The 52137-nt window shown below is 42.9% G+C and overlaps 2 protein-coding genes and 1 long non-coding RNA gene across 5 annotated transcripts in view; 1 reads left to right on the top strand and 2 right to left on the bottom strand.

Moving 5' to 3' along the window:
- The window catches only part of LOC148123434 (vomeronasal type-2 receptor 26-like), a 17911-nt gene extending 12498 nt beyond the window's left edge, over positions 1–5413 (bottom strand). Inside the window, 2 exon segments of the mRNA XM_087911721.1 lie at positions 1852–2143; positions 5205–5413. Of these exon segments, the coding sequence (XP_087767847.1) occupies positions 1852–2143; positions 5205–5413 (501 nt within the window).
- A 14830-nt stretch (positions 5414–20243) lies between these two features.
- LOC146895941 (uncharacterized) lies at positions 20244–49505 on the top strand. The gene is made up of 2 exons (XR_015002826.2): positions 20244–20298; positions 45697–49505. It is a non-coding gene; the product is annotated as an uncharacterized LOC146895941 (long non-coding RNA).
- On the bottom strand, positions 32286–45782 carry LOC125396013 (uncharacterized). Of its 3 annotated transcripts, none has more exons than XM_048427788.3 (7): positions 45682–45782; positions 38278–40099; positions 37577–37726; positions 36283–36389; positions 35937–36015; positions 35080–35181; positions 32286–33968 (listed from the first exon to the last, which is right to left on the bottom strand). In XM_048427788.3, the coding sequence occupies exons 2-7, from the start codon at positions 39998–40000 to the stop codon at positions 33427–33429; spliced, it is 2703 nt and encodes a 900-aa protein (XP_048283745.3). In that variant the 5' UTR covers positions 40001–40099; positions 45682–45782; the 3' UTR covers positions 32286–33426. The 3 variants fall into 3 exon arrangements, with proteins under 3 accessions (XP_048283745.3, XP_048283746.3, XP_085548338.2); XM_048427789.3 differs by having other exon boundaries at positions 35086–35181; XM_085692212.2 differs by having other exon boundaries at positions 36283–36374.
- Positions 49506–52137: the final 2632 nt, after the last annotated feature.

Here is a 52137-nt window from a genome sequence, read left to right as displayed (position 1 = left end):
TGCTCTAGCAACAGAATCACATCCCAGAGCCTTAAGGACTACAATGGTTTGAATCTGAGATGTTACCAGAAGGTTCACATGTTGGGAACTTGATTTACAGAAGATGGGTTTCTGGGAAGTGATTGGATCATAAGGGCTCTGATCTGATCAAATGGAGTTATAGTGGTGGCATTTTATAGACCCCATGGAAAGTAGGTTGGAGGAATCCGATCTCTGGAACTGTGCCCTGGTGACTCCCACACCCTATGTTTGTCTCTCTCTTTCTGACCACTGGAGTGTCTGTCCCACCGCACATTTCTGCCATGAAGCTCTGTTACCACAGGCACAGAAACAGAGACATCCCATGACACAGGTGTGAAACTGCAGAAATTCAACCAAAAGAAATCTTTCCTCTCTTAAGCTGATTCTCTCAGGCATGTCTGTCACAGCAAGGAAAGTCAATTAGCATTTTAGTGATTGAATAAATGGTTCGGCAGAGGTGCCATTTGGCACAGCAATTTTATCTACATTGCTAAAATAATTGAGAGTATATGAACATAAAAAACCCTGTACTCAAATATTCATAGAAGCAGTACGCATGAGAGCCCCCAAAGAGGAAGCAGCTGTCATAGTGATTGCTCACTGGTGTGAGAGAAACACGTGACAAGAAGCAACTTTAGTGAGGAAGAGTTGATTTAGGCTCACAGTTTGGGAAAATACAATCCATGGGGTGGTGCACACATGGCAGAGGATGGCAGCTTATTGATCAGTTGTTTTGCGGAGAGTTTTTTTGGTTTTGGTCATTTGTTTTTGTTCTTTGGGGTTTTGAGAGAGAGAGACAGACAGACAGAGAGACAGAGAGACAGTGAGACAGAGAGAGAGAGCTGGAAAGATGACTCAACAGGTAAAGGTGTTTGCCACCAAGCCTGGAAACCTAAGTTTAATCCCCAGAACCTACATGGTAGAAGAAAAGAACTGACACACAAAAGTTATCTTTGGACTTCCACATGGGCACCATGGCACTGGTGTTGAGTGCACACACGAACACGCACACAAATAATGACAGTATTAAGGGGCTGGAGAGATTGCTCAGTGGTTAAGTTGCTACTCTTTCAGAGAACCTGGGTTCAATTCCCAATACACCCATGGTAGCTAAAAATAATCTGTAACTCCAGTTCTAGGGAATCCAGTGCCCTCTTCTGACTTCCATGGGCACCAAGCACACATGTAGTATATTTTTATACATGAAGGCAAAATACTCATACTCATAAAAAAAAAATAAGTAAATCTTTGTCTTAGAGTTTCTCTTGCTGTGAAGAGACACCACGACCACAGCAACTCTCAGAAAGAAAAATATTTAATTGGGTAGCTTACAGTTACATAGGTTTAGTCCATTAGCATTATGCCAGGACATGACAAAATGTAGACATACATACATGTTGCTGGAACAGGAGCTGAGAAGTCTACATCTTGATCCAAGTGCAACAGGAAATTCACTGTCCACACTGGGAGTAACTCAACTCCCAGTTAGAAGACATTAAAGTCCATCTCTACAGTGACAAATTTCCTCCAACAAGGCCACATTTTCTAATAGTGCCATTCCATTTGGTAGCATTTTCTTTCAAACCACAAAAATCATTAAAATATTATTTTAATAAAAAAATTCCCAGTTACATCCTCAATGCAGAGGGATGCTGGTTCTCTCTAAACTATCTATGCATGTAAAAGAACCATGTTAAGCATGGAGAACACTTGCAGGGAGCCTGGCTCCACAGCAGAGCTGCTCACTCCTGTGGCCATCACCATCAGTTTCTCTACCATCATTAAGGGACTGCACTACATTCATGAAGGAAGAAGGCTTGACCAACTCACCTGGGGAAACTTGTACAGCCCCAGAAGTCTGGCCATGGAGACAGACAGGGATGACCGTGTGTCCCCAACCAGAGCAGCCTGAGGAGAGCCATGCTGGCATGTGTAGTTGGGGATGGGCTCCTCCTGCCTCGTGAGAAAGCTCATCGTCTCGTGGACGGCTCCATGCACTGAGTCCCCAGAGTTTCGAATGGAGAAGCCCAGAGTCAAAATGGGCAACAAGTGAGCACTCCTATTAATCTCCTCAATGGCAAAGACAAAACTCTGGGCCACCCGGTAGCCCCACTTGGAAACGCTGAGGGAAAGAGAAGCCCACATTTATGACTCATGATGGGGTAAATAGAACAAGAAGAAACACGGTGACCCAAGAGATACAAGTAGAACAACATCTCCACAAGTATTTGTACATAGATGTGCAGAGGAGCACAGATCAGAATACTCAAAGGAGAGCCAAAGGGAATGTAGAGCCAGTAATCGGTGGAAAGTTTCAGAAGACAGAATGGATAACTGAAGATCTATTGAATAAGCTGGGTGTGGTGGCACAATTGTTTAATCCCAGCACTCTGGAGGTAGAGGCAGATGGATCTTTGTGAGGTGGAGACCAACATAGATTACAGAGCCAGATCCAGGTACCAGGCACTACATAGAGAGACCATGTCTCATGTAAACAAAGAAAAAAACAGTTGGTTAGAATTAACAGTAACTAACATCTACTTCAGAATTGTTGAAAGAAGGGCCAGAAGTCGGGGAGAAGAAATATGAAATGCTGATTCAAAAAACAGTTCAGACACTGCAGACATGATCTCATGGCAGCTCCAGGTATCTGCACTGGGCCTGAACAAGTTGTGTGTTCATGTGTGTATGATGTGTCTATATACCCACACATGCTACAACACATGGAGGTCAGGAAACAACGTCATGAGTCAGTTCTCTCCTCCCACCTTTATGTGGGTTCCAGGCAGGGCCAGATCATTCATCAGGCTTGCACGCCAAGTGTTTTACCCCATACTGCATCTCACTGGCCTTTCCTCACCTTATTTTTGAGACAGATTATCTCACTGAACCTGGACCTCATCCATTCAGATAGGTTCAGTGGTCAGCGATCTTTAGGGATCTGCCTGTCTCTGTTCCTAACCAGGGTTACAGATGTTCAACATGCCAGGCTTTCATGAGGGTTCTGGGTGTCAAACTCAGATCTTCATGCTTGTACGACAGACACTTCACCAACTCAGACATTTCCCCAGACCCTAAGACCTTTACTTTCAGATTCTTCACTCTCTGCCTCCCACGGTAGATTTTAAACTTCACATCACCAAAAAATAAGTATGCAAAGTAATCGATTTATTGGCAAGCTTAATTAACCATTCTTTAATACATTTATTAAAATACATCTTTGTACCCAATACATACATACAATTGTTACTCATTGACTTAAAAAAATAACATGGGATCCTGATGTGGGATTCCCCTCTGTATGCTGTAAATATGTTTTATTACCATTGGCTAATAAAGAATCTGTATGGGGTGGCTGGAGAGATGGCTCAGAGGTAAAGAACACTGGCTACTCTTCCAGAGGTCCTGAGTTCAATTCCCAGCAACCACATGGTGGCTCACAACCATCTGTAATAAAATCTGGTGCCCTCTTCTGTACATGCAGGAAGATACATGCAGGAAGAACCATGTATATATAATAAATAAAAATATTTAAAAAGAAAAAAGAAAAAGAAAGAAAAAAAGAATCTGTATGGTAGCGTAGAATAGGGCAAGGTGGGAATTCCAAGCAGATAGAGGAGGAAAGAAGGCAGAGTCAGGGAGATGTCATGTAGCCACCCAAGGAAACAGATGTCCAGGAACCTTACCAGTAAACCACGAGCCCCATAGAAAAATATAAAATAATAGGAATAGGTTAATTTAAGATATAAGAGCTAGCTAGCAATACGCTTAAATGATTGGCTAAGCAGTGTTGTAATTAATATAGTTTCTGTGTGATTATTCTGGGTCTGGGTGGCTGGGAACCAATAAGCAGTCTCTACCTACAGGATCCAGGTATTTGGAAGCGCACACTTGTGATCCTAGCACTTAGGTTGTGGAGGCAGGAAAATAGTGAGTTCTAGGCTAGCCTCATCTACACAGGAAGATCCTCTCTCAAAAAGAAAAAAGAAAAGAAAAGAAATCTCAAGAACAAGCCAGTGTAACCTGTGTAGTGGCTCATGCATATAGCTCCACGTTTGGGGCTAACCTGACCTATACAAGAAGTTCCAGGCTAGTTGGAGCACAAAGTGAGATACTGTCTCTAAAAACTAGCCATTTAAAGTGACAGTAAATGTGAAAATGCAATAATGAAAACCTCTTGCATTTGTGGACGACGGTAAAATAATTGTAGTTACCTTAGGAAAAAAAAACCTCTTAATTGTTTTGACTCAAATCTCTTTCTGTAGCCTAATCTTGCCTGAAACTATCAATGCTACTGCCTCAGTTTCCTGCATGCTAGGAGTACAGCCATATGCCTTATGCTCATCCAATTTAAAAAATAAAGCTAAATACAAACATTTTTTAAAAAATAATATCCAAAAAGGCTGTGGGAAGTACTGTGTGCAACAGTGCATTAGAAAGCTAGTACGAAAATGGGCAAAGGGGGTTGTGTTTATGGCTCAGTTCATAAGTGTGATCTGCAGTACCTCATAAACTGAGTGTGTGGCACTTTCCTATCATCCCAGCACCCGGGGAGGTCGAGGCAGAAGGATCAGAAATTCAAGGTGATCTTTGACTACCTAGTGAACTGGAGGCTACATGAGATGCTTAGAAAAAATTACAAGCCAAAGGAATACAGTAGCTGGCGGTAGTGGTGCATACCTTTATTCCCAGTACTCCAGTGGTAGAGGCAGTGGATCTCTGAGTTTGAGGTCAGTCATGTCTACAGAGAGAATTCCAGGGCAGTCAGGGCTACACGGAAAAACCCTGCCGCAAAAACAGAAATACAGTAGAGAGGAATCACGGAGCTGATAAATGATGAAAATCTATTATTTATTTATATATGAATTCATTCAACAAACACACCTGCACAGACACTATTTTAAGAACCTTGGATAAATAGAAGAATCAAGAAGCCCCACCTGGCCCGTGGAGGGCAGACATTATACCCAGTACATGAGCACCATACTCCAGTCCAGTACAAACAAGACAGACAGACAGAGGTGATGTAAAAGGAGAGCAACAGAGCTACTGCATGGATACACAGAGAAAGGTGATGGCCATCTAGCTGGGACTCTGAGAATCAACCCCTATCCAAGGCTCCACATAATCTTGTAAAGCTGCTTCTGGGTTTCAGAGACTCCCATTCCACATCCAGCACTTACTCTGAAGCCAGCAGTCCAGACGGTGGGGCAGTGAAGTCAGACAGGGTACCATTAGAAAAGTGAAGAATGGAGAAGCTGCCCCCCACCATTACATCCCCAGGACGGTCAAAGTGATGCCTCTGCCTTGGCAGCAGCCAGGCTCTTGGTGCAGAAAGAGCAGACACAGAAACATAACCAAAGAGAACAGGAAAGAGAGCACACAGCCACATGCCTGCTGGGCACCAGGCAATCAGTGGCAGGACAGCCCCATATGGGGCAGTGACTTGCAGTGAAGGGGGCTTTTATCTGGGAGAAAGCTCTCGCTCAAGGACCTGAGACTAAGATCACACTGGGAACGATAGGCTTGCAGGCTGTGAGGAGAATACTGATGAGAGGTGGTGAAGGTGGGTGGCACTAAATCCCATACCATTAAAAGTTTCATTACCATCTCCTGGGGCTTCCTAGCCTCTTTGCATCCAAGGTCACAGTTCTGGGCATCATCTGTAGACTACGGGAAGGGCGACAATGAGTCTAACTGTCCCTTGAGGGACTTTCAAGCCCAGGAGAAGTTGCTCCCATGGTGCTCAGTGCACTGTTTTGTAGAGAGGACCCAGGTGGGTACAAGAAGCAAATAGCCCATGACTCCCTTGAGCCTCCCTGGCAGCATCTGGAGATAGGTGTCCCCAAAGCTTCACCAGGCCCAGGGCTAGTCCTCTTGCCCCAAGAGACCAAACAGAGGGACAGGCAGGATGGAGCCTCTTCATCATCAGGGGGCAGCCCTTAATGAAGTCGCATGTTTCTGTGGTCAGGGCAATGAGTCCATGCAGCAGAGGGAAGCTGAGTTGTGAGCAGTTTCCCAGCATGGAAAAAGTTCAGCAGCCCTCAATACCTAAAGGACGGTGTTCAACATTGCCTGTCAGCAAGGTCAAAGTCATTTCAATTAAAATCTTGGTGAGTTCATGTCATGTGACTCTTCCTGGGGAAATGGGAACACATACATCTACTTATCCATACAGAGCACTATGACAACAAAGACATTCAAGTACAGTTTGGAAACAGTGTGTTTACTGCCTTTCCTCACAGAGGCATGGGCAGCTCTTGGCCAGCTGCATCACTGACAAAGTATGGGTGGTAGTTCATGAACACTGCCTTTCCTCCTCAGCCTGAAGGCACTGCCACTGAAGCCTTCCTGTTGCCCCACCAACCGCTTACTGTTTAGATCAGCTTGTGGAGGAGTCTTGCGGATCTTAGAACTTTCTAAACTTCTTGAGACACAGGTACAGGCCTTCCCACCGTTTTTAAATTAGTTTCCTGAGTTCTATGATCCTCCCTCTGTACACGGAAGAGAATGCTTTAATTCAGAAGAGATAGCTACACGACAGAGATACCTGTTTAGAACCAGTAAGACAACTGTTTTTAACTTCAAAGGAGTCTAAATAAGGATGTGAAGAAGAATCCTCCACAGTGATGGCCATGCAAGCATGAGGGCCTGAATTCAGATCCCAAGTAAATGCTGGGAGGAGAGTCCCAGAGCAAGCTGGCTAGGTAAGACTTGCTTTGCCATATCAGTGAACTCTGGGGTTGATTGTGAGAGCCCATCTCAATGAATAGAAATGACAAGCAATCCAGGGAACAACCCAGAAAGATTCCCAACATCAAAACCTTAGTTCTCCCTGTATGCACACCTACAGGCACACCCACACAACATGTGCACCCCTACGCACACACAACACACACATATATGCATGGAAATGGAAAAGGATTCCAAAAACTGATGTGGTAAAGTTAGCCCTTAAACTTTTGTGAGACAGAGTCTCACAATGCAACATATGCTAGCCTTGAACTCTTGATTCTCCTGACCAGCCTCCCTAACGCTAAGATTATATTCATGTGACACCATGGCCACTTAATTTTACTTTAGTAATAGATTTATGTACGTGTGTAGATGATTTTTAAAAAGCTCTTATCGATGTGTTATCTAATAGACACTGTTCAAATACATGCTGCTCAAGGGCCAACTGTATACCAAAACACTGAATTGTACATTGCACTTAACTAAGGCCAACAAGATGGGTCGATGGGTAAAGGTGCTTGCCACCAGGCCTGACAACCTGTGTTCAATTCCCAGAACTCACATGGTGGAAAGAGAACTGACTCCTAAAAGTTGTCTTCTCTCTCACACACACATACACAAAATAAAAGAAAAAGTACATTTTTAATTAAAAAATAAAAGGAAAGAAGTTAATTAAATGGCAGGTGGATTTCATCTCAATAAAGCCCATATTACTTAGCTTACACTTAAGGGAAACATCTAGAACTTATCACTTTTGGAGAAACACTACTTCAAGTGGAAATGCAATGAGGGAGTAACTCTAAGGTTTGCTAAGCCTCTGCTTCTTTACTAATATACGAGAACATAGACACTGATATACGAGAACATAGACACTGATATACGAGAACATAGACACTGATATACGAGAACATAGACACTGATATACGAGAACATAGACACTGATATACGAGAACATAGACACTGATATACGAGAACATAGACACTGATATACGAGAACATAGACACTGATATACGAGAACATAGACACTGATATACGAGAACATAGACACTGATATACGAGAACATAGACACTGATATACGAGAACATAGACACTGATATACGAGAAAATATACACTGATATACGAGAACATAGACACTGATATACGAGAACATAGACACTGATATATGAGAACATAGACACTGATATGTGAGAACATAGACACTGATATACAAGAACATAGACACTAATATATGAGAAAATATACACTAATATACGAGAACATAGACACTGATATACGAGAACATAGACACTGATATATGAGAACATAGACACTGATATGTGAGAACATAGACACTGATATACGAGAACATAGACACTAATATACGAGAACATAGACACTGATATACGAGAACATAGACACTAATATATGAGAACATAGACATCTGACTCAGAAGGCACAAACAGAACCCAGGTGCTTTCTTTGGTACAAAAATGTGTTATTTACATGAAATCAGGATGTCCTGATTTTGGAACAACTAACATTTTGCATCATGTGATTCTTTGTGGTTAGGGACTGTCTGGTGCATTGTAGACCGCATAACAGGATATGCACTCTGCTATGGATATGCAATGCCTCCCTAAAAGCCCATGTGTTGCAGACTTGGTCCGCAGCTAGTGGTACCATCAAGGGTGATTAGTCCAGGACAGAACTAATATATTTGATCCATTATAGAACCAAAGACTGTACAAGTATAAACTCATTTGTAAGGCTGCTTTCAAATGAAAACAGAGAGATCTAGGGCTCCCTGCTCACACAGACTGGCTAGGAAAGTGTCTTTCCATGTCCAGCAAAGAACCTGCTGCAGTGCCTGTCGAGCCACTGCTAAAACTAACAGCAAACCTTTCATCTTTCACACAATGCTGATTTTGCAGACACACAGAAGGTATGGAGTATGAGGTCACAGAAGGTTTCCACTGTGGAGACCCAAAAATGTGAACCTATTTCCACCTGACCCAGGATGTGGTTACTTGGTTCATTTGACATTAAGATGGCCCATGCAGGTAGATCCACTCCACCCTGACAGATGGTCAGGATGTGCAAGCATACTTCTACTTCTTTTGAAACCAGAGGTTTAACCTGGGGAGTGGTTGCCTTTAGGATTCTTGGTCTAGGGTGGCTTCACTGCCTAAACAACAGAATGCTAATGAATGGATTAATGACCTGATGGCTCAAAGTATTGAAGCAATTAACTTTGTATCATGTTAAAGAAGTCTTTTGTTGCCTTCTCCCCAGCAACCCTTCATTGGGTATAAAAACATATGGAAAATTAAATGCAGGCAATTTCAGTATTCACTAGAACTCCCTCCAATACTATTCTGTTTTCTGTTTTATTATTGTATCCACGTCTTTGTATTCTTTACTACTATTTTCTGAATCTCTAAACGCTCCTACCCTGACAAGAGGTAGTTTTGTCAAGGTTGGCCCCCGGCATTCCACAATACATTTACCTATCTATCTATCTATCTATCTATCTATCTATCTATCTATCTATCTATCTATCTGTATCTATCATATCTAATGTGTATGGGGAGAGTTGGTTTGGTTTGGGGGGGGTTGTTTGTTTGTTTGTTGTTTTGTGGGGGTTTTGTTGTTGTTGTTGTTGTTTGCCTGTAAGCCAAAAGTGGGTGTCAGATCCCCGGAGACTGGAGTTACAGCTGGTTATGAGTTACCATGTGGGTGCTGAGAATTGAAATCAGGTACCCTGGAGGATCAGCAAGTGCTCTTAACTATTGAGTCATCTCTCCAGCCCCCACTCAAATTTTAAAAGAAAGCCTGAGAGGTCAGACAATGTGTATGATGACAGGATTCTCTGTAGGTAGCCTCTAAGAAAACAATGTGGGCTTCTATGGGAATGATACCAAAAGCACTAAAGATACCAGAAAGTTCAAGATGCCAGAAATATGAAAATCTATAGAATGTCACAGGCAAGAGGCACAGCCCAGAGAAAAGCCATGTGGGCTACAGCCAGAAAACCCATAGAGACAGAACTGTCAAAGCCCTTTTGGAGCTCACATGCTCTTAGAAAATTTGGAGAACCCCACCAGAGTTGTCAGGGTTCCTCTTAACGGTTCTTCCTTAGTCTGAAGAACAGACTCAAAAAAGAAACTTGAGAACAATTTTATTAGGGTTTAAAAGAAAAACTTCAAAGCAATGAAGAGTCTAAGAATAAGAAAATAAAAATGTAGATTCCAGAAATAAGAATGTAGAAATAAAGAAATATGAAGTTATAAGTCTAGAAGAATGAAAACAGACTGTCAGCAGTTTTCTCAGCAGATCAAGGATCAGTCATTCACAGTGAGCTATCTTCTCAGATGCTTAAGAAGCCTCCATCAGCCTGGGTCATTTTATTTTACAACTAGCTGTTCTAGTTACAAGGCTGAAGCTTCTCTCTGCAAACTGAGAGTAGTGTCCTGGCCATCCTTGATAAACGACAGATATGAACTGAGTTAACCTTTAGGAGACAGAGATACGTGATCTCTGGGTTAGGCACTGTTTCTTGCTATGGGAAACTGGTACCATCCAAAGGGGAGGTATGGGGCTCCAGTATACACTGCCTGGAGGTACCAGGAGAGACAGGTGGACAAGTACAAACACCGTCTAACTAATGAGCTCTGATAATAGAGGTTGCAAAGTATGGCAGTCTGTATCTGAGCTATACCTTGAGATAGTGTGAAAAGTCCTCTACTGTCTTCTAAGTTCCCAGCCTAAGAACCAATTAATTCTAATTTATTAACCTTCTGGTATTACTAGCAGTCCCTTTTCTGACTAATTGCTAAAGACACCTGTTTTCTTGCAATTGGTGACTTTTGCTGTAATCTACTCTGAAACATATTTCATGATAGCTGCCTAGTTACCCATTGATGTTAGAACTCACTCCCCTCCTTAGGTTCTACGTTGACTAACCTACAGGCCAGAGCAAGATTGTAAAAATTCCTTTGTTCGGATCTAATGCTTGCTGCCCTAACTATAAAAGGAGGGTTCAGAAACTAGCCTTTTGCTACAGCCTAATAAACACCATGTCTGACTGTGGTCTCAACTAGCTGATAAGTTTCTGTGCCCCATGGTGGTTTTTTATTATTATTTTTAATTTTTAAGTTTGCTTCTGGTTTCCCTGGAATCTGGTTTCTGGAATAACGTTTGGTTTATTAGACTTTGGTGGTCTGTCCCCATCTTTGCACGACCCCCCTGGACCCAACAGCAGGTTGCTGTGCCAGCGCAGCTAGAGCCAAGTCGAAGCAAAGGACATCAGGATTAATGAACACACACTTTGGATGTTGCAAAATCAGAAACCTTTATTGTACATCACCAAGGGGGTTTTATACCTAACCCAGACAGGTGGGCCAACAGGATGGAGATCTCATCACCCAGATCCTCGGGTTAGGGCCAAGGCAATGGGTACTGAGGAAGCAGGGTTGGTAAACAACTCTGAGAGCATGGAACGTGCAAGTTTCTCAGAAACCCAGAACAAGGGCAAGAAAGGTCACCAACAGGGGAGGTGAGTAGGAAGGCCAGAACTCCATTAGGTCCCAACATCAGGTCAGCTCCGACCCTCACCAGCTGCCCAGAGGAGGAAGATAAAGAAAAGGAAGAAAGAAAAGCCATGATATTTGAAATGTTAGGCATGGGGCTCAGTCACAATGGCAAACAATCACCCACATGATGGAACAGAGAAGCTTTAGAGAGAAAGTGAAGCCCAAAGTGTTAGGGAAAGCACCTTAGAAGAGAAACAGAGAGAAGAAAATGGAAAGTTATGCATTTCTGAGTCCTAAATGTTCTGTAATGGCTGCTCTATGGGTTAGGAATTCAGGAGGGGAAGGGTAGAAGCAAAATTATACCTTTAGCTTATTAAAAGTATAATTATTCCTCTTATCTTTTTGGCATGGCTTAAGGTGAACAAACCTGGTCCTATGTCCAGGTGATTAACACAACTACATATCTGGATTCTGTGTTTGGGAAAAATTGAAATATTAAATCTTCACCATGCCAGAGAAATATCTTCCCTAGTGTGTCTCCACAGAACCCTGATCAAGGCTACTATAACATCATGCCATCACATATTCAGATGCAGGACACAGAGCTACAGGACTTAATGTTTGCCCTTCTGAGTTTCAGTCATCCCTTAGTGTCTCTCTGTCTCTATCTCTCTCTTTCCCTCCCTCCCTCCTTCTTTCTCTTCTCCTCCCTCTATCCCTCCTCCGAGAGGGTCTCACTAAATAGCCTTGGCTGGCCTGGACCTAAATAACACAGACCAGGCTGGTCTAAAACTCACAGGCATCCACCTGCCAAGTGCTGGGAGCAAAGGTGTGTGCCACCATCAAGGCCATCTCTCCTTTCTATGTCTCCATTTCCTCCTTTTGGAACGGAAATCTTTGTTGTGTTACTGTATTTAGTAAGTAGGAAGCTTGTTCTTTGCTTTTTAGGTGACTCACAGCTAAAGGATACTCAGAGAATACTCTAAAGTTGGACTTTTGAGAAACATCAGAATTACTGAGACATTAAGACTTGGGGATGAGTTAAATATGCCTTGCTTTATCAAGATAAGCATGAGCATTTGAAGGCAAGGGTAGAAGGTTACAATATTGTTATTGCGGGTGTTGAAGGCTTGTTCCTCAGTTAGTGGTATTATCAAGACTTAATGAAATCATACAAAATCATGGTGATGTCATAATTCAATGGGCTGTTAGGAGCTAGGGTCTCAATGAAGGCAGCAGACCACTGGTAAAGTGCTTTTCAAAAATGTATCTTGTTCATGGAACCTTCTGCTCTCTCTTTTGTATTCCATGAGGCAAACATCATTCCACTAGGTAGATGACAAGGAACGGCCCTTACTCCAACTGAAAGCACCCCAGACACTGCCAACTGTCTTGTGGGAAAGAAGGAAAGAACCCAAATCCCAAACTAGAACCAGTCCAGTGGAGACTCTGAACAACTGATTTCTCTGCAATTTAGAAGAACCTGCGCCCTGGGTGTGAGAACCCATCAGACATCCTTGAACCAGAGATTGAATGTCAGCTGTCCCTTAGAAGGTCCATGGATTTTAGAAAACTTCAAAGGCCACACCAACCCCAGTAGATTCTGTGTGACAAGTTCCACAGACTGAGGCGTTAGACTCCAAAGGGAGGAAGACTCCTGGAACCAGTTGTGGAACTCTTTAGCCAGAGAGAAATTATTGAGCCGTAGTTCTCATGGCAGTCTGTCTGCTTATATAGCCTTTCAATATTTATGAGATGTTCCTGATAGCCTGGGCCAAGAAGAAGCCAGCCCCTTGAAATAGGGTAACTGGCCATTACTTCTTCTCTAAGAGATTCAACACTTTGCTACATAATCATTTACATAATTACAAAAAAAATACTTCAATAAATATCCTCCCAACAATATATGAATTTGTATGTCTGTGCGTGTGAAGTTGAGGTTGGCTTTGACGTGTGGTATAGAAAACATTGCTTAAGTATAGTTTTAAACTGAACTTTGAGGATTTTTAATAAGACAAAAGCTAGATGTTAGATAAGGATTATAGAGGAAAATTTATTAACTTGATCAGGACCTAGGAGTCATCCATTAACTATAAGTGATTCTTTGTATTTTGTTCTGTTTAGTGATTGTGATGTTATTTGTTCTGTTTGTAATTGATTCTTTGAACCAACTGTCTAGAAATGTAATACCTGATTGATTTTGTGCCTTCTTGTGCCAGGTGACTAAGAAAATTGTTCTTTGTAACTGCTTCACTGAACACATCTTTTAAGAATTGTAATACCTGTTCTTCTTGTATAAAAATCCCTGTTTGAGAGCTGCAAAATACACTCAGATTCAAACTGCCTCTGTGTTTGTCACTGCCGAATCCTTACCCACCTAGTCTTCGAGAAACCACATACCAAAAACCCCATACCCGGCTGCAGCGGTCAGCGGTATTCAAGCATTACATAACCACCACAACAACCTAGTTCCAGATTATTCTCAACACTTCAAATAGAATCCTGTTCTTTCGAGGTCTTTGAAGAATTTTGCTGGGATTTTGATGGGCATTGCATTGAATCTGTAGATTGCTTTTGGTAAGATTGCCAACTGTACTCAACTTCATATGAGAAAGCAAAAAAAAAAAAAAAAACCCAGGATAGCCAAAACAACCCTGTACAATAAAAGAACTTCTGGAGTCATCACAATCCCTGACTTCAAACTCTACTACAGAAATACAGTACTGAAAACAGCCTGGTATTGGTATAAGAATAGAGCACCAATGGAACCAAACAGAAGACCCAGAATCAATCCACACATCTTCGAACAACTGATTTTTGACAAAGGGAGCAAAAAATATCATATGGAAAAAAGAAAGCACATTTAACAAGTGGCGCTGGCATAACTGGATATCAACATGTTAGAAGAATTAAAATAGACCCATATCTATCACCATGCACAAAACTCAAGTCCAAATGGATCAAAGACCTCAACATAAAGCCAGCCACACTGAACCTTATAGAAGAGAAAATGGGAAGTACACTTGAACGCATTGGCACAGAGAATCACTTCCTAAATATAACCCCAGCAGCACAGACACTGAGAGAAACAATTAATAAATGGGACCTCCTGACTGAAAAGCCTCTGTAAAACAAAGGACATGGTCAAAAAGACAAAACGACAGCTACAGAATGGGAAAAGATCTTCACCAACCCCACATCAGACAGAGGGCTGATCTCCAAAATATACAAAGAACTCAAGAAATTGGACACCAAAAGAACACATAATCCAATAAAAAAAAAATGAAGTACAGACCTAAACAGAGGACTCTCAACAGAGGAATCTAAAATGGCTGAAAGACACTTAAGGAAATGTTCAACATCCTTAGTCATCAGAGAAATGCAAATCAAAACAACTCTGAGATTCCATCTTACACCTGAAAGAAAGGCTAAGATCAAAAACACTGATGACAACTTATGCTGGAGAGGTTGTGGGGAAAAGGGAACACTTCTACATTGCTGGTGGGAATGCAAGCTGGCACAACCCCTTTGGATGTCAATGTGGCAATTTCTCAGAAAATTAGGAAACAACCTTCCTCAAGACCCAGTAATACCACTTTTGGGTATATATCCAAAGGACGCCCATTTGTGTCACAAGGACATGTACTCAACTATGTTCATTGCAGCTTTGTTTGTCATAGACAGAACCTGGAAACAACCTAAATGTCCCTCAACTGAAGAATGGATAAGGAAAATGTGGTAGATTTACACAATGGAATACTACACAGCAGAATAAAAATAACGACAGCTTGAATTTTGCAGGAAAATGGATGGAGCTAGAAAACATCATTTTGAGTGAGTTAACCCAGACACAGAAAGACAATTATCACATGTACTCACTCATAGGTGGTTTTGAAACATAAAGCAAAGAAAACCAGCCTACAAACCACAATCCCAGAGAACTTAGACAACAATGAGGACAGTAAGAGAGACTTACATAGATCTAATCTACATGGGAAGTAGAAAGTAGAAAAAGACAAGATCTCCTGAGTAAATTGGGAGCATAGGGACCTTGGGGGAGGGTTGAAGGTGGGAGGGGAGAGGCAGGGAGGGGAGCAGATAAAAATGTAGAGCTCAATAAATATCAATTTTAAAAGAAAAAGAAAAAAACAAATAGAATCCTGTTCCTTGTACCCCCATTCTTGTTAGCTACAGTAGGTCTACTTTCAGATGCCTTGGCTTTGAAGTTGGAGTTTTTGCATTAGATTTCATTTGGGATAAAGTTTTGCTTATAAAAAGTTTGGAGCAGGGGGTGTGGGGGTTGTGGTAGCACATCTTTAATCCCAGCATTTGGGAGACAAAGACAAGCAGATCTCTGTGAGTTTGAGGCCAGCCTGATCTCCACAGAGTTCCAGGACAGCCAGGACTATATAATGAGACTCTGTCAAATATATGAATATAGATATTTTAAATATACATATATGTATAAATATGTTATATATGTATACATGTATTGCATTTATGTGTATATATATTATAAACTTATATGATGTATATATGTGTGTATATATAATGTGTGTATATATATATAAACTTATTCCTGGCTCCAGCCTGCCTCCCAATGGATTTAGATTTGAGGTATCCTGCAGTGTGTGTAGGTGATCATCCTAACTCTCCAAGTCAATTTTCTCACAAGAGACATTTCCCAAGTAGTTATACTTGCATAAATGAGCCATCACTGCCCTGAGGGCCAAATCAATTTTAACTACCAGAAAATTAAGCAGATGATCCATGGCATTGCCCACGCCCTAGAGTTCACAGTAAAGAGAATAACAAGCCCTCTGAACTCTCATTCTGTTTTCCCTCCAGAAGCTGCTTTTCACAGTGAATACTTACAGGCAACACTCCAGAGACCAGCAGCCAGCAGGGGTGACACAGAACACAGCCCTGGCTATGCCACTAAGGTGGCCCTTTCTATCTTCCAGGGACTTAATCTATTTCCAGGCCCATTTTAGGCATTTACACTTCCAAGAGGCTTCTGTTCTGTTTGCTGGTATGTGCCCACAGAACCGTGGGCTTATGAAGAACCAAAACCATGTCAGTCTACTCACGTTTTCCCAGCTGTTGTGGAGTATTTGTTTAACTAGGCAATGCTGTGTTACACTTGTTTATACTGCATTTGTTTAACTATGTAAAGATTTACTGCATTTACGTCAATTATAACCTGGGCTCAGAGGGGTGGGGTTAGCAACTAGTTGACAGGCAGTAGAAGGGAGGAGCTTAGTGTGGGTTTTATAGCTGGAGTGGGGTAGCATGGTTTTTGTTTTGATTTGTTTTGTTCTGTTTTGTTTTGTTTGTAGTTGGGGCAGTGTGGAAGGTGAGTGGCTTCCAAGATGCCAGCTAAGAGAGAAAGTTAGCCAGTTGTTACTCTCTCTGAGCTTGTAGGTTTTCACCCTAGCCTTTGAGTTTTATTAGAGTGATAAAGATTCAGATGAAGCTGCCTTTAGTGGCAGCAATAGAGCCATTGTCTGGGGGAACAGAATTCCTTAGTAGCAGGTTGCCAATAGTTTGAAGCGCAGCCTTAGTGCCTGCAACAGGCATTTGTTAACCATCTAGCCAGTGGTGGTTATATAGTGACATTTCAACCCCAGGAGAAAAGTCCTCATTGCTTTCCTCAGTTCACACCTTTTGTTTTGTGACACTATTCCTGAGGAGATATGAACATAAAGTGTTTTTCTATATTGAAGCAGGTCCAAAAGTCAAAGAAAATCTTGTGGACATGAGAAGGGAACCCTCACTCCGAATTCTGCTTGGAGCCTCTTGCCAGCAGAGAAGCAAGAGTTCCAGAATAATTAGCAACTGCTTAAGGTCCTCCTGCAGTTTTCTCAGAATTTCACCAGAAATTCCATTTATAGGGAAAGAACAAACTTCTTGTGGGAAAGACCCTAGTAATTTTACCTTATCAGATTACGCACAGCATTTCTGGAGCCATCTCTCTCCTCTCTCATCTAAAAACAGAAAGAATAGGGATAGGGGATTTCTTAGCAGTCTTCTGAGATATAGCATGAGAACCACCAAAATGACATACATGGCTAATACTAAGACGACTGCTTTCTCTCCTCGGGTGTGTCTTTTCACTACTCTTCCTTGGGAAGCACGTACCCCTACTTCAATGTGTCTTTATTCTGACTGCTTCTTTTTCTCTTAGCTCTCATATTTTAGCCTGTATTAAACTATCTTTTAGGGCTGGAGACATGGTTCATTGATAAAGAGCAATTGTTGATCTTGCAGAAAACCCAGGTTCAGTTCCCAGAAAACAAAAAACACCATCCATCTGTAATACCAGTTCCAGGGAACTGACACCACCTTCTGGTCTCTACAGGCAACACACACACACACACACACACACACACACACACACACACACACAGGGGTGTACATGCATATATGCAGGCAAAACACTCACATGCATAGGACCCGGGCTCCCAGCACCCATATGGCAGATTACAACTGTCTAGGGCTCCACTTCCAGAACAGCTGACACTCATGGCAAAACACCAATGCACATAAAATAAATACATTTTTTTAAAGATTCTCTAACTATGTTTCATTAATCTGCTACTCCTGAAATCTTTTATGGAAGCCATGAATCCTAGTTTGGCCTAAGTGGGGATCCCTAAAAATTTAGGTAAACTGCTCAGGCTACTGAGAGTGGCAGTGAAGAGCTGTGTCTTTATTCCATCCCTGCTGACAAATAGAAATAGATGTCCAGAATAAAATTCCCATGGTTCCTTTGTTTGGGGGAGGTATTGTTTTGAAAATATTTCCTTTTGTAAAGAACAGAAACTTTACAAAGTATGCTCCTTTAAGAGTTAATCCAATGGAGCAAGTCAGGGACCTGGCTTGGACTGCCCCAAGGAAAGTGAGTTCACTTTACGATAATCTACTTTTTTCTTTCTAGAATCCCCACTTTCAATACAGTCCCTAGGAGTTGAGTTGCCATGAGGTTCAACTTAGTCTACCCACCTTTAGAAAGTTCAACTTTTTCTTTTACATGCTGACCAGAACCTAAGTATGCTTGTAAACTTCCTAACTGGGGCTGCAGGGCTGGCTCAGCAGTTAAGAGCACAGGGTTAGTGTCCCACACCTTTGATCCCAGCATTTGGAAAGCAGAAGCAGGTGGATCTCTGTACCTTTGAGCCCAGCCTGGTCTACAGCACGAGTTCCAGGATTCCAGGACAGCCAAGATTACACAAAGAAGCCCTCTCTCATGGGGGAAAAAAAAGCACGGGCTTCTGTTTCCAGCACCCACCTGATGGCTCACAATTGTAATTCCAGATCCTAGGGGATTCAATGCCCTCCACACTACTGAACACACAATGTATACACACATGTAGACAAACCACTCATACACATAAAATGAAAATAAATTTTTTCCAAAGACAAAAATTCCCAGTGTAACACTGAAATTCCTTGCTCTCTTTCTAAAGCCCCTGCCTGCCAAACATCTGACCTCCTCCAGCCTTATTTCAAACAGCATGGCTCCTGTTCTTCTCCATTCTCCTTCTTTCCAAGCAGCTGGGAGATTTATAGCTTGCCTGTCCTGAGGTTTTCATTTTAAACTCTAATAACTTGTCAGCAAGCTTCTGTTTGCCTCTATTCTTTGTCCTCAAGCTTCCATTTGTGTGCGTTCTTAAATTCTCTTACTAATCAAACTAAGAACTTCAAGAGGAGACCCTGATTTCCCAGGTATCATGATGGCTCTGCTGAACTGCCCCTGCCAAGATTCCTGGTAACACTTCTTTCACCTTTTCTTTTGGGGGAGGGAGGTGGTGGTGGCACTGATGGTGAGACAGTCTCTCCACATAGCTCTAGCTGTCCTGAAACTCTTTGTAGACCAGGCTGTCCTCGAACTCAGAGATTCCCCTGCCCCTGCCTCCTGGACCCCTAAATGTCATCACTCTCATTCTGCTTACCTGCTAATCTTTGTCCACATTTTTTTCTTGACTGTCTTTGTTTTGTCAAAAGCCAACAGACTTTACACTCATTGAGATGTGAACTCAGTTTGGTGACAGTGAATGCCACACCTATTTTATGGTTTGCTGCTACACTGTGGGCCCAGTGCCTGGTGTCAGCAGTGAGTTTTCAGAAAATGGCAATTCAGTGAATGAAAGTATAGCATCTTTGAATATTGGGCACCTATTCAACAGCACAGTTTCAAAAATTACATAAGAAAGTACATGCAAATGTTGATTTTTATACTGGGGTAATAAATACGGCCTGGTAACTGACTATGGCTGATCTTCCGGGAATGTCTTTGGTGTTCTAAATAAAAAACTTGATCTTGTGTTTTAGTCACTACTTTGTCTTAACAGCAGCTAACGGTTGCGTTTCCATTATGAAAACAATGCTAGTCCTCCAAGCCACCTCTCTAGGACGTCCTGGCATTCTCGTCACCAAATTCTCTTCATCAAATACGTCAAGGTTTTTCGTGTCTGGAAAATCGTTACCAGGATACCAGGACCCTTCTCACTACTTCTCTCAACTTCCTCAAGACCTGTATTAGCCATTCAGTTAGTCAAAAATTGTTCCAGCATGGAGATAAACAGGTAAAGTACCCTGGCGCCAGAACGGAGACCCTAACTGCACAAGCGAAAGGAGACGCGCGAGGGGCGGGAATTGTAGTCTCGGGAGGCACAATTAGGCCGAAAACAGACTTCTCAGGTGCCCAAGAGAAGAGTTTGCGGAGGTGGGACAAGCAGAGACGTAAAATCCACGCGCAACATTCTGGGAGCTACAGTATTAAACTCTGGTGTTGTTCTCAACTTTCCTCCCGCGGTTCGCGACAAGTGACGAACCGGGTTTGATCGTGGTCAGGTTCTGGAAGATACGCTCAGACTCCCTCGCTGACACAGCAAAAGCATCCCCTGAGCTGACCGGACAACCACAGGGCGGGACCGGAAATGCACGCACGGGCTTCTGGGAGGTGTAGTCGGCGCGCAGGCGCATTGTCGACTGGTAGCTGTGGCCTTTGTTTTGCAGTTCAGCGGTAAGGTGGGGGAGCTGGGTGGGGAGGGGGCGGGCTGGGCGGGCGAGGGGGAGGGATCTGAGGCCTTTGGCAGAGCTGGTACATTACGGCAAAGTTGCACGTGGAGTTCTCTCCGCTTCTTTAGCCTTGTCGGTGTCGCTTCGGGGAACAAGGCGGCGGGGCCGACCTCTAGTGACACCGGGGTCTTTGAGGAGGAGCTCGGACCCGGCGTCTAAGCTTTGTCCCAAGACTTGGAATCCCGAGCTTGGAGCCAATATTGCAGTGATTGAAAATAGCCTGCCCTACCAGAGAGGGAAGGGCTTCTGTCCCAACTTTCCAGCTGCGTAGGACTCTGGAAACAAATCGAGTGCCGCCTCGGAGGTGTCAAATCGAGTGACACCTCGGCGGGTGTCAGCCGCCATTTTGATGCTTACATTAATACCCCGAATGAGTTGGGGAGATGCTGAGTAGGAAAAGTGCAAATATGAAAAACGGAGTTCGAACTCCCAACCCTACGTAAAACCAGCCAGATAGTGTGCTAACTTGTGTCCGTAACCCAGTTTTCGCAGGGCTTGAAGAGAAACCCCTGATATCCAGCAATGAATAACACCAACAAGCTTCTACAGTAGTAGGTTTCCACTTTTTCAAAATGTTTAGTGTTAGTTAACCCTCCCTGTATTTCATCATCTACCATGCCCTCCTATCCCCCATCCCAATTTAAGACTTCCTATTATTATTCCCCGTTAAGCATTTATACCACTTTATTCTGTTACAAATGTAATGGCTTCCGTGGGTATTTCAAATGAAACACATTTCCGAAAATTCAAAGCTAACACCCACAGATAAAACATCGAGTTTGTCTTTTAGGTCCGAGTTGCCTCAGAATGATTGTTTCCAGCACTATTCATTTATCTGCTAGTTTAATGATTTCATTTTTCTTAGTAGCTTAATAGTATTTCATTGTGTGAATAGAACACATTTTCATTATCCATTCATTGTTTGGTGGACATTTAGACCGTTTCAGTTTCCTGGCTATTGTGAATAGAGCAGCAATGAACAAGTATCTTTATAGCAGGATACAGCATCCTTTGGGTATAAATCTGAGAGTGATATAGAGGATCTTATCATAGATGTATTTCTAGCTCTTGGAGGAACAGATTTCCATAGTGGCTGTGCCAGTTTGTACTCCCTGCGGCAATGAATAAGTGATCCCTTTTCCCCACATCTACACCAGCATTTGTTGCTGAGATTATAGCTCCCCCCCCCCCGCCCTGTATGTGTATGAGTGATTTTTACACATGTGTGTATGTGCACCATGTGTATGCCAGGTGCCCAGAGAAGTCAGAAGAGGGCATAGAACCCAATAGAACTGGTCTTACAGATGGCTGTGAGCTGCCCCATAGCTGCTGAAACTGAACCTGGGTTCTTTACAAAAGTAAAAAGTGCCCTTTACTACTGAGCCACCACTCCAGCACCTGGATTATGTTTTCTCAAGCTGTCTCTCCCTCCTCCTGTGCCAAGCATTTTGTTTCATTAGATTAAGCATACAGGTTGAAGCATCCTTAATCTCAGAGTCTAAAATTTTTGCACATTTTAAGCCCAAAAAAACTATGCAAAAATTCCAAACTTCAAGGGGGTTGAAGAGATGGCTCAGTGGTTAAGATCACTGGTTATTCTTCCATGGGAACTGAGTTCAATTTCCCGCACCCACATGGCAGCTCACAACTGCCTTATTTCCAGTTCCAGGGGACCTAATACCCATAGCAAAATACCAATGTTCATAAAATAGAAATAAATAAATGTTTAGGGGCTAAAGAGATGGCTAAGAAGTTAATTAAGAGCATTGCCTGCTCTTCCAAAGGTCCTGAGTTCAATTCCCAGCAACCACATGGTGGCTCACAACCATCTGGTGCCCTCTTCTGGCCTGCAGACATACACAGAGACAAAATATTGTATATATAATAAATAAATATTTTTTTAAAAAATTCAAACTTCAAAAATCCTTAAAATCTGGAACACATCTGGTTTCAAGCACTTCAGATAAGAATATCCATGAATAATTTTGGCTCCACAGGTGTCCAGCCTGACAGTTTTTGCAGATATCCCCTTCCTCACTGCCCAGACACAACTGCTGCAAGGGTATGTATCTCCAGGAGAGCAGTTTCTGATGTGCCCTGATTTGCCCATAATTCTTTGCCACTTTACTGTTAATTCCCAAACACCATTTTATTTTGTGGCCCAGTGGTTAACAGCACATGTAGAGGACCAAAGTTGGATTCTAAGTATGCACATCAGTTGACACATAATAACCTGTAACTCTAGCTCCAGGAAAATCTGGTGTCTCTGTCCCGCCCCCACACACACACACATTCACCCACATATACAGAGTTAAAAATAAACTTTTAAAAGATTTTTCTTCATCTGAGTTGTTAGAAATAACCTTATAGCCTAAGATACTGTTCCCTATTTACATATTCCAGGAGGCCACCTAGACTCTATAGGAAAATTTGACTTTCACTTCAACTGGAGAGAACCCTTCTGGGCAGTTTAATGTTCCTATTAACCAGCTGCCCTACCAGAAATGAGTCTAGACTGGCTCAGCCAAGGACACTCAATCAGGAACAAGTACATTTCAGGACTTGGTTGTTTATTTCACCCAAGAGGAGCTAGGGCAAGTGGAATCTTCCCAGTGGATCCTGTACCACAATATGATGCTGCAGCCCTTTGGGCTATTGGTCTCTGTTAATAAGACTGCCTCCCCATCCCTGATTCTTTGCTCACATTGTAAACTCTACTTCTCCTGAATTAAAAATGGGTGTACTTCTTACATTTAAAAGCAAATACCTGGACTGTATCTTGGGCTTCAGGAACTTGGTTATTTAATTGTAGGGAATATCAAAAAGAATAAATTTTATTAAGTCACAGACCTGACCTGAAAATACCAGAAGCAGAGAAACACAAGGTGAGTGAGATGCATTGGCCCTGTGATTGTAAAATCTCAGGGTAGAATTGGGTCATTCTTTTGTGTTCTTGGGAGTCCTCTTACTGTTTGCCACCACTGTCAAGTCTGTTTGGGCTGTTGTAACAAAATAGAGTAGTCAATTATAAACGATAGAAATGTATTGCTCTCTGTTCTGGATGCTGGGAATTCCAAGAGCAAAGTACCAGCAGATCCTGTGTCTTGTGAGGGCTCATTAATGCACCTTGCTGCATCATCATATGGCAGAAAGAACAAAGGAGCCATTCAAGAGATGGCTCAGTAGTTAAGAAAACCTAGGTTGTGTTTCAGTTTTATTTAGTATGTGTATCTGTTGGAATGTATGTCATGGTGTACAGATGCTGGCTGAGTCGGGAACAGGGTGTCAGATCCTCTGAAGCTAGAGTTACATGTAATTAGGTGTGAGGCCACACACATCCTAGGAAAGTCCTCTACCACTGAGTTGTGTCCTAGACCCATTTCAATGTGAGTGAAAGTTTGCAGAATTGATGCTTGGTCAGGAAGGAGGTCACACAATACATAAAGTAAGGATAATGTAAAATTATTGGTTTTTAATAACTGCTAATAAAATAGATTAGGGTAAGTGGTAAGAAAATTAGTAGTTTCATAATTTGAACAGTAGTCCTCTATCAGTTTTCAGGAAGGATAAGAAGTACTGCCTTGTTCAGATAGTATGTCTGCCAAGCACTTACTGTGATTGGGTACAATTGTTGCCCAGATGGACAGAATTTCTGCCCTGTAGGGATCCTGTTTCTTCCCTGGTTCGCAGAACAGTTAAATTTTTCTGTTATTTTGAGATGTTTTCCTATATAGTCCAAGCTGGCCTCAGACTTTCATATTTTTGTTTGTTTGTTTTTGAGACAGGGTTTCTCTTTCTAGCCCTAGTCATCCTGAAACTCACTTTGTAGACCAGGCTAACCTCAAATTCAGAGATTTGCCTGCCTCTGTCTCCTGAACACTAAGATTAAAGGGGTGTGCCACCACCCAAAGACTTTCAATACTTTTGATCCTACTGCTTCAACTTCTTACATACTAGGAAGACAAGCTTGTGCCTCCATTCTGGATAAAATCTATTAAAATTTAAATTTTATTTTATGTATACGTATATTTTGCTTGCATGCATGTATGTGGGCTAACATGGGGTGCTGGAAAGTAAAAACAAGTATTTTTAGCCACCACGGCATCCTTACAGTCCCCATAAAAATTATTTTTAAACTCATGCACTAAACTTTTCAAAATTATCAGTTTCACACACATACAAATCTCACACAAGCTACATGACAAAAAATTTTTTTTTCTTTTGGAAAGGGTTTTAAGGCACATTTCTGCCTCATGTTTCTTTCAGATTTAGAAATCAGACAAGAAAACAGATTTTCAGATCCAAAACAAAGTATCCCTGGAAAGTTTTCCAATAGTATTTTTTCTGATAGGAAAACTCGGGGTGGTGGATGGCACTTGAAGAATAAGAACAGTGTAGGTCCCTAGAATGCAGTATGAGCAGTGAATGGGGCAGGTGATTTTCATTCCTGTGAAAATACCCACTTAGAAGAAAGGAGGATGGGGCTGAGGAAAACTTGAATCTAGGCACTGATCTCTCAGCTCAACCAATAATTATAAAAAGCAAGACCTGCCACATGTGGGAACACAGAAAGGGAAAAGCTGGACTCAAGTGATCAATCAAAAACTGATATAAAAAAGAAACTCTACTATGGCAGAAATGTCTAAAGGCCTTAGTCACAGTTGAGCACTCATTGAGCATCACCAAATACACACAGGAGATAGAAGACCTTACTCATATCATGAATGTGAAGATGCTACGAAACGGTTCGGCACTAACCAAACACTAAACAAGCCACACCAGTGAGAAACCGTGTACGTGTTCTGTGTGGAAGGACATTCAGCCACATTGCCCTACTGATCCGGCACCAGAGAACTCACAAAGGTGAGAATCCATGTGACTGTAGTAAATGTGGGAAATCCTTCAGCTTCAGATCCTCCATCAACCAGCGTGAGCAGACTCACATAGTTGAGAAACCCTCTGAGTGCAGTGAGTGTGGGAAGGCCTTTCAGCAAATTATCACCTCACCCAGCACCTACAAACCACACTGACGAGAAGCCCTATCATTGGAAATATGACAAAGCCTTGAGCCATAGCTCATCCCTGACCAAACACCATCAAATCCACACTGGAGAGAAGCCCTATGGCTGCTATGAGTGGGGGAAAACTGTCACCCACATCACACCACTGATTCAGCATCAGAGAACCCACACAGGAGAAAAGCCCTATGGATGCAGTGACTGTGGCAAGGCCTTCAGCCACAGCTCAACTTATAGTGAGGAAAAGCCCTATGAAAAGCCAGCTTGCTCCCCTCATTCAGCATTGGAGGAGCCACACAGGAAAGAAGCTCTATGAATGTAGTGAATGTAGTGCCTTCAGCCAGAGTTCCCTTCTCATGGAACACCAGAGGATTCACACCAAGGAAAAGCCTTTTGAGCACAATGAATGTGGGAAATCCTTCAGCCACAGCTCATCACTCAGCCAGTATGAAAGGACACACACTGGGGAAAAGCCCTATGAGTGTCATGATTGCTCCAAGCCCTTCAGTCAGAGCACCTAATCTTACTCAGCACCAGAGGATCCACAGGAGAGAAACTACACAAGTACAGGGATTGTGGCAAAGCTCTTCTCTTACCAAGCACCAGAGAACTCATACCTAATCCACATTTATATATATATATATATATATATATATATATATATATATATATATATGTATATTTCATACTCTTGAAGTAGTACTTAAGAATAATAGTTCAAGTTGACTCTGATAACCCTAGAAAATACATCAGATATCACCATAGAACTTTCATCTGGCGATGGATGGAGATAGAGACAGAGACCCACATTGGAGCACTGGACTGAGCTCCCAAGGTCCAAATGAGGAGCAGAAGGAGGGAGAACATGAGCAAGGAAGTCAGGACCACAAGGGGTGCGTCCACCCACTGAGACGGTGGGACTGATCTAATGGGAGCTCACCAAGGCCAGCTGGACTGGGAGTGATGGAGCATGTGATCAAACTGGACTCTCTGAATGTGACTGGCAATGAAGGCTGACTGAGAAGCCAAGGATAATGGCACTGGGTTTTGATTCTACTGCATGGACTGACTTTGTGGGAACCTGGTTTGTTTGGATGTTCACCTTTATAGACCTGGGGGGAGGGGGGAGGACCTTGGACTTCCCACAGGGCAGGGAACCCTGACTGCTCTTAGGACTAGAGGGGGAGGTGGGGAGGGGGAGGGAAAAGGGAGGCGGGAAGGAGGTGGAAATTTTTAATAAATAAATAAATAAATAATTTTTTAAAAAAAGAAACAAGAAGAAGAGGAGGCAGGAAGGAATAAGAGAAGATGTTTATCGGCCTCAGAAGAGGAAGGCAAACCCTTGAACTCTACTGGCAAGATGCACAATTTAAAAAAAAATACTAAAAATAGAAATACCATTCCAGCACGTTCCTGCTTTACCTCCTGGGTATACAACCCAAAGCAATCAGGGTCAGCATAGAATAGAGAACCTGCACAACCCTGTTTTTTTGGAATCTGCCTAGGTGTCCATCCATGGATGGGTCAATAAAGACAACGTGGTTAAACACCCAATGAAGCTTTACTCGGCTGTAAGGAAGAATGAAATGGACAGAACTAGAGATGCCTGCAATGGGGAAGATAAGCCAGAGGTGGAAAGACAAATGCTTTCTTTCATATGCAAGCTCAGTTCTTTAGTTTTTTATTTGGTTTTTTGAGAGACAGTTTCCTGGCTAGCCTAGAACTCACTAAACTGTAGCTGAGGCTGACCTTGAACTTCTGACTATCCTGTCTCTACCACCTAGGTCCTGAGTTATGGGCATGTGACAACGTGCCTGCTTTACCAGGTGCTGGGGTAGCACCCAGGGCTGTCATCCTGGCACCTATGTTCCTGGTCCATATCAGAGCTCCTCTTTTCCCAGGTGCCTCTTCTTAGTCTTTCCCACTCTCTTCCCGGGCCTGCTCCGGGAGAAGCTGTTCGTTACGTGCTCTCTGTGAACTAATAATTGTGGGCTTCCCAGTGAGACCGTGTCCTGCTCATTTCCAGCAAACAGACGAGTAACTGAAATGGGACAAACGGGGGACGCCCGGGAAGATTTTAAAGTCAGAAAGGAAAGGGGGCAGTGAATTCATGGCACCGGACATCGTTCTGCCAGCTCCGAACAGCTTATATGCCCAATCATTAACCTTCTTATCACTACAGCAGTGTTGTTGGAAGTAATGGTGATGGTGGTGATCTGTAGTGGGGGCGGAGATATATGTGAGTGTACATTTTGGTGGGGGAAGGGTCTATCTGGGCAACTAATTTTAACCAAAAAATAGTTTCTTTCTTCTGTCCCTTTCCTAGCAAGTCATTACCATGTACAAAGCCTCATAACTAGGCTAATAGCCGTTACCTTGTGATCTCTACGGATTGTTTTATTGCTGTGTTTTCTTTCTCACTGCCCCCTCCATCTTTTCCGCTCTTCAAGGCACAGAGGCATAAAGGATACATATAGCTCACATTTGCGTCCTCAGGAATAGGAATTACATGGGGGCTATTTCCAAACAGACAGTACTCCAGTTCTTCTCTTCAGATGCCAATTAGATTAGCATCTTTTCTCTCTTTCTCTCTCTCTCTCTCTCTCTCTCTCTCTCTCTCTCTCTCTCTCTCTCTCTCTCCTATTAAATAGTCGCACAAAAGCTGAGCTGACAAATTGCTCCCTCCATGGTGCTCCACAGACAGACAATAGACCATCATCATTTACACACTCAAATCCTATTAATCACAGATTAATGAGAACATGTCTAGTGGGGAAGAAATTACCAGAATGTGGGCCTCCTGGCTTGTTACCCACGTAACATCTGCCGGCTTTACTTCGTGTCATGTCATCTTTTATCACATTGAGATAATGTTTGCTCCAGAAACATAATTAAGATAATGGAGCGGATTCAGGGCCTTCCCTTAATAATTAAAGAGCTGGGGTTATGCTTCTTAGTCTAGTGGCTTTTAAAAAACTAATTTCCCTCTGTTTTTGATTATTTCCTTTTTCTTTTGCTCATAATGAACTACTGAACATTGGGGTTTGGGCTTTTCTGGTTTTTCCTCTCTGTAAACTAAGAGATTAATCTTCATGCCCAAAGCTAGGACAGAGTCAGGCCTGTAGTTCATTTTTCTACAGAAATAAGTCTATAGGACACACGATATACCATTAGATCCATATGTATGTACACACACACACACACACACTCTTAGTCCTTTTTGTAATCTGAAATATCCTAAATTAAAATTAGCACTTAAACTCCATCTGAGCTTATAAGAAACATTAAATGCCAAACTGACTTTCCCTTATTCTTAACTAAAATGTGCTGTTTTATTTGTTTTTTTAATAGCCTCAAACACTTTCTTTTTTTAAAGCCAGGGTTCTGTCAGTGACTTTGTCTTTAATCCTAAGCTAAGTTTCTGCTGCAGAAACTGAATTTAGGGTCCAAATATTTGTATTCTTGATAGGGGTAAAAGTGAAGGTAAGTGATAAAAAGTTTTTAAAAAAAAAAAAAGGCAATGACATCTGTAATTGGCTGATAAAGAGGGTAGAAGAATCATAATTTACAATCATAAAACTGAGGAAAGGTCTTTAAACACAGACTGTGCGTCTGCCCTCTTAGAAGGGAATGGCGATTAGCAGGAGCCAGCTAAGCGGAGATTTGTGGCTTCTGATTAAGCCTTGACTCTGGCACTGGCACCACGGGAATTAAAACAGCTCTTCCAACCAAGAGCCGGCCAGCGCCAGCCACAGGAAGAGGGAATAGATTGTGAAGAGCTTCTTAATTAAATTTTAATTATTGCTAATAAATAAATAAATAAATAAAGTTAAAAAGAAGAAAATACAACAGCAAGATGTTTCTAAAATAAATGACATCTTCATGAAATGTCTGTTAATACTTGACTATCTAAGCACACAATCAATTAACTAATGTGCAATCGGATTTAAAAGCCTCACAGATTTTTAGATGACTTCATTCTGTTCTCAAACTTAACAACACATGGGTATTAGAAATGCAAATAATGCTGTTTTATGAAAAGAGGAAGATTTATTCAGTTAAGCTACCATCTCGTGAACAATAATCCCTCACATTGGAACCCTGTGTTCTCCAAAATTCCTTTTTTGGAAATTTTACAATGTACAAACTAATTCTTTCCTGAGCTTTTCATTGATTGTTTATCTCAATGTCCAATAATCTTTTGTTGTTGTTGCTACTATTTTGGTATTTTGTTTTTTAGACTGAGTCTCGGATAGCCCAGACTAGCCTTGAATTTGTATATGTGGCCTAGGCTGGCCTTGGACTCTCCTTGGTGCCCCTGCTGCTATCTCTTAATTGATAGGAGTACATCACTACGTGTGATAAACTTTTGCTTTTATATTCAACTTGGAAGCTCTTGGATGTTGGGGATTGTTGTTGTTGTTGCTTTTCTTTCTGTGTAACTTTAGAGTTTGTCCTGGAACTCGCTCTGTAGACCAGGTTGGCCTCAAACACACAAGAGATCCGCCTACCTCTGCCTCTTGCATGCTAAATTTAAAGATGTATCACCACTGCCCAGTTGAAAACTCATTTTAATATTTAGCTTCAACACTTTGTTTTTATATTTAACTTGAAAGTCCACAATAGTTCATTGAGTCCCAAATCCACAAGTAGTCTTCTAAAAGCCACAACCTGTAAATGGTTACTTGTCATATTTGCTAGAAAGGTTTTGGTCCTCAACCATCAATAGTGTTTATATCAGATGATTTTATTTTGTAATCGCCGTGCTAGGATATAAACTCCTAACTATTCTACAGTTTCTCCTGGAGTGCAACATGTTTTAGTCTTCCAACTCTGTTCTTTGGTATGCCTGTGGGATGCTTTTTTGGAACTGAAGTTTTAAATGTGAGATGTGGTGGCACATACCCATAATCCCAGCATTAGGGATGCTGAGACTAGAGTACTGCCAAGTTCAGGGCCATCTTGGGTTATATAGTGAGACCGTCTCGAAAACTGTAATGGTTGGAAATGTGGTTCAATGGTGTGCATGGGTACTTGCCTAGCAAGTACCACAAGGCCCAGGATTTGACCCCCAAAACAGGAAAAACCAAAACTGAGCCATACATGTGAGTGAAAATGTTGTGATAAAGCCCTTTATTCTGTATGGTAACCTAAAAGTTGCTCTAATATAACTACCATACACACACATACATTGTCTCAAGGGCTGGCATTTGATAAACCTATAATCCCAGCACTGTGAAAGCAGAGACAGGAGAATCACAGACTCAGGGACAGCATGGGCTATAGCAAGAGACACTGCCTCAAAAATATAAAATTTAATTTTCAAAACTAACCTAGTTGGTGGCCTATAATCCCAGCACTTGGGAGATCAAGCCAGGAGTATGAGAAATTTAAGGTCATTCTCAATTACTTTGCAAAGTCTGAGCTGTGAGACCCCCATCTCAAAAAACCACCACACACAAAAAAAAGCAAAAATCCAAACCTACATAACTACAAAAAGCAGGTGCAGTTAATATTTACCACTGTATGCTTCATGTTACCATTCTGACATATAAAACTTAGGTGTAGGCTATCTTTGAAATCTAATGTGCTAATCACTTACAGCACATCAGTTCATTGAAACTACATTCAAGTGCTAACTGGACACATGTACCCATGTTGCCAGACACAGCAATTCAATAGCTGTCCTTTGTTCAGCTCTTCTGATCTCCTTTGTTACATGATTCATCCTTTCTCTGCTTCTTCCTTGGGTGAGTATAGATAGAACACTATAGATAGGAAAGATCAGTTTAAGTGTCTTAATGGGCTCTTGGACCTAAATCTAGTTGAAAAACATATACTGCTTCAGAAATTCATGGTCCATTCCAGTAACAAAGAAAGTAAAAAGAAGAAGAAGAAAAAAATAGAGAGTGAGCTTGTAGAATGCTGAGAACAACTGATAAACATGGAGGGAGAATCACTTTGTAGATTTCATGGTAAGGACTTGATTTAGGCAATTGCCAATGATAAATACAGGGCTAGAATTTTGATTAGGAGTAGAATATTTACCTTTTCACAGAGTATCTCCTCACATATTGCTTAAACACTTCAAACAGGTGAGCAAATCAGGTATCACTACAAGAGCACGTGGGCATAGCACACCCTCAAGATGGACGGAGTATGTACACTTGCAAAGCATGGGTGCATTGGGTAGAATAGTAGTCACAGCAGGTCTGGGTAAGGAGTGCACGGAGATCCTTTTATATTCTTATTTTTGTGCCTTTCCTGGAAGTTCAACTTTAGAATAGGAAGACACAGACCTTCCATTGGTTCACTTACACAAAAGAAACTGAAGAGATGGAGTACTAGCATGTAGCCCAGGAAAATCTCAGTGACTGTAGGAGAAAACAGGCTGACTGGTATGTACTTGGAATGGAATTAGGAAAACACATTTAGACTTTTTTACCAGAAGAAAATTTAGCTCAGCTTAGCAGAGGAAATCACCTAAATAGGCAGTGCCAGGATCCTTATGGCTGATGAGGACATCTGATCGGTTTTCTCTAAGGCAGCAATTCTCAACCTTCCTAACACTGCAACCCTTTAATACAGTTCAGGTTGTGGTGATCCCAACCATAAAATTATTTTGTTGCTACTTTATAACTAATTTTGCTACTATTATGAATCGTAATATAAATATATATCTAGGATATCTGATACGAGACCCCTAAAGGAGCATAACTCATAGATTGAGAACCACTGCTCTAAGATTTGTGAGTGAAAGTGATTTGAGTCTTCTTCCAGGTAAAGGGCAGACTTTTCCATATGTTCCTAGCGTCCCAATAGAAAGAAAGCCACAGCAGGGAAGGTGTCTGCATCTCAAGACTCACTTGGCTCAAGGAAGCAGCTGCCCAATAAAAACCAAGGAGCAATAATATGAATGAAGAAATAAATACTTTATTATGGTAAGCCTCTGATTTGGGGGTTACACAAATTGCCTCCTCAAACACTGACAGAGATACCTTTCTATATCTGCATGGCAATTAAATTTATAGTAAGGCAACAGAAACAATGCTGTAATCTGAAGTTAAAGCAAAACCTCAAGATCACCTATGTAGGCCACATTTGGTTCTTAGTTCAGATACAGATCATTTCTTCAACCTTTGTTAGTATTTTTAAACCTGTTTTGATCATACCCCCTAATAAATACATTTAACATGGTAGCCAGCTCTCATATGATACACAGCTGAGAAGTTTCACGAAACAATATTTGCCTTTACTGCATGATGCATTCTGACTTACTTTATTCTACTTCATTGCTTCATAATGCCAGTGGTCATCCACTAACTGGACTTCACAATTTCACTAGTGGGCTGAAACACACAGTCTGAAATCAGCATTTTTTTGTGTGTGTGTGTGATCTTTGCAAGCAACTCCATATATTAAAATACATGTAACTTGAACTCAGAAACAATTTTTACTCTTGAGGATTCAGAAGTAAACCTGACATTCATATTTACAAAAAGGCCAAATAGATGTGTGAACAGACAGGGAGCTCAAGGAGAAGCAACTGAGGCAAGGAAGGCTCAAGAAAACATCACATACTTTAAGGCAACGTAACACTTTGTACAATGTCAAATGACCAGAGTATGTGTGGTATTAAAACACTGCAGAAATGGAGTTTTTCCTCACAGCTGATGGCTTACAGGATAGGACATTAGCCCAAAGTATGTTTCTAAGATGAGGGCTTCCTGTGGGCCACACCCATTTCCAGTTGCTTTCAGCACATTAGCATCCAGAAAGTAACACAGATGTGTCCATGGATACCACAGGAAGCCACCACCACACATGTGCCTTAAGAACACTCATACTACAACTGTCATGTCACGGGATACTCATAGCAGTCGCTCATCTTACACCTCAGGCTGTACAGGGAAAACTACCCACCCGCTAGGAGCTGTCAATCCTCTCACCAGTGGCTTTGCTTGTGGCAGAGATGGGCTCTGGGCGTGGCTTTTCTTTTTTTGTATGTAACTCTTACGGTGCTTGACCACAGCCAAGCTGAACTGGAAGGGGTCCTAGCAGTCCTGGCTCACATAGCATGTCTCAGTGCTGTGGCTCTTGTGATGTTCCATAAGGTTCGAGATCCATGCAAAGGCCTCACCACATTCACTACATGTATAGGGCTTCCCTTGGGATGCATGAAACTCATAAGCTGCAGGGCATTGCACAGCAGAAGTTCCCGGGTCCTGCCCAGAATCACGGCCACCCACATGGAGCCCCTTCCCTGCATCAAATGACTGCTTGTAGCTGCTGGTGCTGGAAGGACACTCAGGGTCCTCTTCGTCCTCATCATCTGGATGAGGCCTCTTTGTCCCAGTGCCTTTATGTGGAGTAGCCTTGTCCTGGGCTGACTGCCGGATGACTGACTGCCTCTGGGGACTGGCAGGACTTGAATCCTCATCCTCAGCATCCAGAGCCTTCTGAGGTTGCTGTTCCTCCTGGGCAGTGTCTATCGAAGGACTAACAGGAACATCCCCTGAAAGCCTCTCCATCAGTGTCTCCCCCATGGAGACTTCCTCACACATAGTTCCTTTGCTTTCCTGCTGCCCCGTACTGTCTGAAATAAAGTCAAAATGTGAGCAGTCCTACTTCCCAGGCTCTGACACAGAAACTGACTTGAGCAGAAATCAAGAAAGCAAGTGTGAGGCCCAAAGGGCATCAGATAAGAACAATGACAGGTACAGCCTAACCCCTTTACAACTCAGACATCATACACCAGCTGAGTGCAGTATCACAAGTATCTTCTTCTTCCTCCCAATCTGCATGCCCTTCTTTAACAGTCTGAATGTCTGCTGAGCTCACTGCTGACCACCACACCCAGTGTGTTTGGAGGTTAAGGTGGTCATGTAACTCTATTCTATTCTGGTCAGAAGTTCGAAAGGTGAGGAGGAGCCTGCTTCCTGCTGTGGTGGATTGAGACCTGAAGCAGCCTTTCTGGCTGAGGTGACTTGGCAATGGAGAGTGCAAAGAACTATGAGAGGGTCCAGGGGACATGTCTGTTACTAGTAAGGACCAAATGAGTCTTAGTAAGCCATCCAGTTATATCAATGGCCTTCAATGAACCACAGTCTCTGGCTTGGCCCTGGAGTCATCTGTGGCCAATGGAACAATAGTATGCACACGAAACATGCAGAGGTGTGGTACGTGCTTACCCTCTGGGATTCTCCCAATGAAACCCAGCAGTACCTATGAGAAAACCAAAGCCAGGCCTTTGGAGAGGTAACAGGAAAAAATAAATAAATAAATAAATAAATAAATAAATAAATAAATAGATAAATAAAACACAGGTCCACAGCATCAACTCAGCTCCACTGAGAGCTTTGTCATCCAGGCAGCGTGTGGGTGGGAAACCATTGCTAGATTTGAGTCTCTAAATGATGGTGGCTTTGTGTGCACCTTCAGAACCACCAAAAAGAAGTAGAGGGGCTCAGTCAGCTGACAGATTACAAATGTGTAGTCTTTGGGGTAACAGGTTTTAGAGGAGCTCACTATGCAGCAAGAAATAATGCAATGGCATTCTGTCCCCACACAGTGGACAGGAAAGTGAAAAAGTCAAAGCTAGTGTATCTGCTGAGGCTAATGAAAATGTGAGCAGCCCCATCAGCCGTAAAAGAGACTTGTACCCTTTATAGCCCAACCAAGCCGCCATCCATCACCACCTAACTCACCCTCACCTGGGAGGCTGCCTCCTGGTAGTTCTTCTGCCACACAAGGTTCCTCTGGTTCTGTCTCCAGCATGGAGGATGGGCCAGCCTGGAAAAACTGACACCCTGAGGTTTAGAGAGAAAAAAGTAAAGGAATCTTGAGAAAGCTAAAAGGCTTCATATCCTATTGGGTCTCTGGGACCCAGATTGCAACTACCTTTTTCTCTGTATTAGGACAATTCCTGTCCATTCCCCTGTCCCGTTCTGTACCCCTCCACCACCATCAAAACTGCCCTCTAGTCAGAGCCCCTGAAAAGCTGAGGTTTCTAACGAAGGCAGCAGAGGCAAAGAGAAAGATCTTATGGGAGGCTGAAGGCTGCCTATGAGCAGGTAGGAAATGGAGAATGTCCAGAATGGACTTGGTAGCAGAGTACATGCCAAGCATTTGTGAGATCTTAGGTCAATCCCCAGTATCAAAAAAAACTAAATACAGAATTAGAACTAAAATAAAGACCTCCGGAGTCTATATATGAGCTTCCCTGCAAAGAACTTCAGTGAAAAATCATTTCCCAGGCCCTGCTCTGCATCAACAAAGTAGAAGTGCTAGAGGGTGGGAGCCAGGAGGCCTTTCCGAATCCAGACACTTCAGTTCTCACAGGCCAAGGCTGCAAACAAAGCCCCAGAGCCCAGAGAGAGCTTAACTAGGACAAGTGGAGAACTTGGCAAACAAATCCTAGTTCAAAGACACTTCAAACATGTTCAGCTCCAAACATTTAAATCACCCTTGGTGATTCAACTACAGTTCCTGGGACAGGGTCAGAATTTTCCATGCCAATACTTCTAGAAGAGGATGCAAGACAGAACGTGAGCCAGTGTCTCACCCGACAGGAGCAACTTGCTGTAACTGGTCAGGTTATCTTCTGTGGGGTCCAGGTTGTCCCATCCTGACTGTAGAGGCTCCTGTGGAAATGGTAACGGTTTCTACAACAGCAGCTCTGACCCACCCTAAGTTATACTGAAGCAAAGCCCTTCCTTAGGTCCTACCCTTGAGTTTCCACAAGGACAGCTTTCTTAGTAGTAGCATTATAGATATTTGGGTCCATAATCCTTTGCTGTGACAGAGCATTAACATTGAGAGAAGGAGCAACAAACAGTCAGAAGGGAAAGACCATGTGCGTGGCTGAACAAGATCAGCCTCCCAGGGCCAGCAGTGGCTCCTTTCCTCACCTTTGGCTCAGCTGTGACAGAGTTGGCCTCTTCATTCTTTTCTCCCTCTAAATGCTTTTCATCCAGATGTACAGATTCCAGAGTGGGCCAGGCTGGAAGAAGGGGAGCTAAGGAGACAAGTTCTCAGTGGCTGTGTCTCCAAAATAAGCATTCCCACTGCCTCCCACACAGGCCCCGGGACAAATGTAGAAAGGCTTCCTGGTACCTAGCACAGGTCCCAAAGCTCAATGAACACTACATTTGTCTGCGACTGACAGAACAACATGGACACAAAAATAAACATCAAGGCAGTCGGGTGGCGGTGCACGCTTTTCATTCTAGCACTCGGGAGGCAGAGGTAGGAAGAGCTCTCAAGTTGAGGCCACCATTGAAGTAATTCAGATCATGAAGGAAAAACTTCTTTTTTGTGCCAACTAGACTGGTAGAAAATGTTAGACACCCAGAACAAGTGAGCACCTAACTATGCTGGCTTTAAATGTATCACAAAGGTTATGGATAATCACATGAAGGTTAAAGTATACATGCCCTCCATCCAGTGGTTGTTAGAAAACCATACCACGCACACTAGAGTGCCCACAGTAAGGCCATGATGCTGCAGCCCATTTCTGAAAAGCAAAATGGAGAGGCTGTGTATGTGGAATGCCGAGAGGTTAGGAGCCAAAACTTTGACCACAGCTGCCCTATTTGAGTAACAAATGTGAGGGCACAACTAATCAACATAGGAAGTAGAAAAAGACAAGATCTCCTGAGTAAACTGGGAGCATAGGGATCATGGGAGAGGGTAGAAGTAGAGGGGGCAGGAAGAGAGAGAAGTGGAGAAAAATATTTAGCTTGATAAAAACAAAAAATATGAGGGCGCAAGTACACCATGGTCCTACAGACCTTCTGTACACATGTGTATGTGGAGAAAGACATGAAAGGACATCCTCCAGGATTGGGTAAAGACAAAGAAAACTTTTTTGGCAGTACTGAGATTTTAACCCAGAGCCTTATGCTGCTAATGGGCACACTCCCATGCTGGCATTAAAACATATCTACAATGAAATTATTTCTTGGTTAATAACCAGGTAAGGCTGACAAAATTTGCATGACAAGTTGAGCAAAAAAAATAATTAAAAAAAAATAACACATCTAACATACACATTAACCTACAGAAACAAGTCCCAACTACAGTAGACATCCATGCCTTGCTGCCTAACCTCTCCCTGGTTTATGGCACCTCCACCACATCCTCCCTTTCCCATCTATCTCCTTCATGAAGGCCAGGTGAGGTTAGAGAACTGCTGCTACTTACACGTATCACGGCGTACAAGGATGTCCCTAGGTCTTAGGTCTCTGCTGGGACCCAACAACCCACGTGGTAGCAGCAGGGGCTCAGGACACCTCTCATAGTCTCCCTCGCTGAATGAAGATGATGACCCACCCGGGGAACACAACATCATTCCTGTGTATAATCAAGGCAATAGTGACTCCAATAGGTTGAGACATGCTAACAACCACACAGCAAATCCACAATGGGCCAGGTATGGACCCAAGGTATGACCCAAGCCCCTAGGCTCCCAGACACCATCACCACCCATCTCTCAGGCCCCACCCTTAGACATGGAGGAAACCTCCAGCTACCAATGCACCCAGAATATTTACCTAGTTTTTAAGAGCCTGGTACCTGCCTTTGATTGCCCTCCATTTCGCCTCCTTCCTAACATCTGGAATGCAAATGTGAGGGCAGGAACCCAAGGCAGCTGTCCTAGTCCATGAGGTAAGCCTGATGGAGATGCCACTGGGCAGAGATGTGGGGGCTTGGATCCCTGGAGACTGAGGAGCTCCCTTACCAGCTCAGGGATGGTTGTTTCTGTGCCCCTTAACACATGGGGTGACTACACTCTCAGGAATGCCACAGCTGGGGTCTGAACTCTATGTTGCAGATTCCAGTCCTTCCAGGACCTCCTGCCCGTCTCCTCTAAGGCATGCTTTCTTCTGGGGTGGCAGCCTCACCTGGCTCCTCCAGGATGTCAGAGAGACCCTCCACCAGGGAGGCAGCCTTCTCGCAGTTCTCAGGATACTGGGCTACCACCCAGGGACGAACCCTGTCTGGCAAGATGCCCAGAAACTGCTCCAGAACCAGCAGCTCCAGGATCTGCTCTTTGGAGCAGGCCTCAGGCCGCAGCCACTGGCGGCACAGCTCATGAAGCTGGGCCAGAGTCTGGTGAGGTCCAGCTGCCTCCTGGTAGACAAACTCCCTAAAGCGCAGGCGGGAAAACTCAAGGTCAGCAGCAGATCTTTCAGTGCTGGTTTCTGTTTCCTTCTGCTGGGTAGGCTTTTCCTGTTGGCTGGATTCCTCCTGTTGGTTAGATTGATCCTTTTGGCTAGGCTCTTCCTGTTGCCTGGGTTCTTTCTTTTGTATGGATTCTTCCTGTTGGCAGAGTTCTTTCTGTTTGTTGGGTTCTTCCTGTTGGCAGAGTTCTTTCTGTTTGTTGGGTTCTTCCTGTTGGCAGAGTTCTTTCTGTTTGTTGGGTTCTTCCTGCTGGCTGAGTTCTTTCTGTTGGCTGGGTTCTTCCTGCTGGCTAGGTTCTTCCTGTTGGCTGAGTTCTTTCTGTTTGTTGGGTTCTTCCTGTTGGCAGAGTTCTTTCTGTTTGTTGGGTTCTTCCTGTTGGCTGGGTTCTTTCTGTTGGTTGGGTTCTTCCTGCTGGCTGAGTTCTTCCTGCTGGCTGGGTTCTTCCTGCTGGCTGAGTTCTTCCTGCTGGCTGGGTTCTTCCTGCTGGCTGAGTTCTTCCTGTTGGCTGAGTTCTTCCTGTTGGCTGAGTTCTTCCTGTTGGCTGGGTTGATCCTTCTGGCTAGGCTCTTTCTGTTGGCTGGTTTCCTCCTGTTTGCTGAACCCTACCTGCTGGATGGGCTTCTCTAGCTGAATGAATTCTTCCTTTTGGATGGACTTATCCTGCTGAGTGGACTCCTCCTGCTGGATGAGTTCCTGTTGGATAGAAGCATCTTGAATGAATGCTTCCTGTTGGATAGGCTCCTCCTGGTGGATGAGTTCTTCCCTTTGGACAGACTTATCCTGCTGAATAAATTCCTCCTGCTGGATGAGTTCTTCCTGTTGGATAGGTTTATCCTGCTGAATTGGCTTTTGCTCAATGAGTTCTTCCTGTTGGGTAAGTTCCTCCTGCTGGATGAGTTCTTCCTGTGGGGTGGACTTATCCTGCTCAACTGGATCTTGTTGGATGGGTTTATCCTGCTGCATGGGCTCCTCCTGCTGCATAGGTTCATCTTGCTGCATGAGTTCTTCCCACTGGTGAGGCTCATCCTGCTGCATAGGTTCTTCTTGCTGCATAGGCACATCCTTCTGGCCAGGTCCTTCCCACTGGCTGGGTTCTTCCTCCTGACTAGGATCACCCCACTGACTGGGTTCTTGTTGTCCACTGAGGTCTTCCCTCTGATTGAGAGGATTATCCTGCTGACTGGACTCTTCTCCCTGGTTGGGCTCATCCCTCTGACTAGGTTCCAGCAACTGGATGGGTTCTTCCTGGATGGGTTCCTCCTGCCTCCTGAGTTCCTCCTGCCGGCTAGGTTCTTGTTGCTTAATGATTACTTCCCCCTGGTTGGATTCCTCCTGCTGACCGGGCACTTCCTGTTGGGATCTATCTTCTGGCCGCACAGTAGGTGGTTCTGGGTGAGGTGGGGAGCTTCTTGGGGAGGCCAGTGCCCTCTCCAAAGGCAGCATCTTCCCAGGCCTCCACAGAAATGCAACTGTGTCTGGCCAAGAACTCAGCAGAGATGGTTAGGATAACAAGGTACCCAAGAGAGGTCACGATACCAGGACCTGAGGAAAAGCAGAGGACATCAACAAAACAGATGTCTACATAGTGAGACCTCAGCCATGGCACACTCAGGCAAAGGAGAATGAGGGAGGGTGTCTGAGTACAACCATGTACCCACAATACCTAAGTCTCATGCAGAATTATTCTAAGCAATCTGCTCACTACTGTCAGTAGAATTCCAGCTTTTTACTTATATAGATAAAAATAAAGAATCAGGAAGGCCAACTTTGTATAAGATGGTAATAATAGGAATTTTTAAAAGATTTATTTATTTATTATGTATACAGTATTCTGCCTGCATGTATGCTTACTGGTCAGAAGAGGGCACCAGATCTCATTACAGATGGTTGTGAGCCACCATGTGGTTGCTTGGAATTGAACTCAGGATCTCTGGAAGAGCAGCCAGTGCTCCTAACCCCTAAGCCATCTCTCTAGCCCAAGGATTTTTTTAAGAAATCTTGGATAAGATGAATATGAAATTTTTCAGGAAAATTTCATTTATAAACCTAGATGAATATGCCATACAATACCAGTAAATTCATTCTTACTGTGTATACTGTGTATCTGTAGGCCACATCACAACAGACTGGATTTATCCCCAAAATAACTATGTCAGTTTAACATCTAAGTATGTATTATTGGGACTTTAGTGCTCCAAAACAAGAAGGATCTAGGTGCAGCATTGTTATTCCCACTAAAACAACCAAAACTCAGGGCTGGGGAGATGGCTCAGTAGTTAAGAGCACTTGTGCTCTCAAGGAGTACCCAGACTGGATTCCCAGCACCTACATGGTAGCTCACAACCATCTGTAATCATAGTTCCAGGGCATCTGATGCCCTCTTATAACCTCTGAGGGCACCAGGCATGCATGTGCCATATACATGAAGGCAAAATATTGCCATCATAAATAAACCTAAAAAAAAAAAAAGTAGGGGCTGGAGAAATGGCTCAGAGGTTAAGAGTTGCCTGCTCTTCCAAAGGTCCAGAGTTCAATTCCCAGCAACCACATAGTGACTCACAACCATCTGTAATGGGGTCTGGTGCCCTCTTATGGCCTGCAGCCACACAAGCAGAATATTGTATACATAATAAATAAGTAAATAAGTAAAACCCAAACCCAGTACTAGCAATATCCTCGGCAAAAACCACACAATGGAAGCATTTTCTCTTCTAAAAACAATTTTGAGGAATTCAAAATAAAATCTATTCATGACCATAGCTAACACCATCAACAACATGACCACTATCTCCCTACCTAATCCAGTTAACCATAGAAGTACCATTTTCACTTCTTACAGGACTGAACTCTGAAGTGGTTCCTCAAGGTCCATATTCCCTGCCTGTCCTCTCACACACATCTTGGGCATATTATTTCCTACTACTTTATATCTGCATACTGCCTGTATCCCACATTGAAATCTGAGCCCTAGAAGAACAGGGTTCTTTATAGGCAGGTCACTATGGGTCCAGCAGTTTTGGCTTCTGTTTTTGCTCACTATACCTTTTATAAAATGAATTTCTTTGTTGAAGGGCATGTTATATATGCCTAATGGCCAATATGTGCTGTGGGACAATGGTCTTGTACCCTGTCATTTGTATTGTTTTTAGTAAAACACTGATTGGCCAGTAGCCAGGCAGAAAGTATAGGCAGGGTGATGAGAACAGAAGAATTCTGGGAAGAGGAAAGAGTCAGATTGCAGCTGTCATCCAGACACAGAGGAAGCAAGATGAGAATGCCTTGCTGACAAAAGGTACCAATCCACGTGGCTAACACAGACAAGAATTATGGGCTAAGTTTTGAGAGTTAATAAGAAGCCTGAGCAAATAGGCCAACCAGTTTATGATTAATGTAGACCTCCGAGTGCTTTGTTGGGACAGAACAGCTGTGGGCCGGGTGTGACAGAAACCTCTGTCAACAAATGGCACCAACATGGACAACGGCATCCACATAAAACCTGAGAGCGTTTGGGAAGTAATTCTAGACACAAAAGTTAAGCATGGTTAAAAGAGCATTTTCTTGGGTGGGCTCTGCTTGCTAGAAGCAAGCAAGGCATGATTCCTTTAAGAGAGGTCTTTATGATTCAGCAGCAGCCTACCTAGTTTCAAGAAGGCAGCTTCCTGGGCCGTGCTGCCAGCACGAACTCTGGCTCTTTCAGGAGGCCAAACATTTAAATGGGTTTTCTGAACAGCATGTTACAAACTGCTTAATAGCAGCACAGACGAGCTGTGTGCCAAAAAACTGGGGCTGTGAGCATGGCTTGTGCTAAACAGACCTCCCGCCGTGTTGGACTGGATGGAGCCAAAAGGCAAAGCAGTTTTTAGTCTTAGTAAGGATGCTTAGCATTTTAAGAAGGACTTCTGACAGATTCAACACAAGGCCCAACAAAATCCCAGCAAAATTCTTCAAAGACCTTGAAAGAACAGTACTCAACTTCATTTGGAAAAGCAAAAAACCCAGGATAGCCAAAACAATCCTGTGCCATAAAAGAACTTCTGAAGGCATCACAATCCCTGACTTCAAACTCTACTACAGGCTACAGTACTGAAAACAGCCTGGTATTGGCATAAAAACAGACAGGAAGACCAATGGAATCCAAATTGAAGACCTGAATATTAATCCACACACTTCAAACACCTGATTTTGACAAAGAAGCAAAAAATATCATATGGAAAAAAGAAAGCATATTTAACAAGTGGTACTGGCATAACTGGATATCAACATGTAGAAAAATGAAAATAGATCCATATCTATCACCATGCACAAAAGTCAAGTCCAAATGGATCAAAGACCTCAACATAAAGCCAACAACATTGAACCTTATAGAAGAGAAAATGGGAAGTACACTTGAACACATTGGCACAGGAGATTACTTCCTAAATATAACCCCAGCAGCACAGACACTGAGAGAAACAATTAATAAATGGGACCTCCTAAAACTGAAAAGTTTCTGTAAAGCAAAGGACATGGTCAACAAGACAAAACGACAGCCTACAGAATAGGAAAAGATCTTCACTAACCTCACATCAGATAAAGATCTGATCTACAAAATACACAAAGAACTCAAGAAATTGGACACCAAAAGATCACATAATCCAATAAAAAAAAAATGAAGTACAGACCTAAACAGAGGACTCTCAACAGAGGAATCTAAAATGGCTGAAAGACATTTACGGAAATGTTCAACATCCTTAGTCATCAGAGAAATGCAAATCAAAATAACTCTGAGAGTCCATCTTACACTTGTAAGAATGACCAAGATCAAAACCACTGATGACAACTTATGCTGAAGAGGTTGTGGGGAAAAGGGAACACTTCTACATTGCTGGTGGGAATGCAAGCTGGCACAACCCCTTTGGATGTCAATGTGGCAATTTCTCAGAAAATTAGGAAACAACCTTCCTCAAGATCCAGCAATACCACTTTTGGGTATATATCCAAAGGATGCTCAATCATGCCACAAGGACATGTTCTCAACTATGTTCATAGCAGCACTGTTTGTCATAGCCAGAACCTGGAAACAACCTAAATGCCCCTCAACTGAAGAATGGATAAGGAAAATGTGGTAGATTTACACAATGGAGTACTACACAGCAGAAAAAAATGACATCCTGAATTTTGCAGGAAAATGGATGGAGCTAGAAAACATCATTTTGAGTGAGGTAACCCAGACACAGACAATTATCACATGTACTCACTCATAGGTGGTTTTGAAACATAAAGCAAAGAAAGCCAGCCTACAAACCACAATCCCAGAGAACTTAGACAACAATACACACACTAAGAGAGGCTTACATAGATCTAATCTACATGGAAGTAGAAAGTAGAAAAAGACAAGATCTCCTGAGCAAATTGGGAACATGGGGACCTTGGGGGAGGATTGAAGTGATGAGGGAAGAGGCAGGGAGGGGAGCAGAGAAAAATGTAGAGCTCAATAAATATCAATAAAATAACCAAAAAAAGCACTTCTGGTCAGAAAATAATTACAGATATGCAATAAAGACTAATCCAGATGGAAAAGACCTCTAAATGGGTCAGTGTTGGAAGGAAGAAGAAACGAATAGAGAGTTATGAAAGAAGTAAATTAGTTTTTAAAAAGATAAAACAAAGTCTTTAAACAGACAGAATAAACTTGTAGAAAAGTAATAGAGTTTAAGAAAAATAAACCATGTAAAGAGGAAAATACAGAGAGTCTGGATTATGTATGGTATTGTCTTTCCTTTGAATTTTTTGACTGTGAATGATCTAAGTACAAAGAGACATTTCATTGTACAGACTGTTAAACTAAACCAGTATATATACTCTAAAGGTATCTTGACTTCTGTTTTTGCTCACTATACCTTTTATAAAATAAATTTCTTTGTTGAAGGGCACGTTATATATGCCTAATAGCCAATATAGGATATCATACCCATCTATCGGGGATCAAGTTTGGGACCTATTTGAAGAATAAGTGGAGAAAAAGAATACCTCAGCTACAGGGACATCCTCACCCCTACCATTTACAATGGCAACACCCATTCCTTTTTGCCCCAGCATCTACACTGAAGATACTCAGGCCACAATGCCCACCCAATACAACTTAGCATTTTCTTATGACTTCTTTATCTCCGAGGGTGAGTAAACTGCCTGCTTTCTTCATAGGAGTCAGGTACGAGCTCTGCCTGGCTCCAGCTTGCCATCATTCATCCCTATCTGAATTTTCTTGTCATTTCATCCTGCCATTTTTTTTAAACCTGTGTTTTAACCACTTACTGTCTAATGATTCTTATCAAATTCAACTACTTTAAAAAAAAATTCCAGTTTCCAAAACCTGCTTATCTTTGGGTTTCCTTCCCTACCTCAAACTTAAAAACATTCTCTCACTCATTCTCTTACAACAAGGGTTGCAAATGTAAGGCCTTGGATAAGAGTCTAAGCTCTTGAGGTTTTCTCAATGGTGACTACTCACCTCTGTCCTGTATAGCAAGGCAGCCAGAGCCCTACACACACCCTGACATGTTTCTACACAGCTTCCTCCCAGCTGGCCTCCAAGCTGATCTGCCATCTTCCACTCTAGACTCTCCTTTACTCATCTTCTTCCTTTGATTCTCCTGGAGCATCTTTTGATACGGGGTGTAATATCAGCTCCAGTGAGACAACATATCCACATTTTGTTTCACCAGGCTCTGAACACAGAACTCTATGTGGCAAATGAAGAATTATGTGGTCATATAAATTTGCTTTCTTTACACCACATCAGGAACATTTGTCCTACACAGAAAGTGTCCACAGAGGTACTGTGAACTTACTAAGATGTACACACACAAAGGTTCTCCCTACCAGGCCCTGCTGGAAACTCATCGTCTTCAGATTGTCAGAATCTTCTAAGCTTCTAAGGGTAGAGATAAAGAGCAAACCCAAAATGTAGGCAAGGAAACCATTCACAGACTAGGTGAGAACTGGGCTCCGGACTCTACCTGAAAATTAACATAGCTCATCTATCCTTCTTGTTCCAGATTCCTCATGAAGTCCTCCCTGCCTGGAGCTTCTGATTGGTTCTCCCCACATCTGCTTCACCACTGTGGTCACCACATAACCATTACCTCTGCTTCTTTTAGGGTGGCCCAGCAGCCCTCAGTCAACTGTGTGAGACCTGTCTCCTCCTCCACCTGTCCTGCTGTGACCACGGAAGAGGTATGGGGACCTGCAACAGAAAGGATCAAGTAGAAGCACAGTAAGCCTATAGCCTAGTCAGTGGAGGACCTTGTTCACCTGGAAATAAGCAAGAATCGTCTGTCCCCATTTCCTTTGCCTGAAAAGAAGACTCTTATGACAATAAGAAGCAACAGCCTAACATGGACAGCCAGCCCCCTTCATAATGTAGGCCTACTAGTCAGGACCAGGAGGATGAGGCCATCTTTGGGGATCTCAAGAGACTTAATCCTAAGCATGCCTTACCTGACCCTAGACCTGGTTACACTGCTACAAGAACTTACTAGGCAGAAGACCAAGTGGGACCAAATAGCCTGAATGAGGTCACATTCCTGCTACAAATAAGACAAGAGATTGTGGCATACCATGATGCAGAATGACCTGGCTGCCTTGGGGTTTTCCTGGAGTCCAGCCCACAGGCTTCAGGAGACAGAAGTATGGGTCAAGCAGGTGTCAAGGGTTGTATTCTAGGCATGAAATGTTGAAGCTGAAAAAAGAAATCTAGTGGATGGGTGGATGGCTGAGCTAGGGGAATCCCAAGGCTGGTTTTAAACACCTAAGGAATTTGCATTGCAGGCTTTTGCCTTAGCTGAAAACAAATCCTTCTCAGACCCTGTCAACAAAATACCATCTTTTCTATCCACTAGGATCTGATGATAATCATGAACACTAATCTCACAGGGACAACAGGAACTAGTCACAAGGTCTTCCCTGTAGTCATACACATAGTAATATAAATACAAATGGTGCAAACATACCTTTAAACGAATGCCAAGGTACACACAAAGGATCATTATTAAAAATAGCTGCTTTCTGTGGCTTCTGCCAAAAATATATATTCTATATTTTCATATAAGGTCACACAGAGTCAAACAAATGTCTTCAACAAACCAGCCTGTTTAAAAAAAAAAAAAAAAAAAAAAAACCTCACCCAAACATCAGGAGAAACAAGGGCTCACTGAAATATGGGGTCCCGTTCTGGGTCCAGAGCAGGAAAGAGAACTTCCATAGGACACTAGAGAATGTGGAAGGATGACCTGGTAACATCCACTGTGGCCTCCGAAAAGCTGGCTGAGATACAAACCAACATGAGGGAGACAGGTCTGAGGGTAGAGGACTGAGCACAGATGCAGTGGTGGAGAAAGAAGAAAGAGGCAAGGAAACGGGACAAAACACTAACAAGTAGACTCTGGACACAGGGTAAGAAGGACTTCTGTGACCTTGGAATTGTTCTGTGTAAAAGCCAACCCTCAAGCACCCTTGTCCTGCCCCTTCATAGGTAGCCCTAGGAAAACTAATGTTTTCTATTCCTTTCCAAAGCCTCCATGTCAGGGCAGCACCTAAGAGACAGCCCTCTGCCGTGAATTGGGTCCCTGGACAGAGGCCCGAAAATGGCCTCTGCCCCCATGACAGAGAAGATGCCCGCACTCTAAGCCCCTTGTCATCACTCAATCTAGTTGACTCTCTCCCAGAACCCTCCCCCACTTTCCCATGCTCCTCGCGCCCGATGCACAAAAATAGGGGTCCCCAAGCCCTCCCCTAACCTTTATACATACTCATCTTCCCCCTCTGTGGGCTTCCCATCCCCGCCAGAACCTACCTCCACCCACTCCTCTTCTGCTGCAGTCCCCTAATCTATATCTAAGAGCAGTGGCACTGCGCCCTCTGTCGGCCGCACACGTAAAAAACACACCCCAAGATCCTAGCCCATCCCACGTGTCCCCCGACAAAACACAAGCATACCGCATTTCCGAGCCACAATCCCACAAGTGGTACTCCCAATGCCACATCAGAACCACACCCCCGATCCTGCCCCATCCCACGCCACACTCACAAGATGCCGGCCCAACTCGCTGTGCGCTGTGGCGCCTACGGCGCTCCGGTGCCACACCCCCGTCCAAAAGCCTTAAGGCCTTCACAGCTCCACACGCGTGGACCATCAGTCCTATCCTCCTGGCCACAAATTAAAGCACAACAGCCCGAGGTCACATCCCCACGCAAGGGCCTTGGCGCTTTAATCCCCTCCAAGGCACAACACCTTGGGGCCACAAAGTCTCTGCTCCTGGCCCAGTCCACGCAAGGCAGAACCATCTCTCCGCCCGACCCTCCACACCAGCCGAATGCCTACAGCCCCACGTAGGAGAGCGTCGGGCGGACCGACCCACCTGCTGCGCAGCGCGGGCTCCCGCAGTCTCGAACACCGAGCGGCGATGGCGACCCACTGCAGTAGCACGCGGCCTGCAGCGCCGGAAACCGAGACCCCCAGCGTGCTGCGGGGCCGTTCGCCAGACCTGGGCGGGGAGAAGCTGCTCTGACAGCCTTGCCAGTCAATCCGAGGGAAGGCTGGCTCCGCTTCGCTGCCACGTGCGCCTGCGTCACTTCTGATGCCATGACAACGGAGTAAACAAACGGAAACCTAAAAAAAAAAAAGAGCCTAGGACCACCAGAACCTGAGAGGCGGAGACAAAGACCGGAAAGTACCGGTTTAAGAAACAGAAACACGTGGACACTATGAGACCCAAAGACAGTGGAGACGAGTCTAGACTTATACTCCAGAGATGAGACACAGAGAAACTGAGATAGGAGATCAAAGACAAAAATGGGGACCCAGTACAAATTGGAGACTCGAGATACTGAACAGTCAAGAGACAAGTGCACAGATCCAGTATGGGCAGACAGAGCTAAAAACCCACTTTAAGAGAAACACCCTGAGGCAGGGATTCAGGCACGGAGAAAATGGCGGGAAGGTACTGTTTGGGTGAAAAGTTCCAGAAAGCAAACTGAATTTTTGCCAAGTCCTTGCTAATCGCTATATTGAGCGACAAAAGAAGTTGACCCTAGATGCCTGAAGAGAGGGAAGAAAGCTGCTTTCCACGGCAGAGCTTCTGAAAGTCATTGTAGTTGTCTGGAATGAGTTGTAAATGTGTAGCTGAATAGCTTATTACTGAATAGGTTTCATTCCTTGTTTGCATACACAAAAACACTTTTTGTTCCATTCTGAGAATTTTAACTCATACAACAATCAGAACAATTTCACTCCTCCGTTTTAACAATCACACCTTCCACCACCTACAACCACTGAGATGTGGTCCCTCAGTGCAGATTTATCCTACGGATTCATATAATTGAACTCTATAGTGCATGGCCTTTCGACATACTCTTTCACTGTACATAATTCCTTTGAGATCCATTAATATGTGTAAAAACGTTGTTCCTCATTATTGTTTAGAATTCAATAATCTATAAGTTTAAACATGCACCAGAGGGACTTTAAGCTTGCTTCTAAACTTTTGATATTTAAAAAAATGCTGTGAAAACATATGTTCACGTTTTTGTGTGAACATTACTCACTTTTGAAGGAAGATATATGCCCACGATGCAGTTGCTGTGTCATGAAGCATATGCTTAATGTTAAAAATTAAATAAACCAATGGAAACTGCCATACCTTTCTCTCAGAGCTGAGCCATTTTACACTCTCACCACTGCTGTCTGTATGAACCCGTTTTTCCACAATCTCGCCAGTATTTGTTGGTTATCAGTCCTTTAGCTGTCATGGGTATGCTGTTAAGATTGAAGTTTAGTTTCTTTCCATTTCCCTAATGGCCAATAATGTTGTGCATATTTTCAAGGTTATTTGCCATCTATGTATCCTCTTAAGTATCTGTTCATTTGCCTCACCAATTTTCTAGTTTTTAAATAAATGTTGAATTTCAAGAGATCTTCCTATCTTTTTACCTATAAACTGTCAGACACACATTGCAAATCCTTTCTCCCATTATATTGCTTTTTATGTCCTTACCAAGCCTTTACAAATTTTAACTTAGATGTGTAGTTCATGAATATATCCTTTTATGGACCATGTTCTTTTTTATTGATTTTTATTGTGCTCTACATTTTTCTCTGCTCCCTTCCATGTCTCTCCCCTCTGCTTCAACCCTCTCCAAAGGTCCCCATACTCCCAATTTACTCAGGAGATCTTGGCTTTTTCAACTTCCCATGTATATTAGATCCATGTATGTCTCTCTTAGGGTCTTCATTGTTGTCTAGGTTCTCTGGGATTGTAATTTGTAGCTTGGCTTTCTTTGCTTTATGTTCAAAAACCACTTATGAGTGAGTACGTGCAATAATTGTCTTTCTGTGTCTGGGTTACCTCACTCAAAATTATATTTTCCAGCTCCATCTATTTGCCTGCAAATTTCAAGATGTCATTATTTTTTCCTGCTGTGTAGTACTCCATTGTGTAACTATACCACATTTTCTTTTTCCATTCTTCAGTTGAGGGGCATTTAGATTGTTTCCAGGTTCTGGCTATGACAAACATGCTGCTATGAACATAGTTGAGCACATGTCCTTGTGGCACGATTGAGCATCCTTTGAAATTATACCCAAAAGCGGTATTGCTGGATCTTGAGGAAGGTTGTTTCCTAATTTTCTGAGAAATCGCCACACTGACATCCAAAAGGGCTGTACCATCTTGCATTCCCACCAGCAATGCAGGAGTGTTCCCTTTTCCCCACAACCTCTCTAGCATAAGTTGTCATCAGTATTCTTTATCTTGGCCATTCTTACAGGTGTAAGATGGACTCTCAGAGTTATTTTGATTTGCATTTCTCTGATGACTAAGGATGTTGAACATTTCCTTAAGTGTCTTTCAGCCATTTTAGATTCCTCTGTTGAGAATCCTCTGTTTATGTCTGTACCCCATTTTTTATTGAATTATTTGTTCTTTTAATGACCAATTTCTTGAGTTCTTTGTGTATTTTGGAGATCAGACTTCTGTCTGACGTGGGGTTAGTGAAGATCTTTTCTTTTTCTGTAGGCTGTCATTTGGTCTTGTTAACTATGTCCTTTGCCTTACAGAAGCTTTTCAGTTTCAGGAAATCCCGTTTATTAATTGTTGCTCTCAGTGTCTGTGCTGCTGGGGTTATATTTAAGAACTTGTCTCCTGTGTCAGTGCGTTCAAGTGTACTTCCCACTTTCTCTTCTATGAGGTTCAGTGTGGTTGGCTTTATGTTGAGGTCTTTGATCCATTTGGACTTGACTTTTGTGCATGGTGATAGATATGGATCTATTTTCATTCTTCTACAGGTTGCTATCCAGTTATGCCAGCACCATTTGTTAAATAAGCTTTTTTTCCATTTGATATTTTTTGCTTCTTTGTCAAAATCAAGTGTTTGAAGCGTGTGGATTAATATTCAGGTCTTTAATTCGGGTTCCATTGGTCCTCCTGTCTGTTTTTATGCCAATACCAGGTTGTTTTCAGTACTGTAGCCTGTAGTAGAGTTTGAAGTCAGGGAATGTGATACCTCTGGCAGTTCTTTTATGGTACAGGATTGTTTTGGCTATCCTGGGTTTTTTGCTTTTCCATATGAAGTTGAGTACTGTTCTTTTGAGGTCTGTGAAGAATTTTGCTGGGATTTCGATAGGCATTGCATTGAATCTGCATAATGCTTTTAGTAAGATTGCCATTTTTACTATGCTAATTCTACCTACCCAAGAGCATGAGAGACCTTTCCAATTTCTGGTGTCTTCTTCAATTTCTTTCTTCAAAGATTTAAAGATCTTGTCATACAAGTCTTCCACTTGTTTATTAGAGTTACTCCAAGATATTTTATGCTATTTGTGGCTATTGTGAAGGGTGATGTTTCTCTGATTTTTTTCTCAGCTTATTTATCATCTGTGTACAGGAGGGCTACTGATTTTTTTTTTGAGTTAATCTTGTAGCCTGCTACATTACTGAAGGTATTTATGAGTTGTAGAAGTTCCTTGGTAGAATTTTTGGGGTTGCTTATGTAAACTATCATATCATCAGCAAATAGTGAGAGTTTGACTTCTTTTTTTCTGATTTGTATCTCCTTGATCTCCTTTGGTGTCTTATTGCTCTAGCTAGGACATCAAGAACTATATTGAGTAGATATGGAGAGAGTGGACAACTTTATCTTGTTCCTGATTTCACTGGTATCACTGTGAGTTTCTCTCCATTTAATTTGTTGTTGGCTGTTGAATTGCTATAGTGGTCCCTTTGGGCTTCCCAGTTCCCCCTTGGGGCCACCTGAGAGCGCAGCACTCCCGTTAAACCTGGATATCTCTTAATTTGGCTTGTTTTGATTTGGCTTGATTGGGAATTTGAGTCGGCAGCAGAGAGCTCGTGTTAGGAAATATTCCTAACAATTTCCATGGTGAAAAACAAGAAAAGAATGGAGGCTGAAGGACTTCCTAAGTTAGACACATTCATAGGAAGTCTTTCCCATGTGGGCTCATTCATGGTTCACAAACACAGAGACAGCATGGAAGGCATTCCCACACTTAGTGTAATTGGAAGCTTCTCACCTCCATGCACAAAGGA

This window comes from Myodes glareolus, chromosome 1, assembly GCF_982192425.1.
Source record: "Myodes glareolus chromosome 1, mMyoGla1.1, whole genome shotgun sequence".
Lineage (NCBI taxonomy): Eukaryota > Metazoa > Chordata > Mammalia > Rodentia > Cricetidae > Myodes > Myodes glareolus.
The sequence above is the reverse complement of the archived record's forward strand: the minus strand, read 5'-3'. Positions and strand labels throughout refer to the sequence as shown.

Excerpts from the sequence above, each read along its gene's own strand:
- LOC125396013 (XM_048427788.3), bottom strand. The coding sequence starts at position 40,000 with ATGCTGCCTTTGGAGAGGGCACTGGCCTCCCCAAGAAGCTCCCCACCT. Across the intron at positions 36,390-37,576 it reads CCTTGTACGCCGTGATACGT|CTCCCCTTCTTCCAGCCTGG; the intron begins GTAAGTAGCAGC and ends TTGTCTCCTTAG. Across the intron at positions 33,969-35,079 it reads AGGCAGCCTCCCAGGTGAGG|ACAGTACGGGGCAGCAGGAA; the intron begins GTGAGTTAGGTG and ends ACTTTATTTCAG.